The 70,447-nt window shown below is 43.9% G+C and overlaps 1 protein-coding gene and 1 long non-coding RNA gene across 2 annotated transcripts; one reads left to right on the top strand and one right to left on the bottom strand.

The window, feature by feature from the left end:
- Nucleotides 1–17,313: 17,313 nt before the first annotated feature.
- RAB40C (RAB40C, member RAS oncogene family) lies at nucleotides 17,314–61,511 on the bottom strand. The gene is made up of 7 exons (XM_081169926.1): nucleotides 61,355–61,511; nucleotides 57,891–58,244; nucleotides 29,589–29,649; nucleotides 25,956–26,016; nucleotides 25,107–25,184; nucleotides 23,737–23,959; nucleotides 17,314–20,465 (listed from the first exon to the last, which is right to left on the bottom strand). Exons 2-7 carry the CDS (start codon nucleotides 58,042–58,044, stop codon nucleotides 20,185–20,187), a joined length of 858 nt encoding a protein of 285 aa, XP_081026052.1. The 5' UTR covers nucleotides 58,045–58,244; nucleotides 61,355–61,511; the 3' UTR covers nucleotides 17,314–20,184.
- A 261-nt stretch (nucleotides 61,512–61,772) lies between these two features.
- LOC308573222 lies at nucleotides 61,773–65,913 on the top strand. The gene is made up of 3 exons (XR_014001991.1): nucleotides 61,773–61,875; nucleotides 62,630–62,919; nucleotides 65,815–65,913. It is a non-coding gene; the product is annotated as an uncharacterized lncRNA (long non-coding RNA).
- Nucleotides 65,914–70,447: the final 4,534 nt, after the last annotated feature.

Here is a 70,447-nt window from a genome sequence, read left to right as displayed (position 1 = left end):
GCATGGATACCTGGGAATCACTCTGTATTTTATTTTTCTGTACATATATATCCCATCTTTCCTCCAAAGAGCTCAAGGTGGTGAAGATCGTTCTCTTTCCCCGTTCCATCCTTTGTTGCAACGCTTGAGGTAGGTTAGGCAGACAGACTGGAACTGACCTAAGGTAACTCAGCAAGCTCCATGGCTTGGTTGGGATTTGAACCCTGGTCCCCCAGGTCCTAGTCTAACACACTAACCACTACACCACTACACCACACTGGCTCTCTAGAAGGGCCTGTATCGAGGCCTAAGGTAAAGGTAAAGGGACCCCTGGCCATTAGGTCCAGTTGTGACTGACTCTGCGGTTGCGGCGCTCATCTTGCTTTACTGGCCGAGGGAGCCAGTAAAAAGTTGGGATAGGAACATAAGAATCTGCCTTATTCCAAGACCAAGTTAGTCCATCTAGCGCAGTATTGTCTACACTGACCTGCAGCAGCATGCAAACCAGATGCCCTCCCTTCATTTCAGCTCATCTTTAGTTTAAAGCAGGGGTGGGAAACCTGCGGCCCTCCAGATGTTTTTGGACTACAGCTGCCATCATCCCTGACCACTGAGCATGCTGGCTGGGACTGATTCGCTATGCTAAGCATGTCTGTTAACTGCACCATCCTAGCAACACATTTGCGACAGAGTTCTGTTTCCTGTGCTAAGCCAGGCTGGGCAAGTCACAGCCGATTTATGTGAAAAAGTTCATCCACTTTGCAGGGGATCATGAAGAGTACATCTAGGTCAGGATTCAGTACTGGAACTTACTCACCTAGAAATCTGTTTAAATGCCAGGGGTCCACTCTCCAGTATTCAAAGCAACAGGAAGTTCATCTGAGCATGTACAGTGTGCTTCTCTCTGGCTAGCCATGAACTGCAAGCAAAACTCTCCCACCCAGCTACAACTCCCAGCATGCTTCAAAAACTACAGTTCTCAGGAATCTTGTGGAGGACGGACGTCATGTGCTTTAAACATGGTACAGTCTTACCTTTGTTCTCAAACTGAATCTGTTCTGGAAGTCCGTTCGACTTCCGAAAACATTAGAAAACCAAGACGTGGCTTCCGATTGGCTGCAGGAACTTCCTGTACTCAATCGGAAGCTGCACTGGACATTTGGCTTCCAAAATACATTCGCAAACTGGAACACTCACCTCCGGGTTTGCGGCATTTGGGAGTCAAAACGTTTGAGAACGAAGCTGTTCGAAAACCAAGGTATGACTGTATGCACATAGTCATGGGCATTTGACTCTTTGATGAACATCCCAGCTAGACACATGAAACTGAGATTACCTGTCATAGCACCCATCACCACAGGTTAGGGCAGCGCAGGAGTTCTGAGCTTTACAAGGCCATTGCCAGAAAAGGGTTGCCGCAAAACTCACTTTTACCTTGGCTGCCTTTTGGTAGCAACATCTCCCGTTGCCACTTCACCCAGAAGACTTTCCGATTTGGCCTTCGGCAGCCAACCACAGCCACCTCAGCACAGCTTAAACCCGGCATGTACTGTTCTTCTTAGCCACAACAAGGGTGTTCAAACACCACTGAAGGCCTTTTTAAAAAATGACAAGACTGCTTTGTTTATGACTAGGGTTGAACTATTTATCGGATCTGTCTCTCTCCTTAATACAAGAACTCATGGTCATCTGATTGAGTTGAAGGCTGGGGGATTCAGCACAGACAACTTTAAAGGGCGGTCAGATAAATTCATGGAGGACAAGGCTATCACCTCCGGGAGGAGAGGTAAAATACCAGTTCCTGGGGGGGGGGTCAAGAGAGCTATTGTGCTCCTATCAGAATGCTGGACTAGGTAGGCATACATAGATGGTCTGATGCAGCAGGGCTTTTCTCCCCTGTTAGGATCATAGGAAGCTGCCTTATGTTGAGTGGCTGCTGGTCCATCTAGCTCAGTATTGTCAGCTAACTGGCAAAGGATCTCTAAGGTCTCAGGAAGTCAGTCTCTCCCAGCCCTGACTGGAGATGCCGGAAATGAAATCTAGGACTTTCTGCATGCAAAGCTCTACCGTTCTGCTGCTGAGCTCAGTGTAATTGTAACACTGTTTTTTGTTTATGATTTTTATTCAAGAACTGACAAAAATGTGAGTAGCAGGCACCTTCTGAGGAGAGTCGTTTTCTCTCTCTCATTCACACACACACAGAGCAGGATGCCTCTCCTAAAATGGTGTCACATTGCAACAGGGTTGACACATGATCCAAAAGCAAAGAAAACCCAAGCCAATTTCCTTGGTATTTCCCCATTCTTATGTGGATTTTTTTGCTGGATTTTTTTTGCTCCAGGTGAAACCTCCAGAAGGGCGCCATTGAAGCTCCCAGTCTGTGAGTGTCTGTACGCAAATGTGTGGCTGGGTTTTGTTGTTGTTGTTTTTTGCCAAACTGGGTATTTGAGGTGAAATAAAGCCTAGTTTCACCTCTCATTTGATCAATCAACTAAAAACCATACAATTAATCAACTAAGTTTTCTTCAAGTTGGCAGTCTTCAACAATTTTATTCCACCTTTCAATCTGGGGCTCTGTATTCAGACTTAAAAGGCATCCAAGTCAATCATTAAAAAATTAGTTCCAAGTTAATCATGGCTAAAGAAGGAAGGCACTGTCAATTCTAGTTCACCCAGTTTCCCATTTTTCCAATCTTAAATTCAGTTCCCCGCACTTTGCATCAATTCGCACATTCACAAACACACAAGGTTTTTCATGCTCATGAAAATTCATTGACGTTTTACTGCAAATTTCTCTCAATTAACAAATTTTTAATGCAATATTGCCTATTATGCACATTTTTGCAATGCTATTTCCACAGTGTATTGCACTTGTGTATTTTCTTTTTTTACTAATATATGTATTCTTGTGCACACTTTACCCCCTCAATGTGCATTTTCTTATACATTACTCTGACCATACATTGTTTCAGAACGTGAGAATTTGGTAGGTTCACCTTTAAATGCAAACTGAATTGAATTTCTTCCTCATCCCTAGAGATGTTGAACTTATTTCATGTATATAAGTGGGAGTTAATTTCAACTAACTTAGCCTGGATAAATACATTAACCAGCCTAGCATTCCAGTGCTTAGATTATTAAGGGGGTGGGAATTAGGGAAGTCCTTAATTAAATAAGCAAATTCCACGTTTACTCTCCCCAGGTTTCACCAAATCACCCTGTTCCCACCTCCTGAAATTCATAGCTAAGGGGCCAGAAAATGTAAGAGACTGTGATGAACTGCAGCATTGTCCAAGGGCTTTGCGAAAGACAATGCACCCAAAATGCCTCCAAAGAAGGGGTTAGGAGGGTTTCACGGGGGAAATTCTACCCTGGGAGTATCTTTTGCAGGCACCATCTCAAAAAAAAGAAGACTCAATGCAGCTTACAAAAAAGATACATAAAATATACAAAATTTAAAATAAAAACAGCAAAAATATTATCTATAAATACAAAAAAGAGGGCACCTCCAACTCTTCCTACCACATAAAAGCTGACACAATCAACTTAATCACAATGCACAATCAATAACCAAAGACCATCATATAAACATAGGAATTAATTTGCCTTACACTGAGTCAAACCATTGGATCTATTTTAGCTCAGTACTTTCTACACTGACTGGCAGCCGCTATCCAGGGTCTTGCCCAGCTCTGCCTGAAGAAAGATCCCCAGGTATTAAACCTGAGACCTTCTCCATGCAAGACAGATGCGATGTTACTGAGTTATGCCAAGGATATTAGATGGACCCTGCTGAATGGATTGACCCAATGGTCCAGCTAGTAGTATCGCCTTTCCATCAGTAACCAGTCAGATGCCTCTGGCAAGCACACAAGCCGGGCCTATAATCTACAGCCTGCTCTTCAGTTTGTGCCTCTGAACTTGGGGATTGGACATCGTTACAGGATGGGAGGACCAGTTTGGGTGTCATCTTTGGGTCCACTTCAAGCCAGCAGAAGGAGAAACCTGCTGAAATGGCCACACCAGTCTGTATTCTTAATGGCCCTAACCAAGTCCTATTTGCATGACTAAAGAGTTGGCCAAGTACATATTTGTTGCCATAGGAATGACTAGCTAGGGATGCTTTCCAAAGGGAGCAGGTCTTCCCTCCTCTCACCTGGCTGGAGAACAACTTGACATGCTCTCCATGCCAATTCCAAGACTATGACTTTGGGACCATCTCACTCCCAAAACCTAAGGAGTGGGGGAGCAAAATCTGGTTGATGTGCTGTGAGCCCTTCCATCTTATGCTCAGTTTGTATATTTGTGTGTAAATAAAACCACATTATCACAAAGACACCGCCTTCTCCAGTGACTTCCATTCTAAGGAAACTAAGTCTGAGGTATACACCAGCACCCCTGAAATCTCTCGGCACTCAGAGATTGGCGTGCACACAAGAATATGGTTGACAGCCATTGATAGACATACCTCCATGAATTTAGCTAATAGGAGTAAACTGGAAAAGGACCAGGGTTCAAATTGCAACTCACTGGGCAACTTGGGGCCAGGCAACATCCCCCAGCCTAAAGTAGCTCACAGGGTTGTTGTGAAGATAAAATGGGAAGAACTTCGTATGCCACCTTGAGCTGCTTGCAGGAAAAGTGGGACATCCTTGTAATGATAGACAGCATATGTCTATCTGTCTCTCATCAAGAGAGCTGCTGCTAATTTAAATCAAAGGCGTCATATTTACAGCTGGGTTCCTTCCAGACCCCTGGGAAAGTAGCAATATAGCCTGCTAAGGGATTGGGGACAGAGCTGTCTGGGAAAGCCTGTTGTTGGCTGCTGTTAAGCTTCTAAAGAGCTGTGATGGAAAAAGAAAAAGAAAGTCTAGCACTACATATAACAGTTGGTAGAGCTAAAATAAATCCCCAGGGAGAAGTGTGTGTGCTGTCTGTTGCTAGGAAGAGTTATCAGCCAACAAAACAGCTTCAACGTACCTGCCGGTTGGAGATTCAGCTTTGCTCCATTGCAAAGTTGATGCCTCTCTCTCTCTCTCTCTCTCTCTCTCTCTCTCTCTCTCTCTCTCTCTCTCTCTCTCTCTCTCTCTCTCCCCCCCCCCCCCTTCTCATGTCTCAGCTGCAGAGGGCCAGAGAATGACTTTTGTTCCGGGAGTCTCCTGTTTAAAGAAGTGGCTTATGGAAAGCACCAATGTCCTCCTGTTAATGGGACCAGACTGGAGGATGGCACACAAAAGCCTCACTGCCAGCAAACACTGGGGGTGTTTGTGCATGCATGCAGCCACACTTGCAGGTTCATTCTGACTACAGCTTCTTTTTCTGGAGTAGTACAGTGGTACCTCGGGTTACATACACTTCAGGTTACATACGCTTCAGGTTACAGACTCTGCTAACCCAGAAATAGTACCTCGGGTTAAGAACTTTGCTTCAGGATGAGAACAGAAATCATGCTCCGGCAGTGTGGCGGCAGCAGGAGGCCCCATTAGCTAAAGTGGTGCTTCAGGTTAAGAACAGTTTCAGGTTAAGAACAGACCTCCAGAACGAATTAAGTACTTAACCCGAGGTACCACTGTAATAGGGACAGCCCTGGTGCAAAGTGTGTCTTGAGTGCATTCCGTGAAAAAAAAGGGAGAATTGGAAACCTGAGCCCAGATTCCATGACATGCATTAATTACACAAATCTATTTAATTTACACACCTCAAAATAAGTTTATTGTACTAGCCAAAGCCCATGACAATTCCACACAATCACAATTGGTTTAAAATATAATTCAGCCACCTGCAAATAAAAACAGTAGAGAGGCAGTGCAAGATATCCAGTAACAGGGATGCCACCGCATCTACACTATTGAGTGGCAACAAAGTCCTCTGAATCCCCCTTACAGTTTATGGCTATTTTATCCAATTCCTTCTTCCTGATCTTTTTTGCCGCCAGAGCAAAAAGGACCACCTTATGTGTCACCAATGCATTGTTGTCACTCAACATCCAAATTTGCACAGCTGCATTCATTTCCCTTGCCTTTTAAAAGCATTTTTCATCGTTTGTTCTGGTTCTGCAAGAGATAGAGGAGAAGCAGAGAGCTTTAAGCCACTGAAACCCCACTCCCTGAGCTGATTCAGCAATCCCTCTGAGCTTCCGAGATTTTGCCAGAAAGCACACACATGAACAATAAAACTTGACTTCTTAAGAGCAGAGATTATTGGGGACTTAAATATGACACCCAATAGCACATTCTGTTCTTGTGCAGAGACAGAGCATACAGGACCAGCCACAGAGCAAATGATGGCCCAGGTGAGATGCATCTTGCACATGCACACACTCCATCATTCGTACAACTTTTTGAACTCTTTCAAAAGAAGAGTGACTAGTGGGGTGCCACAGGGTTCTGTCTTGGGCCCGGTCTTATTCAACATCTTTATCAACGACTTGGATGATGGACTCAAGGGCATCCTGATCAAATTTGCAGATGACACCAAACTGGGAGGGGTGGCTAACACCCCAGAGGACAGGATCACACTTCAAATCGACCTTGACAGATTAGAGAACTGGGCAAAAACAAACAAGATGAATTTTAACAGGGAGAAATGTAAAGTATTGCACTTGGGCAAAAAAAATGAGAGGCACAAATACAAGATGGGTGACACCTGGCTTGAGAGCGGTACATGTGAAAAGGATCTAGGAGTCTTGGTTGACCACAAACTTGACATGAGCCAACAGTGTGACGCGGCAGCTAAAAAAGCCAATGCAATTCTGGGTTGCATCAATAGGAGTACAGTGGTGCCCCGCAAGACGAAATTAATTCGTTCCGCAATTTTTGTCGTCTAGCGAATTTTTCGTCTTGCGAATCACGAAATCCCATAGGAATGCATTGAAAATCAATTAATGCGTTCCTATGGTCAAAAAAAGTCGAAACAAAGCCAAATTTGGTACAACAACAGTTTATTAACTGCTCTTTAAAGTCACACATACTGTAAAGAGCAGTTCAAAAACTGAAGGGAAAATAAATTAACTTTATAAACAAAACATGTCTTTGTTTTTAGACAAAGGAAACAAAGCCGCGAGACGTTTTCGTCTTGCGAAGCAAGCCCATAGGGAAATTTCGTCTTGCGAGGCAAATCGAAAACGGAAAAACCTTTCGTCTAGCGAGTTTTTTGTCTTGCGAGGCATTCGTCTTGCGAGGTACCACTGTATAGCATCTAGATCAAGGGAAGTAATAGTGCCACTGTATTCTGCTCTGGTCAGACCTCACCTGGAGTACTGTGTCCAGTTCTGGGCACCACAATTCAAGAAGGACACTGACAAACTGGAACGTGTCCAGAGGAGGGCAACCAAAATGGTCAAAGGCCTGGAAACGATGCCTTATGAGGAACGGCTAAGGGAGCTGGGCATGTTTAGCCTGGAGAAGAGGAGGTTAAGGGGTGATATGATAGCCATGTTCAAATATATAAAAGGATGTCACATAGAGGAGGGAGAAAGGTTGTTTTCTGCTGCTCCAGAGAAGCGGACACGGAGCAATGGATTCAAACTACAAGAAAGAAGATTCCACCTAAACATTAGGAAGAACTTCCTGACAGTAAGAGCTGTTCGACAGTGGAATTTGCTGCCAAGGAGTGTGGTGGAGTCTCCTTCTTTGGAGGTCTTTAAGCAGAGGCTTGACAACCATATGTCAGGAGTGCTCTGATGGTGTTTCCTGCTTGGCAGGGGGTTGGACTCGATGGCCCTTGTGGTCTCTTCCAACTCTATGATTCTATGATTCTATGATTTTTAAAATTGCATTTTCAGGCTTGGATGCATGATTTGCGCAAGTGGCTTATCCCTGTCATTTAAGATGTTGAGATCCTAGTGTGCAAATCTCTCTCTCTCTCTCTCTCTCTCTCTCTCTCTCTCTCTCTCTCTCTCACACACACACACACACACACACACACACAGTGTTTGTCGAGCAGGCAGCCACATCGTAAATTTTCCCACGAATCAAAAAACACACAAAGCATTAATGCAATGCTGCCCATGTGGGTCAAACGAAGGTTTGTACTATTTTTGTTTCAGCTGTTGAGTAAATAGTTGAACAGAGAGTCCTTGATAGGATTCCCCCGAGTTTGGCAGCCATGGCGGGCACCTGAGTCGCCTGCCCCTCAATCTGCCCCTGACAACATACAGATAGCTATGGCAGCGTAAAACCCAAGTAGAAGGCTTTGGGAGCAGAAAGCAGCCTTTGCCAACTTGGTGCCCTGCAATAATTTGGACCACAACTCTCATCGCTCCTGACTATTGACAATGCTGGCTGGGGCTGATGGGAGTTGGAGTGACGGCATCTGGCGGGCTATTGGTTCCCAATTCCTGCTCAAGAGAGTTTTTCAAACGCACGCTCTCCTGAGTGCAAAGAAAAGGAGGATTTTGCCAGAATCAAAGCTCTCAGGCTGGAAGCTGCATACATTAGTGATGGTAAGTCAGACTAAAATTACTGTTGAGAACTTCCCTAAGCAAAAAACCACGCACATTTGTGAGAAAGGTGCTTGGTTTGTCTTCATCAGGCTTCTCAGTGGTGAGAGACACTCTGAACATGTTTAGAGACCACCTGCTTTGGGCTCTGGGGGGGGGGTAGAGGAGGAGGAGGAGGAGGAGGAGGAGGAGGAGGAGGAGGAAGGGAGAAGTACAGCAATTTGAGAGGAGGACCTGAAATTGCAGACTTGCCAAAGTTGAGTGGTGTCAGCCCGATGGGCCCCATATACAGTGGTACCTCAGGTTACGTACGCTTCATGTTACAGATGCTTCAGGTTACAGACTCTGCTAACCCAGAAATAGTACCTCGGGTTAAGAACTTTGCTTCAGGATGAGAACTGAAATCGTGCTCCGGCGGCCCGGCAGCAGCAGGAAGGCCCCATTAGCTAAAGTAGTGCTTCAGGTTAAGAACAGTTTCAGGTTAAGAACGGACCTCTGGAATGAATTAAGTACTTAACCTGAGGTACCACTGTAATAGGAAGATATTTGTTACATATTAATAGAATGGGGGACGGGAAGAGGATTTCCCAGGCAAAGCCTAGCTCACATCAAACACCTTCCTTCTCTCCAATCCATCAAAATCTCCCCTGTGGTCTCTTCCACTGGTGTAAAAAACTTCATAAACACAGGGAAGAAACTGTGTCCAGAGAGAAAGAAGGAACAGGGCCTTTTAACAGAGCAGCAGCAGCAGCAGCAGCAGCAGTAGTGCAGTTGGACGCTCCCCCTGCCCCACGCCTGCGTTTCACAAGCAATCCTTAGATGCCTCACACCCATGCCACAGAGATCAAAAGCGAGAGCGCAGGATCAAGGGAGCTGAGACAGGCCGCGCTGGAGGAATGGAGCAGGGCGGGTGGGTGGGGTGGGGGAAAGAGAGAGAGAAAGGGGCCCACCAACCACAGGAAGTTATTGCCTCTGGTGTTTGATCCAGAGGTGCTCCGACGACCTCTGTCGTGACCCTTTGACCCAGGATGCTTGTCCTCTTTCTCAGAGGAGGAACAACAAGAGAGGCTAAGGATTGCACGTCCACACACCCACCCTCAGGCCCAACAGTGTCTGGGGCAGCCCAGCTCCAAATGCATACAACTGGGGCTAAGACTCCTTCTTGGGTGGGTGGTGGGCAGCGATTAGACAAATACAGTATTAGACAAATACTGTTGGAGGCAGTGAATACCAGTTGCTGAAACTGCAGGACGGGAAATTGTTCTTGCACTCAGGTCCCGCTTGCAAGCTTTCGACGGGCACCTGGGCAGCCACTGTGAGAACAGGACGAAGGACCAGATGGGTCTTTGGCCTGATCCAGCAGGGCTCTTCCTCCTCCTCCTCCTCGCCTTTTAAATTTTAGTAATATTAAATTGTTTTAACCATATGTAGCAAAAAACATTAGCAGCCTGGCTTCTCATGCAACAGAAACAAACAAAGAAAAAACATGTGAAATAGAAAAAAAAGAAAAGAAATGGCATATGAAGAGGGAAGCAGGACAACATAACCAAAACTCCATAGTACCATAAATAAATTAAAAGGGAAAATGTTGACAGATACTTTGTCACTCCAGAAATGTAAAAACAAGGCCCACCTCTCATTAATTTTGTTTTCTTTATCATTATGTATTGTGTTTCTCTCATTTGTAAGTTTTATCATTAACACAGATTGCCAAGTTTTCCTTAAACAATCAGTTATGGTAGGGGGGGTCTTTCTTTTTCCATTTTTGTGCAATACACTATTTTGCTGCTGTTAGCAGTATGATACTCAGCTGAAAATCAGTACTAATGGCTTCAGGATGAAGTATCAAAAGTAATTTTAGAGTTTCTTGAGAGATCATAGCCTGTACTTATCCATATAATATTTGGTACTTCTGTCCACAAAAACAAAAAACACATAGCATAGTAACAACAAAAAGAATACCCCTCCCCTGCCGTATTATAAACATACAGATTCAATGAAATAAATAAACAAACAAATCACTGTACTGCCAGATTCCCCCACCATTGTTGGTGGCATTTAGGGCAGGAAAAGCTCTCAGGATTACTGACATCACACCACCTGCATCATTCGATGCCCTAGAGGAGAGCTTGGGAATGAGATGCAGCACAGTCATATCTGCTGTGACAGTAGTAGTAGTAGTAGTAGTAGTAGTAGTAGTAGTAATAATAATAATAATAATAATAATAATAATAATAATAATAATAATAATAAATACCCCACCCATCTGGCTGGGTTTCCCCAGCTACTCAGTTAGATCTAACCTGTACTTTTACCCCAAACATTCAGAGCACAAAATTATAATCTCAGGAGAAAAAAAATATTCACAGGAAGTACGGAGGAAAGGCTGTAAGCTCAGTGGTGGAGCAACTGCTTTGCATGCAGAAGGTACCAGGTTCAATTCCTGGTGTCTTCCAGGCAGGGCCGGGAGAGCTGCTGCCAGTCAGTGTAGACAATATTGAGCTAGATGGGCCAACAGCAGCTTCCTATAGTTCCTATAGATCAAGGGTGAGGAATCTTAGGTCCAGATGAATTCTTTCCCCTGTGCATGCATTTTGCATGTTAGGTTTCCACAGGTTGCCATATTTTCCAAGCATAATACAGTGGTACCACGGGTTAAGAACTTAATTCATTCCGGAGGTCCATTCTTAACCTGAAACTGTTCTTAGCCTGAAGCACCACTTTAGCTAATGGGGCCTCCTGCTGCCGCCACACCACCGGAGCCCAATTTCTGTTCTTATCCTGAAGCAAAGTTCTTAACCTGAAGCACTATTTCTGGCTTAGTGGAGTGTGTAACCTGAAGCGTATGTAACCCAAGGTACCACTGTATTTGTTGCTATTCCCCCACTTGCTGACCAGACCTGTGAACAAAGCATGACAGAATGTATGTAGACTGGTTTGGGGTTGTGGTTTTTGAACGTCTCCTCCATCGTTCTCTCTCCCCACACTCCCACTGCCCAATTACCTGTGAGCAACACAAACAATAGAAAATAGTATTTCTGTACTTCACACACTCACCTTCTAAACCATTTAAAAATCCCCATGAAATACACATGAACAAATGTTACCAGCCTTATCCGAACAGTTTTCCTGTATCACAAGGGGCAAAATGGAGGCTTGTGGGTTGGGTTTTTTGGTGGGATGCTGCAGTATACATTGATATTTGGGTTTTAGAAATTGCTTTAATGCTGAGGTTGTGCAGAATAGTGCAGCAGTGACAACAGAGGCCTTGTGCAAGATGTCTGTATTGATTTAATATTTGACAAATGCATTTACTGTGATTACCATCTCCCCCACTTCTACCTTGTGGAGTTTTTGAGAGAATATCTTCCACAATTGGGGGGGGGGTCTTTGGCAGGTGTTAATGAGTGCAGATAAGGGTATTGGGGGCCACTGGAAACATGGCTAAGTAATGCTCATATAGGGAGCAAATGGAAGTCGTCACTGCCCCCCAACAATCCCCCCACAATGTGCTAATAAGCTTCTAACACCGCCAACAACTTCAGCTGTATAAATGGGTGTTTCCACACTGAATTTTCTGTAGTAAGGAGAAATTTGGGTTAGCCGGAGGGGGGGGGGGCGGATCGGCAGCATGGGCAGACATTCTGACAGCAACAACATTGTGTGGGCACTGCAAAAAGCTTGTGGGTGTAAGCAGTACTGATTCCACAATAAACTTCAGGTCTGGAAGCACCCAAGAACAGAAACTGAGTGCAATTGACATAATCAAATATTTTTCCTATTTGCACTTGTTTCCCCATTTTCTTACTCTTTCTGTCTTTAACTTACACCTATTTTTCAATTGCAAGTCGTGATCATGTCTGCTATTGCAAAATAATAATAGGATGCATTAAATAATGTTTAAATGGTGCTTAATATTAAAACAGGAGCCATCCCTCCCTTTTTTGCCACTTCAGGATCAGCTTGTGACCCATTGCAAACAAACAAACAAGGATTTAGGCTTTAAGCTGTAAAATTGCACTTGTGAGAAGATGCATCATGAAGCCAGAGGCAACCAGCTAATCCATGCTCCCTACACCTTTTTCTTGCTTCATGTTGGCAAAAATGCCCCCTCCAGCCCCACACTCAAATGAACTTTGTAAGCGTGACAGCAGCCCACAGCTGAGTGGGTCCCGTTTATATAATTCTTTCCTTATATCTATTTCCTATGATGTCATTCACTTACAACATGTCAACTCACTGCTGAACATTAGATAAACCCTTTAAATGTAGGTATATAAAAAGAGAGATGTTTGTGTAATAATAATAATAATAATGCAGGAGCAATTCAATTTTTAACTACTGTAGTTGCTCCAAGTGACGAGAGAGAATAAAAGCACAAAAAGTGTAATTGGCAGAAGGGAGGCAATTTCTCCTGCCGTGAGATTTTATGGGCTATAGTATTCCTGAGTGACAGCCAGGCCAGACTCAGGATCTGTTTTTTCAAGTCTGTCTCTCAAGGGGCAAATGCACACTAGCATGACATATAATTATGTGATAATGCACTAAAATACGAGCAGAGGACAGTTCAGCAGGCATGATTCAGTCATTATTCCATGAGCCAGATCTTACCCAATTTAAGCTTTTGAAACATCTACAGCTTCTTTGCAGAATTGACAGGGATTCTCTGTTTTAAAAAGCCCCGCAAAACACTGCAGTTTATACACATACGTTTTATAGATCAACTGAAAGCAGCCAAAAAACCAGAAACACCCAAACTATCACCATTGAGCATCTCCTTGGAGAAAAACCCCAGAAATGGTACAATGGTTCTCGGTGCATTTGAAAGATAAGAATCGACTGGGGATAGTTGAATATGTTTCTCCCCTTAAATGAGCTTTGCAAATACAGTGGTACCTTGGGTTAAGTACGTAATTCGTTCTGGAGGTCCGTTCTTAACCTGAAACTGTTCTTAACCTGAAGCACCACTTTAGCTAATGGAGCCTCCTGCTGCTGCCACGCTGCCGGAGCACAATTTCTGTTCTTATCCTGAAGCAAAGTTCTTAACCTGAAGCATTATTTCTGAGTTAGTGGAGTCTGTAACCTGAAGCGTATGTAACCCGAGGTACCACTGTAACCGGATCAAGCAGACATTTGTATTGTCCAATTTGTTGGGAGGATTTCAATGTAAAAAAATATCCAGAAGCCCATTCTCAGCAGCTGCAGTTAAGGAGTGCTTGAAGGAGCAAGAGGCGACCAAGGCATGCAACAGTTAAGTTTTGCTTCAAATCTCTCCCCACACCCCCTTACATAGAGAGGACATCTGTACAGAAAACAGAACGTCCTGCACAAGGAGAGCGTCATCTGCTCCAACTGTTTGTTTCCCAAACCCACCTGAAATCACACCAGCTCCTTTGATTAGGCTCCGTGGGGTGAGGGTGTGCAGGGTACTTCCTGAAGCCGCAAGGGGAGCATTAATGCACTTGTTTGCTTACTCTTCCCTATCATTCTGCCCTTTACCACCAGTTAAAACTATGTAGCTGCTGAAAAGCAGCTTAAATTAGTAGCAATGGAGAATGCCTTAAGACATGGGTAGGTGATCTAAGGCCCAGGGGCTGGAACCAGCCCAACTGACTTCTAAATCCGACCCACGGACTGCCCGGGAATCAGCATGTTTTTACACAAGTAGAATGTGTGCTTTTATTTAATATGCACCTCTGGGTTATTTGTGGGGCCTGCCTGGTGTTTTTACATGAGTAGAATGTGTGTTTTTCTTTAAAATGCATCTCTGCGTTATTTGTGGGGCATAGGAATATGTTCTCCCCCCCCCTTCAAAATATAGTCCAGCCCCCCACAAGGTCTGAGGGACAGTGGACCGGCCCCCTGCTGAAAAAGTTTGCTGACCTCTGCCTGAAGACCTTCCATCTAGTAATAATACAGTGGTACCTCGGGTTACATACGCTTCAGGTTACAGACTCCGCTAAGCCAGAAATATTACTTCGGGTTAAGAACTTTGCTTCAGGATGGGAACAGAAATTGTGCTCCGGCGGCCCGGTGGCAGCGGGAGGCCCCATTAGCTAAAATGGTGCTTCAGGTTAAGAACAGTTTCAGGTCAGGAACAGACTTCCGGAACGAATTAAGTACTTAACCCGAGGTACCACTGTAATACTAAATTTTTATTTATGCCCCACCCTTCCCGGTTCAGAAAACTGTGCTCAGGGCGGCTAACAACAAATTTAAAACACTTAATTGATGCAACCAAAAACAGCTTAAAATACAGTATAAAACGTGAATAACAATAAATTCAGAATTCAATGCTCCTTGTTATCTAACACTGACTGATAGCTGCTCTCCAGAGGTGCAGCCCTACATGGATTTTACTAGGGAAATGGTTTTGTGTTAAGGCATGCACTGTACCACTGAGCTGCAGCAGCAATGGAACGAGCCAGTGTCTCTACCTTGCTCTCCTTTTGAGCCCAGCTTACATGACATTTGTTGTTGTTGTTGTTTAGTCGTTTAGTCGTGTCCGACTCTTCGTGACCCCATACCCTCCAACATTTCTCCAGTGAAAATAGAGGCGCCCTATTCCATAATAATTTTATTTATATGCTGCCCATTAAACATTAAAAAAACTTCCCTATATAGGGCTGCCTTCATATGTCTTTTAAAGGTTGTATAGTTACCATACTTATCTCCTTGGCTCGGGGTTTGCATAACTCCATAGCCTCCCAACAATTCTCTGATGAAAATAGGGACATCCTAAGGAATAGTGGGACATTCTGGGATCAAATCAGAAACCGGGATGGCTTCTGTAAATCTGGGACTACCCCTGGAAAATAGGGACACTCGGAGGGTCAGACATGGTGAGAAGAAAAAGAGAAATTGCTGCTTTCATACCTGTTGGAAAGAAAAGACTAAAAAAAGAAAGAAAGAATACATCAATATTCATTTTTTAAGAGTAGGCAGTCCCTGATGCACTCTTTCAAACGACAATGTGGAGAAACTTGCGTGCAACCTAGGATGCCAATTTAAGCAGCTTGTTTTGGCCTTTTTAGTGCTAAACTATGTATTAGTGCTACATGAGTGAGCCAGGGCTTATACCCACCCAGTTCTCCTCTGTTAGTAGCCCCAGGCTCATGCATGTAACACTAAACCATTTAGCAGTACACACAAAATTGGGTCATTACATTTTCCAGTATGCTCCATACTAGAAATTAGCAAAATGGGTGCAGAATTGAAGGCTAATTTCTTAAGATCTGGAACATTACCATGGACAACCTGGCCACTTTTTGAAGTTCCAGAGTGGATTACAAGAAGGAAACATGCCCATACTTAGCTTCTTTAAAAAGTGCTTTCATTTATTTCACATACATGAAACCTGTGGAAAGGAGTACAATTCAGAAAGGTAGGTTGCTGTTATTGCTCAGTGCTATAGATGGGGAGGTCTGCGGTGGAGTGGAACTTGATTCAGGCCTCCGCAGGACACAATTTAAGGCTTAGCCACTCTGCTATACAATACATCTATGGATTGGGTTCTTCTTCTCTCATGGGTGAGTGCTGTAACCGTGGCTCTAACCAGTACATAACCACATAGGCAGGAATGCTGGGTGGATTTAAACCTTAATCTTGAAAGGCATTCAAATGAATGTGCTATATTATTCTATTCTGTGTACCTCCCCCCCCCCCCATCATCTTGAATCTTTCCCCAGCAGCAGAAAAGCACATTTGTAATGGGGGGCAGGGAGGCTTTAAAACCACAATATCAAAAGCTTGTTGTTTGTAGTTTTGAAGGCTTGTAGTGTCTGCTCTGTATCAGACATGTGTTTTACTCAGTTCCAGAGGTACAGTTGATAAGGAGTAGGCAACAGTCTGAAGGGCCATGAGGTAGCGACCTTGCTGAAACTAAGCCAGTCTGGGTCTGGTCCGGGCCGGAATGGGAAGTAACTTGTAATGTCATGTATTATTGCCTTGTGTTCCCAGAGAGAAGGTGGGCTGCACACATAATAAAAGTGAAGAATCTTTTAAGCGCTTTTAAATGCATTTTCTTGCCTTTTTCCAACACAGAGCAATTACTGTAATGTAACGTGTAATGTAAAATCTTCAGATGCGCAAACCCTAATATGCATGGAAATGCATGAGCTTTGTGCACCAGCACGCATGCAGCGCCATCACTCATAGGGAAAGAGTAAAGTGTATAACTGCAGCTAGACATGCTTTTCATTACATGCACCCTGGGAACTGTGCATAATTGCTTTCCAAACAAGTCAGGATTCATAAGCCAAATTTTAAACCATGGCATCATACCCTTGATTGGAAGCCATTAACCACTGTTTCCTGGTTTGGACATAATGGGAAACCATGGTTAACAGTGGCTTCCTGGCTCGTTTCCTTGCTCATGTATATGTAGTGTACGTGAGCTGTCTATGAAGTGGACGCATGGTGTGTTTAAGTATCCTGGCTTCTTAAGCCAGGATTTCACTGTATGAATGCCATCAAATTGTACCAAGGCCAGATCTATTTATTTTTTTGCAATGCTAACAAGTTCTTTTCTTAAAAAAATTAAAATAAGCACGGTTAAAGACTCCAGAAGGGATCCATGGGCTGGTGTGCAAACATCCATGCCCTTGGCACAGAATAGAGATTCTCTCAAGTCATGCAAGTGTGAAGAAAGCATTCCACTTTGATCCAAGCCTTCAGTCCATGGCCAAATGCCTGTTCATTTCAAATGAGGCAGTTAGCAAAGTGCTTTCCACCATTCCTCCTGGGAATATCCCAGAGCCACAAGCCCCCTTAATCCCCTTAAATCCATCCTGCCCAGCCTCCCCCACTTCTCTGCTGCCCTCCCACTGTCCTTCAGCAACACCCCTTTAAAGAGCTCACTTGCTTGTCAATGACAACTTCCAAAGCCTGCAGGGTGGTTTTAAAACAAGATAATTTTTTTAATTTATATAAAAACCATCAGTTTAACAACGTTTACTGTACAAAGGAATTAAAAACAGAGGAATGGTATGTGTGTGGGAGAGCAGCTAGTTTCTAGTGTTTGATATCAGATCACATTCTTTGAGTTGAACATTAATAAAATAAGGTACAAGTTCAGCTTTGATTGACAGACATTCCAAAGAGTCTCATTCCACAGAATTTGCCATGATTTAAAAAAAAAGAAGGGAAAATTAAAGACAGGCATTTAGGTGAGACTGAAAATTATGCATGTACAAGTAAGAAAGAACAAGTGCAGGTAGTTGAACTCTTCTACTCTGGTAAGAAAAGCTCCATGGCCACCCTGTCCCAGCAGATTATGTACAAGTGATATCAGATGCTGGAGACACAATAAGGAGGATTTACAGCCTGCCAAGCAGGGGTGGGTGCATGGGGGGGGCACTCCCTGCAATTCTTCAGAAAAACAATGCACATTCTATAGCTCTTTTGGGAAGTAGCTATTTTAAAACCAAGGGTGGAAAGATGGCTGTGTCCAGGCTGCCTCCTAGATCACCTGTTCACTGCACATCCCCAGAATGCCAGGCTGTTGAGTCAGTGATTGTCTCCCACTCCATTTAGAGCAAGCGGCAACAGGTGGTCGTGGCTATGCCGACATGCCCTGTAAATCTCCAAGCTTCCATGCTCCTGCCCTGGATTTGGCTCTGGCTTTGTTCACAGCCCGATGAGATGCCGCTAAAGGCTTTCCCCTGCCCTTGACCTGTCCCCGCCGCCCTCTTTGAGCTCATGCCAGCAGCGGGGCTTGGCTCACCCCTAGTGCCAAGCCATCTTGGAGCAGCCAATAAGCTGCAGCTCTGCCAGCTAGGCTCCTGTCAAAGTTCCTGAACAGAATGGGTTAGTCAGCTGCATGACAAGCAACCAGCAGCATCATACTACCCTTTCCAATCTGCAATAAGGTTAAGTGGCCAGTCCTGGGCAGGATGGTGGGTGGTATTGAGGAAAGCCACCTGGGAGGAGACATTCACCAGGGAGAGATAGATTGAGATAAATTTGGCGGGGGGTGGGGGAGAGAGAGAACTAGATGGTGAAGGAGGTGAATAAATCAAAGATTCCAGAATGCAATTCATAGGCTCTATCAATAAAGCCAACAGGTGACTGTAGCTTCACCCTCTGCACACTTCTGCTTCATTTCCCATCAAACCAGCCTCTCCTTTTAGCTTAAGACAGGCTGGAAGATATTCCCCAAACATCCAATGAGCTTACTTGCAACTCCAGCCAAAGCTAAAGCAACAGCCCAATGTGCATTTGTGGCAGCAAAGGGTACTCTAAGTGAACAGAGAGCAGGGCAGTGCACAAAGGAAAGAGCCACGGAAGCTGTAACTAATTTGTTTCTCAGTATTCCACCTCTCCCACCTTATCCCACCGATCTTAATACTCTTATGCATGCTGTAAGAGAGGCTTTTACTATCTGTGTACAATTCTGGTGAATATATTGATTTTTGAAAAGTGAAAAGGTGTTAACGGGGGTGGGGTGGTATGCCCTGGATTTCGAAGACCGTTTGGGCTCCCTGAGCAACTCTGTAGTTCAGAGAAGCTGTATGAACAGGATTGACAACACCACAGGGCTAGAGAGCATCAAAAGCAAGCAACTGACTACAAAAGCAAAAGCGCAGTAACATGCGAGGATTTCTGCTCAGCCAGAGAACATGCTGCAGGAGAGGTTTTATTCAGGAGCCCCAGATCTCCCCATGCCTCACACAACCCAGTAATTATGAACAGCCATAAAAGAGCAGCATATACTGATGATCGTCTCCCCCCGCCGCCACCCTCCCCCCGCCATGATCTTTTTGAGATTTGGTACAGTCTAACCTTTTGCCTTAAGCCTCCTGGGAGGCAGGGATGGCTTGATCAGTCATTAACCAATTCCAGATGTAGTCAGGACTCCCCCACCCTCATTCTCCCCCCCCCATCCCCACAAACACAGCAGTGAGATTCAGAACCCTGCCCTTGCTGTCCATTTAAGCCATGCACTTGTTACCAGGAATGTCTGGAAAATTTAAGTCAAAAAGAAAAGGGAGGAACAAATCCCTACCTTCTTTCACAAACAGAATTAAAAAAAAAATGACAGCAACCCTGTGAGTCTTATACAATTCTCAGAGTGTTTGATCATTTTGCTCCTTGACCCCCGTCGACCCCCCTCCTACTACAATTAGCCCTAGGGTTCAAGGCTCAGTACTTCTATTTACAAGGCGGCACAACATTTCCCCCTGATGTCCTTCTCTTTAAAAAAAGGCAGGAATGGAGAACTAAGAAAAAAAAAAGTAGTGAGAATCTCTTTATATTTATAAATAAGTGAAAATGTCAAGCAGCCTGCTTTCCAAGGATCCCCAGCCAATCATGGTATTTCTGTTGGGTAAAGGCAGAACTCCATCTGGGTTGAAGTTGCTATAATTCCTGCCTCCTCACCCCCTTTTTTTAAAAAAAGAGTCATGTTCACTGTAGCACCAGCAATCCACTTGGGAGCCCAAGTTGCAGCACAGAGTCCCATCTCCTCCCTGGCAGGAGGAAGAGAGTCATTCCCTTGAGGCAGCCATGCAGTTGCCCCTCAGAGCAGGGCGAGGGGCACACCTACTGCATTCTGGGAAGGCTGGCTCAGCACACCCTTGCCATGTGGGATCTTGCCAACCTCACGTCAGCCCACAAGCCCCATGCCAATCCTGTAGGCACTGTTGCCAGAGACACAGAGGAATGTCAGGAGAGACCCCAGTGGAATGGGTTACGTGTGTGTAAACATCTGTACATCAGCAAGTGGGCGGGCGTGGCTGGAGGAGACACTCCCCAGCACCGACTTGCTAAGAGATCTTGCAGTTGTTACGCGAGCAGTTCTGTGGTGGGCTCTGTGGCGGACGGATAGACTTGGAGCGCTTCAAGCTGTTGCCTTTGCTGCTGCTCCCGCCTCCGCTGCTGGCCAAGGAGTATGAGCGGCCGTGCATCATCACTGCGTTCATGCCGTTAGCCATGGAGAAGGACTTCAAGTGGCTCTTGATGGTGACGGGAAGGGGCAGCTTGTCTATAAGGTGGACGGGCGTGCAGGAAACAATGGCACGGCAGCAGAGGTCTTGCAGGCTGAACACTGTGGATGTGGGAGGCAATAAAAAAGAAATACAGGATTAGAAAGGATGTACGATTGGGACAGTTCTTGTATCATTTGCTCTGGTGCGAGTATACCATTTTCCATGAACAAATGTTTAGTTCTTCAGGTGTCAGGCACTTCCCCAGTCTCAGCTAGCATTGTGGACCTGTATATGGATGAGCTGAGCCTATAAATCCCAAATCCTGTAGTTTTAAAGGTATGCCTGCAGCAGGCTACATTGTCATACATTCTTTGCAGGGGAAATAGCCCAAGAGATCAGTGTAGCCCGCTTCTGGTTACCAGTTTCCTTTTGTAAGTGCTCCACTGAATAAGTCAACCCACAATCTATCTAAATTAACACTTCAAGAAGTGCAACACCACAGCGACATCCTTCAGCCCCTTCTCCAATATCAGGATCTGGTTAATTCACTCCAGCCCCTGAATCTGTTTTACCTGGTTTTATCTTAGTAATCAATTGGAATTGTTGTTTCATGTTTGTAATCCACCTTGAACATTTTTTGAATATTTAGCATAAAATCATATATACCCATTCATTAGATAGACATCTTGATGTAGGGGCACAGTTGCATAACCTGAAAGTGCAGCTCTTGACACACATACCTCTCCTCACCCTGCGATAGCACACACCAGAACTTATTGTGACATCAGTTTACATAGGGAACCAACCAATCTGGCCAGAAGTACAAAGCTTGACTTGTGTGCTATTTCCAGCACAGTGGACACCATCAAGTCATGCCATCAAGAAAAGCTGCCTGGTTAAACTGTACAGTCCAGCTGGCACTGCTAATTTCCCCATAAGATGGTTCCTGACAACTATGAGGACTAGAAACTTGCTTTTATTTTCAAAACATTTAATATATTGAACTCCGTACTATCCCAGTGGCTATGCAAGGCTCTGCAGCCCCAAGTAACACCAAGTATAGCATTGGGAAGCAGAAGCCCCAGGTTTTGCACAGAACACTGAGTTTAGGCTGTTTGATCAGTTTGTATGGCTACATTCCTATAGCCTCCGATATGTGTTTCAGTATTCAATAACAACTCTTCTAGGGAGGCAGAGTTCTTTCTCTCACTTTCTCTCTACATTCCAGACAAGAAACTGAAGCTAGAGAATTAGTGACATGCCCAACAGAATTTCAGAGCTGGGAATGAACCCGCATCTTCTCCCAAATCATATTCTTGTGTGTTAATCAGGTTTCTTGGCCATTGTCAAAGTAATTAATGCCTCCCCACAACTGGCTGGCGGGAAAGCCGACTGGCTGGCTAAGTCATGTCTGCAGAAGACACACTGCATATAAATTCCCTTCCAGACAAAGCCCTCGAGACTGCAATTAAAATTGGAAGAGGGCTTCCCTGCCTGAAAATTCAATGAGGGAGGACAAGCTTGGTCTAGAGGTGAGCAGACATGCTGCATGCCTCAGAACAGAGCACATTCCGATTTGACAAGTATACAAGCCCTGGCAACCTGAGGCAAACAGCCCTGAACTCTGATCCCTTCCCACAGCTGGACTGAGACCCTATGAGCAAACTCGCTCACACCCATGAGAACCTGTGGCCCCGTGCTTCTTTCTAAGCAGTGTGCAATATCTTGTAACATCTGCTTTGCAAAGCAGAACAACTACTCTGGGGTGGGGCAGATTTGCTTTGATGAGGTCACTGCTGGGGGAGGTGGGGGAGAAGAGAGGAAGGCATTCTAGTTCTGTTACTTGAGGGCCTGACACAGTTCAGGTCACTAGCAAAGTTTCACGCAGGGAGCCAAAAGGGTCAGAGCAACTAATCGCTCACCTGAATGCAGCTGGAAGAGCTACTGAAATCTGCTATGAAACCCCAGTCCACAAATCTCAGGCTGACTCAAACAGATATTACCAAAAAAAGTAAGTACATTAAACCAGGCTTCTGTGCTCGTCAGCTGTGAAGCAGTGCTTGAAGTTACTATCCTCCCCATCTGTGCTCCTGTTACCCAGAATCTCAGAATACCTGTATACATGTGAACTAGCAGCAATCCCTTCTCCTAGTGGAGACTTGGATAAGAACCTCTGCCCTCTTGACTTTCCTTTTGTTCCAGTTGCCCTTAGGGCTGCGGACAAAGAAGACTTTTGCAAGCTGAACTATCTGCCAGCCTTGCATGTGAGAGTGGAAGGGGAGCTCTTCTGAAACTGAGCAAGTCAGCTATGACAGAGTCAAAGAATCCCTCCACCACAGAAATGATAGCATGCCATCTTCTGACAACAAGGAAAACTGCACCCCACAGGGAAAGCAGGAAGCTAGCTTTGTCAAGCGCTGTTTGAATGGCTCAGTGTAAGGCTGCTCTTCATATTCCCTTGTCCACAATGCCTCTTCAAACATCAAGCTGCTGGGAATGATTGACAAGGATGGAACAATATATCACACATGCTCTATATTAAGACCCCCAAAGTCGGCACGGGGGGACCTGAAGTCTGTGATCCAAACAAGCTGAATAAATTAGTTGCATTGGTCACTACCGTGGAAGATGCTGGACAGATTCCCATGACTGAACTACTTTGAGAGAAGTCAAATAGAGGTCTCAAGAAAACATGAAATTTTAGTGTCAATTGATAAAACTGAAAATTAACAACTCACTGAATGCTGGCTAGCTTATGCTATAAAGTTTGTTTAAGAAATCAAATCTGGAGTGGGAAAGTTGATACTCTAATAAAAAGATCAAGCCTGCAACATCCAAGCCTTTTCAATCCTATTTTCACAGCTATGGGAGATATAAAAACTGGCCTAGTTGGTTCAGTGCTGCATGCAAAAAGCTATTTTTAATCAGTTTCTTTTCTACATACAAGGAGGATAATGACATCAATGGAGAGAACCCCAAGTCAGGGTGGTATGTTGGGGCATAAAGCAAGTTCAATAAATTCACAGGGCTCAGTGAAAAAGAAGATAGGCAGGTATTGTCTCTAGAGGAGAAGACTCAAGGCACATAGAGCTCCATTTTTGTTTCATATCTAAATAAGGTATGTTTCAGATGTTTTATTGTTTTTGCAGAGTGAGATTTCCCCTATTTGTACTAATATGAGCAAATCATCATTAAGCAAGCTAAGTCACAGTAACTTACATGAGAGACGTCACACATGACATTGAGGCAAATTACCGTAGCTGAATTCAAAGAGCAATAGTGGAAATGCCATGTGTACCAAACACCAAATCCTAGAAGGAAGACTGACAACTGGAACATCTATTCCTGTCTTAATGCATGGCAGGAACAATGGTGTGGGTGCTTGCTCACCTCTGTTGGGCCTCCAGATCTTCTCCATGCCATGCCTCATCAGCACAATACGAGACAGCTCCGTGAAGGACTCAATTACGTTGAAGTTGCACAATGGGCTGACCTCAAAGAACGTCATGCAATTTTTCTCTGCATAGGAGCGGGCTTGCTCTGTTGGCACTTGCCGTTTAAAGGCCAGATGAAGCCGGTTGCCAACCAAGATGCGGGGCACACCAGGAGCATGCTTTAGAGAGAAAAACAAATCACTGAACATACGCACTTCCATGCCAGCCCAAGCTCATGTTCCAACCCTTTTCCTTTGGGAGCAAAATACCTATTTGGCACTTCTCATTTACAAGACAATGCTGTGCTTTTATTTTTCAGGCCAGGTTCTGTGCTCCTAACCTGGACATGGCACAGGGTCCAATAGAAGAAGCTGGCATCTAGAGAAGGCCAAGTCTAGTACACTGCTGGCTTTCCAAGGAGGAAATGGGTACTAGAAACTGGTTTAAGCTTGGCAAATCCCAGTATCTGCCCACACCTTCCATCCCTTCTACATTCTAGTGTTAAGTGTACTAACATATTTTCCTCTTAATGCTTGGCAATTAACAGATAACATTTTCTGATAACTATGTTAGGCCTTTCTGAAGTAGTAAACCTGTGTCTGGGCTATCCTACTCCAGACTACAGGCCAGGGTTTATATGAATAATTGCTCTGCCATATAAAAATCCCTGCACATAAGAGAATTTGTGCACTTGGGCAGGACTGGGAAGTGGATCTGTTTGCGAGCAGAATCCCAAAATCTTCCCACCCCTCCATGGGCTAACTTTGACAAGCAGAATAAAAAAATTCCTTCCAGTAGCACCTTAAAGACCAACTAAGTTAGTTCTTGGTATGAGCTTTCGTGTGCATGCACACTTCTTCAGATACCCTGCATGCACACAAAAGCTCATACCAAGAACTAACTTAGTTGGTCTTTAAGGTGCTACTGGAAGGAATTTTTTTATTTTGACTATGGCAGACCAACACGGCTACCTATCTGTAACTTTGACAAGCAGGTGAGGCTGCAACCCATAACCTCTCATTATAATGATCCCATGTGGCTAACACCTGTCAAAGGAGAAAGATTCTAACCTAGACTCCACCTGGATATGAGTTTTCTTAGTGCAGGGATTTTTACTTAGGTGTTTGGTCTCAATAGAAGGTTATAGGAGCATTTCAGCCTGCAGCAGGATGCAATAGTACCTAACTGACAGTTTGCTTCAATACAGTATAAGGTCCTAACAGGAAACCAAAAATTCTGACACTCCCTGAACCAGATTTGTAGATGATAAACAAAGATAAAAAGACCAAGTTTATGGAAGTCTAATGCAGTCTTTGCCATTCTTACCTCATCAATTTCCTTGATCCATCTGTCTATTCCATCAAAAGACCAGCGATTGGTAATGTCATAGACCAAGAGGATTCCCTGTATGAAACAGAACACCAAATGTTCAAATTTAAAAAAAATAAAAAATTCAAAGTTGCTTACTTGCAGAAGGTATTTTCCTAAAGTTGGTCAATAGTGACTTCACACCCAACTGTGTGCTCTTTTCCTGCCTTTTTGCCATGTAATTCACTTCTACTGTAAGGTTTTCAAAGTATTCTACTCATTTCTAGTCATATGATTAGGAATTCTGAGAACCATTCTTTTACCAGGCTACTGAAGGCTCCCTCCAACACCACACCTGACCTACAGACTATAACAAACATTTTTGATGTGTGTGTGTGTGTGTGTGTGTGTGTGTGTATAAAGAAATACAAGAGGAATGTTTCAGAAAGCTGGATGTTTTCAGCGATAAGTTAGGACCCAGGCCACAAGCAGAATTCCCAGTCTGAAGTGGAAGAAATAGTGGAAGAGAAATAGAAATGCTTTTCCCCCCATGGCAAGACTCTAGTTTCAGCACAGCCATCATTCTGTAGCCTAAGCCAGGAGTAGCCAACATGGTGCCCTCCAGATGTTTTGGTCTACAACTCCCATCAGCCCATTGACTCTGTTGACTGAGGCTTATGGGAATTAGAGGGCACCACCCTTGGCCTAAACCAATATGGATGCATTGTGAGGGCTGTCCCAAACACAATCACTGGTTCCTCCTGGCTCACTTCTAGACATTAACAAACTGATAAGCAATGACTGCAGGCGGCACTTTTGCCTGGAGTCAAGTAACAAAAGCTAAGCAGCACTGCTGACTGTACTCACCTGAGCTCCCCTGGAGTATGACCGAAAAATTGTACAGAACCTCCCTTGGCCTGATGTGTCCCTACAATGAAGGATGGAAAAAAGTAGATGGCTTTCAGACCTCCCCATTCCACCTTCCCAACCCTTTCATTGAATCCTTAGCTAATAACAAAACCATTCCATTCAGTGATCTGTTGGTTAAAATTGGAACTACATACTATACAAGAGGATATTGTACAAAAGTCATTATTTTTCTCCCCAAAATGCTGTGCTTCACATATGGATTTGTGTAGAGTGCACTCTCATACTCCACGCCTAAAAAGAACATTCTAACTTATTCCAGTCTTGTGTACCCACAAATATATTTCCTGCAGAAGAATATACACAAGAAAATTTTACCATACATGTTAATAAACACTAGTAAGAGTGCATATTATCTTTTCCATGCAAGTACACATACAAAAGATATCCCAAATGACTGGTTGTTTAGGAATATAGATTACATGTTAGCATCTGAGAACTAAAATTTTTTTACAGCTTTATTTATCAATCCAGAACATCCATACTCTCAAGCTGGGTACAAGTTCATTACTCCCATTTTATCTACTGATGCAGCTCATTGTTTTCAGTTCTTGGAGGCTGCTACTGGCAGAATTCAACCACAACAGAAGCTACAGCAGACACTTCCAGGTCCTGCTCAACACCAGCTGCCCTCACTTTGAATGCTTCAAAGACAATGACTATGTATTTAAAATCCATTTTGCAAGCCCTCCAGCAGGCTGCCTTTGTGTGCAAATTCATCATAGCAGTTCCCACTTCCTATGACCTATCAATGGGTAGGTAGAGACATACATGCTACATACATATACTATAGATATGGAATGTCCAACAGGTCGATCGTGATCTACTGTTCGATTCCTGGGATGTTTTGGTAGATCGTGGGCTCCTCCATCCAGCCCTGTCCCCTCGCCCTGCCCTCTAGATCACTATACTGGAAGACGGAGCTCTCGCTGTGAGGCTGACCGTTTCATTAGCAATATCTTGGTGAGCTCCTATTTTTATTTATTTCTTCGACCTGCCCCCCCCCCCGGGATTTTTCTCCCTAAAATAAGCTCAAAAACTTTCACCTGAACCCCCCCCAAAGAGGTAGATCACTGCCAGTTTTTAATTGTGTGAGTAGATCACAGTCTCTTGGAAGTTGGCCGTCCCTGCTATAGATGGACTAGATGCTCATTGGTATTATGTTCCAGCTTCCTACCACTGGAGACAGGATTTGACTGTTCAACATGAGGATCGTCAATATGTTCCACTAGAGAGAGTTAGATGAGAGAGACCAAGGCTCAAGTTCTGTCATGGTTTCACCAGGTGGCCTTTGTAAAGTTACTAGCACCAACCCCCCTTTTTAGTGACAACAACAACCTAGACAACAAAAAAACACCCTCTCATTCAAAACTGCCCATTCTAAGATAATGGCTGAGCTCTGTCTCGCCTTTGGTGGTTAGGTGAGTGGGGTGCAAAGGTGAAGGGTTTTTTCATCAGGACACTTCAGCTTTAGAAACCTCTTCCAGTGAAAAGTTTGCCTGTCCCTCTCATTTTTCTCTCTACAATTACACTTTTTTTTTTAAAAAAAAAGTTATGCCAGATGTGCTTCCCGCCAAGAGCCTTTTATGTACTGATCTACAGTGATTACAAATTGCTGTCAAATGCAAATGTGAATTTATTTATTTATAAAAGTATTTATATACCACACTTTCAGAAAGCATCAGGGAGTCTGCAGCAAAATAAGAAATCCCTCCATTAGGAGCACTACAGAACAATCATTAAAATGTTCACGTTTTTGTTTTTTTAAAAAACAACAACTGCATAGGCCTGTCTACATGTTCAGTTAACTTTTTGTTAGGTGAGTGAGAACATATTCTCTTGAAGATTTAAGAAGTGCTACAAATGATTGGTATGGATGGGGTGTGGGCTCAGAAAACATTATTAACCCACAAAAATGTACCTGCAAGGTTATCTTTAATGAATATGGCAAGTTGGTGGACTCTCTGTCACCCAACTTCCACATACACATAAAAGAAAAGTGTTGGAAGCAGTCCTTCAGTACTGCCTAGCCGTAGAGAGAATTCTTAGCTCTTCATTTAAAAAGCTGCTATGAAAACAAACAAAGGAAAAATTTTGGCTGGAGAAGATATGTTTGAGTTCAGCATTCAATGGCTACTCCAGAGGCTGACATTACACTGAGGAATTCTTACAACTCTGTTTAGGAGTACAACGTGTTCTGTAGTAAACAAACATAGGGTGTGTTAAGGACACCAGCTGCCTCAGAGCTTGTGTGTAGATTTAAGCCATGCCTTCTCATATATTTAAACATTACAGCACACCAAGGGGCATCACCAGACATCTGTGATGCTATGAGGAGTGCTGTGCTGACCTAAGAAAGTGCCTACATAAGTGCAAGCTGCGGTCAGGTTAGTCATAGAACACGTTGCAGTGTGTTGGTCTCTGCTGTGTCCAATGACCTGGGAGGGGTGCATGACAAACAGCTGGAAGCCTCACCACCCTCATTCCCCTGCATCAGATTTCCCAGGGAGATCAGATTTTTGGTGCAATTGAGGCATTACTAAATATCTAAAGGGTCAGATTTTTGCTGGCACTTTTCTTATACACCCGTCACTACACAAACTAGAAGCTTGTTCCATCTATCCTGTTGCAAATAGCATAACGTCAGGGAGAGAGTGGTAATCATTATGGTAGACCAGGGCAATGGATTACAATTGCAGTCATCCTCAACCATAGACTACGCTGGCTGGGGCTGATGCTGCCCAACAACATCTAGTAGGCACCACACTGGATGCTCTTATGGTAGAGACTTTGTGACTAAGTTCACACACCATCCTCCTTGTGTAAGAGGCCATTTCCATAAGTGGCCAAAAACCAATGCTCTTAGAATGAACACTAAGTAGGAACCAGGACCGTTTTGAAAATGCTTTCATGCAGGACCAGATGTAAATGTTTAAAGGTAAACTGTCCTTAGGCCACAGGGCAATAAATATGGCAAAAAATAAAATCTGCCCCCCCCCACACAAACTGAAGGTGGGAAAAGTGACTTAGCATATCTTCCCCTACTGTCCTCCTTTACTTCCTTGTTTTTCTTCATATGTCTTCCATTCACATTGTAAATCTGTATGCAAGGTTAAATTATGTTGTATGCCAGGCATAGGCAAACTCAGCCCTCCAGATGTTTTGGGACTACAACTCCCATCATCCCTACCTAACAGGACCAGTGGTCAGGGATGATGAGAGTTGTAGTCCCAAAACATCTGGAGGGCCGAGTTTGCCTATGCCTGTTGTATGCTGGAAGCCCCTTGTTTTCTTTTCAGCACGTAGCAGCAGTAGAAGGAAGAGGGAGGAGATGGTGCTTGTGAAGCCGAGCTGGTGAAGCCAGGCCATACAAGAGAAGGATGGGATAAAGAAAAATGTAATCTGCATGCTATAATTAAATGAAATAGGTATCTATGAACGTCTCCAGATAAGCCCAGGCAGACACTTCTAAGCTTGCAAGAACATTATATTGATGAACCCATGTTCTTTCTTGGCGTAAGGTCATGTAGGCATTCTTAATACTTTGGGAAGATTTCAGCAATGCAACCTTACCAGAGCTCCAGTTTGACTCGTCTGCCATCTAACAGGATTGTTGTGGTCTTGTAGTCGATTCCTGTAAATAATAACAATGGAAGTGTGATTACACAAAAACCAGGCATAACGGCACTATTTCAGTGACATGTAAGTGTTCATAACCAGAAAAAGCTGTCACAACACGAAGTATTTGGAGGAATGATGCTTGTGGTGGTAGCATAGTAAGTTTTAATATACAAAACAAGCAACTCAGAAGAGCAGTAAACAGACAATTATCATTTATCTGGTAGCAAGGATATTTAGGTCTCTTACAACACAAAAAAAGTTAGCTGTGAGGAATGAGGAACCAAGAGTTGTTTGTCAAACTGACCTACTTCAAGTTAAATACAATTTCTTCACCATATTTAGCATAATGTTAAATTTAAAAACTACTACAACAAAATTTATATACCACTTGATTGTAAAAAACACACACCCTACCAATTGTTTACATTTCCCCCCTCAACTTGATGTTGAATTCATCCACTTAAGATTTGTACCCTCACTTTGAGTACAGTGTATTTTGTCTAGGTATTATTACTGAAATGTGAAGGCCAGGAGTGGCATTCAGGTATGTTACATTCAGACTAGACCCACTGAAATTAATGGACCTAACTCAATCATGTTCATTCATTTCAATGGGTCTACTCATTAGTTGAATGCCACCCAAAAAATCTAGATTTTGAGCTAACAGCGGCAACTGACCAGAGAACCTGTTGGTGGATCATAGGGACATGGACCTCAACAGAGTCTGATATCTGCATTTTGAAGCTTAATTTCAGAGGATGCATCTGATTGTGGCCAAGATCTGCACATTACAGCTTTGCATTACAGTTTTGGTATGCAAGCAAAAGGACATACAACCATAAGGTAAAGGTAAAGGATCCCTGAATGGTTAAGTCCAGTCAAAGGTGACTATGGGGTGCAGTGCTCATCTCTCTTTTCAGGCTGAGGAAGCCAGTGTTTGTCCACAGACAGCTTTCCGGGTCACGTGGCCAGCATGACTAAACTACTTCTGGCACAACAGGACACCGTGACGAGTGCCAGAGTGCATGGAAATGCTATTTATCTTCCCGCCACAGCCATATCCACCACCAAAAGGTAGCATTCAACTCTCAAAAACAATTCATACTATATAGTCATGTTGCTGCCATCTTAACAATAACTTGACAGCGCTATTGGCATGTCAAATGGGTTCTATTTCTAACTAGGCAGCTTTGTTATTAGCAAGTATACCAAAATACTTCATACATATTCAATTGTGTTGACACAGAGATTTCATTTCCCTGCCACACATCTGTGTCAATATCCTTGGAGACCTGGATATTGCACTAATAAGGTCTCAGCTGGTCACTTTTCTTCCTGTTCCTCCCAATGCTTTAATCTGCATATTAATTAGTCCATTGTTAACAAACTTCAAACAGGAAGCTGACTGCTGGCAATTGGTCCTGCCCCACATGAGATCAAGCACCACTTCCTTTAATTTAAGAAAGAAATCCCACTGATTCACTGTTTCCAGGGACACATGCTTTCAAACCTATCAGGTCGCATAAGAACTGAAGATTTTAAGTATAAGCAGTCTGACTTTGAAATATATAGCAAACGTTTCAACAGCTTGCTTCAAAAACTAATTTTCACATATGATTTCTTTAACTTGATCCAAACACACCCCACACTAAAAATATCATTTTCTCTGTAAGGAATGAATCATGGAGGAAAAATTCTTTCAAGGAAAGTGAACTGGCTATCTTCATCTGCCCGAGCTGCAACAAAACATGTTGTAACTCTCCAAAGGTTATACTTCACCCCCGAAGGTGCACTCCTCCATTGTCTAGAGACAGATGGATGCCAACCAACAAAGTACTACTGGGATGCAGCCCTAACTCCAGAAAACTCTGTCCTGTGTCTTGCCAGTATAGTTGGCGACACACTCCTATTTTAATATCCTCCAACTATCTAGTGCGCAAGTTGCCAGTGTGGTGCACTCCAGCTGCTGTGGAACCACACCTCCCATCTTCCCTGACCATAGCTTACACTGGCTGGAGATGAAGTCAAACAGTATCTGGGGAAGCACCATGTTGGCTACCCCTGATCTAGTATCTACAGCTAGCTCAGCTCTCAAAATAAGTTATAACAAGGGTGGGGACTGCATTCCATTGAAGGTAATCTGTTGATGGACACAAGCCAGTGGTAGATGGAACCACAGCTGAAAGTAGGCAAGGCCATTTCTCTTTTGATAATCCCCTTCCCCACTGGCTCCAGTCACATGAAGGTAGGCTAAGGGCACATGTCGTCCTCTAGACACAGGCTGCCAACCCTGAGTTCCAGATTGCCAACTGTTAATGAAAATTTGCTTCCTCTTCAGCCCAGGAACAGTCTATGCTTCTGGAACATTCTGGGCACTTAGCCTACCACAGTATCCCCCAATAAACATGTTAAAACATTTATTTCCAAAGAAGAGCCTTTAAGTTGCACACCTGCATTGGCAAACTCCCACAAGACTTACAACAGTTCCCATATATTCTTAGAATGTAAAATAAAGATTTTGTTTTATGTTGTCATTTCTATTAAAACCCTGTTTGACAAGACAACCCGATTACTTTTGTTTATAGAAAAAAAGCAACTTACAGCCATTGATTAAAAATCCCCAGGCTCAATCTGAGATGTACTGTACTTTTCTGTGTATAACATGCCCCCATGTATAAGATGACCCCTATTTTTGGGGACTAAAAATTAAGAAAATGGGGGGAGATTGTCCAGAGTTGTGGAGCTTTTTTTTGTGGAGGATTGCACAGAGTTATTGAGCTTTTTTCAGGGGAGGTGTTGCCAAAAATCACTCACCCACATGGCCGACGCTAACACTCACACGTGTCGCAACAGCCTCCTAGCGTCTGTCCCCTCACCAGCAGAAGCAGCCTATTGCCTGCCCAATTGTCACAGCGACACCCACTCAACAACATCCCTTGCTGCAGACACCAATAACACTCTGCAGACCATCTCTGGCTCGCACCATCAACCAATTCCATGTGCCCCCTGGGCACTACCCATGTATAATACGACCCCCTATTTTAAACATAATTTTCCAGTAAAAAACTCTCTTATACATGGAAAAATACGGTATATCTTCAGGGCCCACTCTGTTATTTTTGCAATTGTACACTTTAAAGCTGTTTTTAATATACAGGTAGCAACCGATTACGCTTATTCAATATGTGTGCAACCACACATACAAGCACCGGCCCAAACCCAGAAGTAACCCAAAAAGTCACAAAAATGGGGCAGCCTTATTCAGCCTCCCCCCGTTGGAAGATACATTGCTGTAGCTACCTTATGTACCAATAGAAAGGTAGCACAGTTCTTTGCCCTGGCAGAGAGAGAAAATATTTATTGCCAATTCCTAAGCAGCTGCCCAGCCCAAAGTTGCACAAATATTTCAGTTTCCTAGGAAAGAATAGTTTTAGGCCTTCAGGTTGGCTGCTTTTTAATTCATAGTATTTCAGTCACTATTTGGGCCAGACTTAATTCATAGTGATATCATTGGCCAAGCCAGACATGATGCTAATTGTGAAAGCTTTCCTTTAATGCCAAATGAAGCTTCCTTTCTCCAAACCTATTAGCAGCTTGGGGAAATCGATACCTTGGGGTATGAAGGGAAGAGTTAAATCCCCTCATTGTGTGCCATGGTTCCAACCCCACCCCCTTGCATCTTCTCTTTAAATGTGAAAAAGTAGATGAGAATTGCAATGATACAATTGACATAATTTATAGTTTGACCCCAATGCAAATATAAGGAAAGGTTCCAGTCAGTGTGAAAGGCTTTCCTTCTTATTTAGGTAAATCTTCACAGTGCTGGACTGTCCATGAATGCAACGCTTCTATAATCCAAATCTCAGGCTGGCAGCAGTATCACTACTTGATCTTAAAATATTAAGGCAGTCAGTGCAACTCCTTCACAATTACACTAGACATATTTCCTTCAGGGTCAATGATGCAACCAGCCTCTGCTTCTGCTTTGCATTCCAGAACACTAATGCTCTTCAGCTTTTATAAACAGTTGATTACAATGTATCATAAGGAATCGTATCACAAAAAGGAACTCATTTCAGCAGCAAGTATTTCACTTTTGAAATCATCAGGCTTGTTCAGACAAGTTCATGAGGTGGAGTACAGCTCAACTGCCCCAACCATGTATGTTACATAACACTGAACAAACTTTCAAATGAATAAGGCAGAAACTGACATGTTTGTGCCACTGGGTGGCACTATTGCACAGAGGCTTTTGGGATACTGCTGAAAGTCAGCCTTTAAATACCTGAGTGCTTTAACTGCCTCCCCTTAAACTCCCATCTTTACAACTGTTGTAGGGAAATGTTGGTGTTTTCTTCAGCAAACAAACTGTGAATATCCATATTTTGATATGCATACTGAGAAGCACCAGTCTGTTGACTGATCTTATTAGGAGTTGTGTTACTTTATTTCACTATACTGCTACATTTTTGATTTGTTATTTACTCTGTTTCTAGTTTATGTGCCAGTCACATCTCCCTGGGCTGGACATTATGAATTTACAAATTAAAGAGTTTTCGGTGAGAAAGACCATTGGATCAAACTATGAAATTAAAAACTGAAGTTCAAGCATTCAGTCACATGGATATGCTCTGTTGGTAGACAATGTACAAACCAGTTTGATTCTATTGCTTATAGCAGGTCTACCCAACATGACACTCTAAGATAAAATGCAAGCCACTAGCCACATAATTGTAGCCTATCAGATGCCTGAAAATGTTGCAGTCTCAGGCATGAAAACAAAAAAGTTTACCATTTTACCATTTATTTACTATTACATTTATATCCCCACTTTTCCTTCAATGAGGCTTTAGGCAACATATACTGTTCCCCCATTCTCAGTTTCAACCTAACAACCTTGTAGGCTAGGCTGAGCTTCATGATGGAGTCGGAATTTGAATTCTGGTCTCCCAGGTTCTAGTCCAGCTCTCCACCCACTAGGCCAAATTGGCTTCATGTCTGGCATGCCAGGCTCAATTCAGTGGCAGGAAATTACACAAATGTGGTTTAATTCGTCTAGCTATGTGGAAGACACAATGGGGCTATGCTCCATCTGAATATGGGTCACTGTAGCAGATCCACGATCATTTAAGAGATGGAAAGAAGGGGAGAGAGTGTAAAAGACAAAAAATTAGGAGAGAGCACAAAACAAGGCACAGAGAAAGAGACTAAGATATAATAGTATGGTAAAAGTTGTTTTAATGTTGCAGGTTGGTGCTAAATGAAAAAGCCCTGGGCCTGATAAGTTGTTAACTACCAACAGACAAATGGAAAGACATATTTCTTTGTAAGCTATGGTTGCAAATGTTTATTTCTTACATCTATATTCTTCTTTTCCTCCAAGGAACAAAAGATGGTATACATGGTTCTCCCCCTCCCAATTTCAATCTCACAACAATCCTGTGAGGTAGGTTTGGCTGAAACAGTAACTGGCCCAAGGTCATCCAATGGGTAGGGATTTGAACCCTGGCCTTGAAAAATATTAAGTTTTAATTATAATGCTAAACCATAATAATAGAATCATAGAACCATATCATTGTAGAGTTGGAAGAGAGCCTGAATGTCATCTAGTCTAACCGCCTGCAATGCAGGAATCTCAAACTAAATATGCATGACAGATGGCCATCCAACCTCTACTTAAAAACCTCCAGGGAAGGAGAGTCCACCACCTACCGAGGGAGTCTGTTCCACTGTCAAACAACCCTTACCGTCAGAAAGTTCTTACTTAGGTTTAGTCAGAATCTCCTTTCTTGTAACTTGAAGCCATTGATTTGGGACCTAGCCTCTGGAGCAAAAGAAAACTGGTTTGCTCCATCTTCCATGTAACAGCTCTTTAGATCTTTGAAGATGGCTATCATATCTTCTTTTAGTCTCCTCTTTCCCAGGCTAAACATACCCAACTTCCTCAACAGTTCCTCATAAGGTTTTGTTTCCAGACCCTTGACATGGCATAGCTCCCGTCAGTCCTGCTTTTTTGTTCCTCCTGGGGTTCGTCTCCTGCATTGGGAGATCTTCCTCCCCCCTAAGGGCACTCTACGTGCATCTCTATTCCAGGACAGTACACTCTGGTCTAGCAAGAATTTCTTCATCTTGCCCGATAGCATGAAGTGTGGATAGGAGGGCCTCAAGTTGCTATATCTTCTCTTCCAGCAAGGCAACCAGTTTGCACTTGCTGCAGCTGTAGTTTTCCATGTTCTTAGTCAGGAAGACAAACATAGCACAGGTGTTTCAGGTCACACTGTAAGACAGCACTCTGGGCATCCCCATCAAACTCCTTCGCTAAACATTCTTGCAACATCCTTGTTTATAAGTCATGATCACAAGAGCATTATCTGCTGGATTTCTTCCTGGTGGATTTGAGCCTTTACTGAATGGGGAGTCCAGGGTCCAGCAGGTGTCACTGCTGTCTCCACTCCTACAGCCCATATTCAGCTGCCATGCTAAGATGACGACACCTATGAGGCACTGTGTTCCATGGTTGATTGTGGGAGGGGTTCTCTGACCAAGTTGGAAGGCAGAAGCTGGTCTGCAGTTGTGGTTTCGTGTGCACATGGTAGAAAGCTGGCAAGGAGCAGAGCCCTGTGCCTGTAGCATGGCGGCCCTGGCTTTACACCCTCCAGCAGGGTGCTTGATTCAGTAATATAATGGGGCCCATCCAGTAATGAAGTGTAATGGATTTCACTGTGCTGACAATGGCCAGATGCCGCTGGAAATCCATCAATCAGGACTTGAAAGCAGTTATCCCTTCCCATTCAAGCAATTAGTTTTCAGTGGAATATTGTCTATGAACATGCAAGTATCATTTAGTGATCATGGTTAAAAGTTGTCAACAAAGGTCTCTTCAATCATTTGTTCATAACCCTTTAAATAAGGATTCAAGTTAGTGACCATCAACACATCATATGGTAGTGAATGTGTTATTTCACACTTCCTTTTTTGCCTGTTCTGAATCTAGTGGACCAAGATTTGTGTGTCTAATCACTGCTGGAGCATAAGGAACTCTCATGCCTGTAGCAATCTCTGTTTCTCTATGTCTGTCCCAAAAGGATACCAAGAAATTAAAGTCAGAATTGGGTCTTAGTTATCCACCAAATATGAAACTCTGTTTGGTAACTACATATCTAGAGGGCAAGGTAGGAATGCAGGCACTGCATTGAACACCAATGATGTTGTCCATATCCTGCTGGAACTGCTGCATTGGCAAGGCACAGAAAACCGGTCTGAGCTGTTTTCAGCTTAGCCCACATTCCAACTCTGCTTCTCTAGTCATACTGAATTTGCAATTAAAGAGGAGTTAGTTTATGAAGACTTTGGGGCCCTTTAAGCTCTTTATATGTATTGTTATTTACCAAGTTTTAGCACAACTAAAGCAAAAGTCATAAGCACAATGTTGTGAATCTGTTTATGCGCAAATACACCCAGCAACTCTTAAAGTTATTGTATCTACCAGGCCCTACACCTATGTTTGCTGTAGTCAAGTAATAATCTCAATTCTTGGCAAGCTTTCAGTTGTATCTATATAAGGAAAAAGGAAAATGGTCACCTGCAGCTGCCCATCTCAAAGTTGTTCTTATGATCTGTTTACATTGTACTTTGCTCAATCTGTTGACAATTAACAACACTGTGTTTCAAAGGCTGCACTACATATGAGGCAAAACAGAGGCACTATTTGCATAGGAAGCTCCCACATTGGGAAAATAATAATAGATCCAGCTATTATGCTGTCTTGTGAAGGCTAAAGGAGTTTATACGCAATATAAAAAACCAAAGACAGTAAACAGTGATCCAGCAAGAGAATGATAGAGCTGGTATTAGCTCATTAGAACTGTTTCTTTGCCTGTATGCCCTCTTGGACCATAAGACACCCCTGAAGTAGAGGCAGAAGATGCCCGTGACAAGAACTGGTAACAGCTGTAGACTACACTCCATTATTGAAGAAGGAATAACTTTCCCCAAACTCCAATTCTTCTAACTTCTTAGACCAACTATGGCAGAGCTTTCCAAACTTCTCATGTTGGTGACACACATTTTAGATATGCATCATTTTGCAACACAGTAATTCAGTTTTACTAGCAAACCAGAGGTAAAACTAACCCCTTATAAGATATATGGTCACATATTGCCCGACACACCCAGACACTGCAGCCAACACACTAATGTGTCACGACACACAGTTTGGAAAGCTCTGAATTATGGTAATGTGTTCCACATGGGCTGCCTTTAAGACAGCTTATAAACTTCAGCTAGTACAAAATGTTCATCTCCTAGAGCATGGAGAGTGGCAGGAGCATATGCAACCAACCCCACTATGATTATCCTGAGTACCAGTTAGCTTCTGGGATCAATTCAAAGTCCTTCCCCGCTTGCAGGTCAACTGACAGGGTGCGAAGATATCTGTCAATCGCCTGGCATCGCAATGACATCAGGTGACTTGTTTTCACCCCTGCAAGCCCTGACAAGCAGCTGATTGTTAGAATCTAACTCTTCATACCCTTGGACCCACATATTTATGGGACTGCTTACAATGGCTCTCAAAATGAACCATTCACAGTGGGATCAAACCTATCCATTCTGAAGGAAATCAGCCCTGAGTGCTCACTGGAAGGACAGATCCTGAAGCTGAGGCTCCAATACTTTGGCCACCTCATGAGAAGAGAAGACTCCCTGGAAAAGACCCTGATGTTGGGAAAGATGGAGGGCACAAGGAGAAGGGGACGACAGAGGATGAGATGGTTGGATAGTGTTCTCGAAGCTACCAGCATGAGTTTGACCAAACTGCGGGAGGCAGTGGAAGACAGGAGTGCCTGGCGTGCTCTGGTCCATGGGGTCACGAAGAGTCGGACATGACTAAATGACCAAACAACAACAACAAGATTTTGGAACGCAGAAATAAAGAAAACCATCAAACCACCTTATCTAAATTACAGTGGTACCTCGGGTTACATACGCTTCAGGTTACATACACTTCAGGTTACAGACTCCGCTAACCCAGAAATATTACCTCGGGTTAATAAGTTTGCTTCAGGATGAGAATAGAAATTGTGCGGTGGCAGCAGCAGCAGCAGCAGCAGCAGCAGCAGCAGCAGCAGCGGGGGGCCCCATTAGCTGAAGTGGTGTTTCAGGTTAAGAACAGTTTCAGGTTAAGAACGGACCTCTGGAACGAATTAAGTACTTAACCCAAGGTACCACAAATTCAGTATTTGAACGATTGGTATTAGTAATTGTATTATAAATTGGTATTGTTATAATGAGGTTATTTTTGGATTGTAATTGAAAAGTAATTATTATCAGAATTGGCTTCCACAGTCACTTACGGACTCACTGTTAAGACCGTTTTCATGGAAGACAATCTTACTTGGCTATGAGTGATCGCCATAGAAGAAAGATGTATGGGACTGCTTCTCCCTGTAAGTACCAGCCTCCTATATAATTAAAATCAGCATTTAGTGCCTTGTTTCAGGTCCCATCATTGGATGAGTTATTTCAATGGTCACCTTGGGGCTGTTAAATGACTTCCCAAAGATCTGCCAGAACACCTTTCCGATAGCTTCCAGAAGGGGCTACAAGAGTTTTCTATTAGGGAAAGTCACTGGGGTCTAGTACTTTATTTGCTGGTAGTTTGGGATGTTTACGTTTATTTGTACCGTATTTTGCGCCCCATAAGACGCTCCGGCCCATAAGACGCACCTAGTTTTTTGGGGGGGAAATAAAGGGAAAAAATTATTTTCCCCCCAGGCGCGGGGCTGGGGCAGCCCGAGCTTCCCCCGACCCCAGCCCCCAAACAGGCAGCTCTCTGCAAGCCGTGGGAGCCCAGCGGTGGTTCCCGCTGCTTGAGGAGAGATCCGCGAAGCCTGCACGTGCTGGGATCAGCGCTTGCAGGCTTCGGGATGCCTGCAACTCTCCCCAAGCAGTGGGAACGTTCCCGCTGCTTGGGGAGAGATCCGCGAAGCCTGCGCGTGCTGGGATCAGCGCTTGCAGGCTTCGGGATGCCTGCAACTCTCCCCAAGCAGTGGGAACGTTCCCGCTGCTTGGGGAGAGATCCGCGAAGCCGGCGCGTGCTGGGATCAGCGCGCGCAGGCTTCGGGATGCCTGCAACTCTCCCCAAGCAGTGGGAACGTTCCCGCTGCTTGGGGAGAGATCCGCGAAGCCTGCGCGTGCTGGGATCAGCGCGCGCAGGCTTCGGGATGCCTGCAACTCTCCCCAAGCAGTGGGAACGTTCCCGCTGCTTGGGGAGAGATCCGCGAAGCCTGCGCGTGCTGGGATCAGCGCGCGCAGGCTTCGGGATGCCTGCAACTCTCCCCAAGCAGTGGGAACGTTCCCGCTGCTTGGGGAGAGATCCGCGAAGCCTGCGCGTGCTGGGACCAGTGCGCGCAGGCTTCGGGATGCCTGCAACTCTCCCCAAGCAGTGGGAACGTTCCCGCTGCTTGGGGAGAGATCCGCGAAGCCTGCGCGTGCTGGGACCAGTGCGCGCAGGCTTCGGGATGCCTGCAACTCTCCCCAAGCAGTGGGAACGTTCCCGCTGCTTGGGGAGAGATCCGCGAAGCCTGCGCGTGCTGGGATCAGCCCGCGCAGGCTTCGGGATGCCTGCAACTCTCCCCAAGCAGTGGGAACGTTCCCGCTGCTTGGGGAGAGATCCGCGAAGCCTGCGCGTGCTGGGATCAGCGCGCGCAGGCTTCGGGATGCCTGCAACTCTCCCCAAGCAGTGGGAACGTTCCCGCTGCTTGGGGAGAGATCCGCGAAGCCTGCACGTGCTGGGATCAGCGCTTGCAGGCTTCGGGATGCCTGCAACTCTCCCCAAGCAGTGGGAACGTTCCCGCTGCTTGGGGAGAGATCCGCGAAGCCTGCACGTGCTGGGATCAGCGCTTGCAGGCTTCGGGATGCCGGCAACTCTCCCCAAGCAGTGGGAACGTTCCCGCTGCTTGGGGAGAGATCCGCGAAGCCTGCACGTGCTGGGATCAGCGCTTGCAGGCTTCGGGATGCCTGCAACTCTCCCCAAGCAGTGGGAACGTTCCCGCTGCTTGGGGAGAGATCCGCGAAGCCTGCACGTGCTGGGATCAGCGCTTGCAGGCTTCGGGATGCCTGCAACTCTCCCCAAGCAGTGGGAATGTTCCCGCTGCTTGGGGAGAGATCCGCGAAGCCTGCACGTGCTGGGATCAGCGCTTGCAGGCTTCGGGATGCCGGCAACTCTCCCCAAGCAGTGGGAACGTTCCCGCTGCTTGGGGAGAGATCCGCGAAGCCTGCACGTGCTGGGATCAGCGCTTGCAGGCTTCGGGATGCCGGCAACTCTCCCCAAGCAGTGGGAACGTTCCCGCTGCTTGAGGAGAGGTCCGCGAAGCCTGGAGAGCGAGAGGGGTCGGTGCGCACCTACCGCTCTCGCTCTCCAGGCTTCAGCGAAAGCCTGCATTCGCCCCATAAGACGCACCCACATTTCCCCTTCATTTTTGGAGGGGGAAAAGTGCGTCTTATAGGGCGAAAAATACGGTAATCTTATTTTCACTAGCAGATGTTGTGATTGTTAAAGTATTAAAGTAGTCATATCCCATAATTACAAACAAAAAACCCTACTCAGAGCATTTTAGATAATGAAAATGTGCATTTTCAGTAACAGGGGTAGACTTGTGACATTGTCTGACAAAGCCCCTACAACAAGATACACCAACAGGAGTTATAAAAAGACTATTAGAATTAGTTCTTTTGAATTAGTCATTTAGGTAGACACAAATAAATCAGTAAGTACATTTTTAAAATAAATGCAAGTATAACTGCCTTTTTAAAATCAGCAGATTGCTGTTCAAATACCAGACATAATCAGACCAGAAGATGCACTGTTCCAGGACCCTGGAGGCAGATCTGGGATTGAATTTGGGACTTGCAGATGGCAGAGAATAAGCCAAGAGGCTCATCCACAACAGCCTCTAGAGAAAAGTGCTAATGCACTAGGATTCTTGCCTCACAATAAATCCTGTCATCACAGGGATATTAACAGAAGCTTTACTTTCATATAATGGTTTGTTTTGTATTGTAAAAGGAGGAAGAAGCAACAGCTGATGGACCACAGCTTCACTTCATAAGAAGATATAGTTTGGCCATAACTAGAGCTCACTGAAATATCGACGACCTTACAAAACAACATTGGTAGATGTGAATGCTTAGGATGTCAGCAATCTGTAGACCTGCATACGGCACAGGAGAAGTAACAGAATATTTGCTGAAGATTCCTCTAAGCAAGTTGATGTTTCTTTGACCCATTTTAGGTATTTTAGAGACCACAGCACTGTATTTGTTGTGGCCCATATACCTGAATACACAAAGTTCTGAACATCAACATAAGTGGTTATAAGCTACTGTACTTTAAGTTCCATAAATATATTCTTACAAAAACAGCCACATAAGTCAATGCATACATTACATGGCAGCAAACTTACATTTGCCACTGACTGCAAGCTTGACAAGCAGCTGCAGGCAATCCGTTTCCCAAGAAGCATACATATGTGTTAACACAAATTTAACATATGTGCCTTCCCTTAGACACAATGTGGACTTGAGAAGAAGAGTTTGGATTTGATATCCCGCTTTATCACTACCCGAAGGAGTCTCAAAGTGGCTAACATTCTCCTTTCCCTTCCTCCCCCACAACAAACACTCTGTGAGGTGAGTGGGGCTGAGAGACTTCAGAGAAGTGTGACTAGCCCAAGGTCACCCAGCAGCTGCTTGTGGAGGAGCGGAGACGCGAACCCGGTTCCCCAGATTACGAATCTACCGCTCTTAACCACTACACCACACTGGCTCTCAGGCACCATGAGTATTTCAGAAAGGTACCTTTTCAGTCTACCATAACATAAGCCAGCATGAGTAGATAACAAAAGCAACAAAAATACATTAAATATTCATTTATTTTAAAGCCACTTAAATGTGAGAAAAGAACAATAGTAGGCAATTTGTTAACTTTGTTTTCCTCATCTCTAAAATTTGGTTATATAAACCACCAACATGTAAGATCATACAAACCAGCTGACCCAAGTGACGTACAGAAACAGCTGTCAGTATTTCCTTATCACTTGACACACACACATTCACTCATCAGAAACCTGAAGATACAGCCTAAGGGACGTTTCAGTTATCACTATATATGTGGAATGCCCACAGACAACCACCTTGCAGTTATAGAAATGAAAAAAGGCAAATGGCTGGAGGGAGAAAACATGTTTTATCTCAGAATATGTTTCATTAGTTTCAATGTACCCTGCCCTGAGATTGTTTACTTTATGAAGGGCAGCATATAAATCATTTAAATAAATAAACAAACAACAATTGTATTGTGATCCACAAGCTGGATAGTATATGACTATGAACCGGGAGGCGGGAAAGAGTGGAGAAAAAGCAGATCAAGTGCAAGAGTATGTTGACTACTAGCTCTACAAATCTCACAGTATAAAGTTAAATAAGCACAGGCTAACAGATAGGTGTTTAAGTAGATCTACCCATGCAGAAGAATTAGATTGGAATGAAGTCTAGAATAGATTACTATTTCAGACTACAGATAGGGGAATAAATAGATAGGGGAATAAACATTTTTGAATGATACTCAGATAAAGCACTCCATGCAAATACATTCTAGCCCAACCCTTTGCCTGCTAGGTCAGCTTTTCTACTCTCATCAACTTGCTTGAACTGTTGTATTGCATCAACTGTTGCACAGATAACTGTGTTATGCACACGACTTTGAGCTTCTTAAGGTGAAAGGTGGGGCATATAACTAATGTACACTCACATCAGAGTCACATGCCATGCTGGTACAATATGGAACAGCTTGCTAGATCAAACCAGAGGCTCATATGATACAATGATAGCCACCATCACACACACACACCCCAAAATACACCATGTTATTATCATTATTTTTCCTGGTATTTATTGGCTGAAGTATATCTAGTGCTTTGGATCTATACATAAAGAATTTGAGAGCTAAGCTACTCAACTTTGCAGCTATGATCCTATTATTAGTTGTGTACCGATAAAGTGGCCAGTCTGGTGTTAGATATAAGATGCCTTGTCTTTGTTTGATAATTTAATCTAGTTCTAAATAGAAGTGTTTCTAGTGACTCTGGTACAGTATTAGCAATGATTTTCGTGTTTATCCACCACCAAATTTTACAAGAGGTAATACAAACTCATGCCATGTTCATTTTTGTGGTTCTTATTTTCTTCCCTTATACCTGCTGATGGAAAAGGTACAACCAGAGCCAAGAGGATGCCAGAATGGTTAACAAGTAGAGGCAAGGAAGCTATGAGAGACAAGAAAATGAGGAGAGCAAAAAGGAAAACAAATTTTGGCAAAAGAAATGCAAGCAAATGCGTATGCAACAACAGCAGCAAGAATACTCATCGCAAAGCACTGGAAGACGCAGGATTTGCCCACTCTGGAAGAATGGCAGACGCAACTGATAGACTACATGGAGCTGGCTGAAATGACTGGCAGAATTCGAGACCTGGGAGAAGAGACGGTGGAAGAGGACTGGAAAAAGTTTAAAGACTACTTACAAAAACATTATAAGCTGTATGAATGTTAAGAGAATGCACGATAGAAAACAACACGACATCAGCAATTTAGTTGTAAGACATATGAGAATAAGTGATGTTTAAAAAAATGATGAAATTTGAAGTAGTATTATGTTTAAGCTAAGCAGTTCAGTACATGATAAAAATATTTAAAGTTTGGGACATAATATTTGAGAATTACAAAATAAGAATTGAAATAAGGTAATAAATTGCTGCTTATAATTATATGATTGAGAACGCAGGAAAGGGAGATGTGAGGAAGTCCAAAGATTATGAAAATATGATTTATGGATAATTGTTTTTGTTGTATTTTCTATTTCATTCTATGTCTATTTTCTAATTTTTTTTTGCTTTCTTCGTTTGTTGTATGGTGATGGTATTATATATGTTTGGTGGTTTGTTTTTTGTTTAAAATTTGCAATAAATATCTTAAAAAAAAATAAATGCAAGCAAATGCAATAAGGGGTGCAAAAAAAGAAATTGAGAAGCACATCACTAAAAACAAAGAGCAAATAATACTAACTTTAAATACATTAGGAGCATGGAAGCTGATTGGACAAGTAAGTAGTCAAAGGTATGCTAAAGGAGGAAAAGAGGATTGCCATGAACGGATTCTTTGCATCTGCCTTTACAGCATAAGATGTAGAGCAGATCCCAGCGCCATAATTAAATTTATCAGGGAGCAATTCTGAGGAACTGAGGAAAATAGCATTGCCAAGGTTTTATTTTTTTAAAATTTTTTTTTAAGATTTTCCTCATTTATAAAAGCATATGTATTGTCTCTTTCTATAGATCAGTTACATTTGTTTTGAGGCACTGGTGTTATATGCAGTATAGGGTTGGGAAGAAAAGGGAGGGCAGAAGAGAGGGGGTGGTGGTAAAGCTTATGTTCTTTTAGTGTATGTGTGGGGGTTTTGTGTCAGTGTCACTTGGGTAGGTTCTCTTTCTATTCGCTTGTTATGTTTCCTTAGTGGTGAGAGAGGTCGGAGTGGCCTAGGGTGTTGTTGATTGTCTTTGGTTGGCTGCAGTGAGATTTGTTTGTGCATTGTGGGGGGAGTTGTTGGGTTAAGTTAGTCATACTGAATCGTATGCTGTTGGCGGGTTTGTGTTAAGCACTGCCAAGAGTTGAAATTCTAAACCTTACTGACAAATTAAGAATTGACAAATAACCGGATCTGAATGGCATCCACCTGAAAGTTATTGAAGAACTTGAATCTGAATTGTAACTTTCCCTCAAGATTAGCCTCTACACTTGGATAATTTTAAAATCCTCAAATACATGAAAAAAATCATATATCAATGGTTACTAGCACTGTGTTTACCTGCTGCTGGAAAACACGTGGGGAGAATGCTGTTGCACTTGTATATGCTTGCAGGCTTTCTACAAGCACCTGTTTGAACAAGACGTTTGACTAAACAGGCCTTCTTGTGTGATCCAGCACGGCTCGTTAGGTTCTTTAGGACAGCCTCAAACCAACTGTGGAATAGTTTCGGGATCAGGTAGATAGGAAGGGATTCTGCTACTCTTCCTTCTTTCAGCATCACTCATATTATGTTCACAATCCTTAGTCTACAAGGACAGCAGTCATAGTCCCACACTAAATTCATTCAAGAGGCAGTTTACAATCTATTTGTTCTGGCAGGCCAGGTAGTAGTAGGAGTGACACCATTTCTATAATGTCGTGCTTGTTATTGTTGCTGTATTTTGTATGGTGGTTTTATTTTTGTTTTTGATGCTGTTTATTTTCATCATTAAGCCTCCTTATTCTTACAGAAGGGTGAGTTGTAAAGGAGCCAAATAAAGTAGATGCAAAATTAAAAGATCCATCTTATGACCAGAAGGCATATTCAGGAATTTGAGTAAGTCTATAAATTATACTCTAGTACTGTTATTACTTATATATTGGATTTGTTTTATTATATAGACAGGGTTGGAGTATGAAAGCTATCATTTACATTTAATAAACTATGCATTCCACAAAGGCTTAATGAAGGCACCAACCCTTATCTAGATATATACTTCTCTGCACTCTGCACTAATATACAGAGACAAGGATAAGAATAAGAAGTTTGAAGCATTAGATCAGTATTTCAATAGAAAACTTCGACATATTACTCTGAAACCATACTTCAGACAACAACTATTTGGAAAACATTCTCCTACATAATGATTGTATTCTACAAGGAAATGAATACAGCAACATATGGGCTGTAAAAGGATGTTTGTTCCCTACGGTACTTGAAACAGGATTTGCTTGGAACAACAGGAAGCAGCATCCTCTGCTGCTACAGGGACTCTGAAATGCATAGACTTGCCATTTTAATAGAGAGGTGTTTAAGGATGTGTCAAAGTTTTTAATCACAACACTCAAGGATGGTTTAGTAATTTTGCCTGTAGTTAGCTTTTGTCTTCATGAGGTTCCATGGACTGCAAAATGAAACCAAATGAATACTGGTTGCTTATTTATCCCCCTTTATCCCCCTTCTTATCCATTTCCTTACATATTCCTTTGCTTGTTAGGGTAATTTTACTTAAACAACAACAACTGGGAATAAGGAACACGCACTGGAGTAGCACTGAGCAGGCATATCACTCATCAAGAGAGAACACCCACCAGCTAGCTTGTCAGATATTCTCAAATATTTTTTTCAAGTATCTAAATATGGGGAACCTTTTTCAGCCCAAGGGTCGCACTCCCTTCTGGGAAATGTTCCATGGGTCACATGCCAGTGGCAGGCAGGGTCAGAAGCAAGTGTGCCCAGGGCAACAAATGTAAGCTTTACTTTTGTAATGTAGGGTAGTACCTACATACACTGACACATCTCTCTGTACTCCATCCTGGCAAGCAACAGCCACCCTGAGATTTCAAGGACACATTCCAGCCAGGTAAAAACACCAGGTGTGAAGCAGTTGTCTTCCAGAAGGCGATGGAGGCCTGTTCCAGAAGCTTTACAGAGCACTGTGTCAGACAAGGAACTCCCTCCTCTCCACAACTAATGGAACAAACTACAGGCCGTTATGACTTCATGCATTCTCCTGAACCCTGTGTTTCTGTTCAGAGATGTCTGCAGTTATAACTCATGGCCAAGTAGGTAGCTGGGTACAGTGGTACCTTGGTTTAAGAACAGCCCTGTTTACGAACTATTCGGTTTATGAACTCCGCAAAACCGGAAGTAGTGTCCCGGTTTACGAACTTTACCTTGGTGTACGAACAGAAGCCGAATGGTAGAAGGGCACCGCCAGTGGGAGGCCTCATTAGGGAAAGCATGCCTTGGTTTAAGAATGGTTTCGGTTTAAGAACGGACTTCCAGATCAGATTAAGTTCATAAACCAAGGTACCACTGTATTTTTATGTGTTCCAAAATCATGGTTGATTAGGACTAGAGCAGGGTCTTTTTGAGTGTGCACACCCAGACTTTGGAATTTCCTGCCTAGAGACCTGCCCCACCCATTCTGCCAGAGTGTGAAGGCCATCAGTTGCTAGCAATTTTAGTTTAAAAAATGCCAATCCACCAAATTGAAATAATGTTTCAGTGTTTAACTGCATACAAACCTCTCTCTCTCTCTCTCCCTGTGTGTGTGTAATTTCTTACTTGTTTGTTGCCATGAATTTTGAAGGAAGGATTATTTAAAAGCTGATAAATATTGACGTTTATGGCACAGCAGCATCTTGGCCATACTGTGCTGCATACTAGACTTGTTACAAAAGCAAGTGAGTTCTTTCATCAATAATGTGTTCCCAATAATTCAGACACTCTTAAGAGGCTGGCCAGCCAACACAGCTCAGAAACTTGAGTAAGGCTTGAAGATCAATACTGTCATCCAGAATTGAGTATGGAACTGGGTATGAAGAAAGGTCTGTTGTGCACTTCAAACTATAAGATATTACAGCAAGATGTGTCTTAACACTGAGAGAAACACTACAAAGTATGTGCATGGGTGGGCACTCCTGCCTCAACAGATGCTAATGAATAGTGACTCTATATCCAATTCTTAACAGAACCACAAAAGCTTCCTTCCGTCAGATCCTAAGCAGTGAATTTGACCATAGTTGGAGTACCAGTTCAGCTGAAACAGATTATTGGTGTTTCATTTTCAAAGATTTTGACACTGGTATATATTACCAGTAAGAAAAGATAAACAATACAGCTTAATTAGGATGGCAAAAGCTACACAGTGGAACCTTGGTTTTCGAGCATTTTGGAAGCCAAACGAATCAGAACCTGAACACCGAAAACCCGGAAGTGAATGCTTCTGTTTTCAAATATGCCTCAGAAGTTGAATGGCTTCAAGGCATGTTTCTCCATTTTCTCAATGGAATTTGCCGACTGCCCATTGCACCTTGGTTGTCAGATGTTTCGGAAGCTGAACGAACGGTTTTCCGGAACGGATTACATTTGACAACCGAGGTACCACTGTAGAGGAAGAGTTGGGGGGGGTCGTGCATGTGGAAAGTGAGAAACATTTGTGTGTGTGTATACACATTGAGAGACACATAACCAAGTTTACTCTGCATAAAACCAAAGTTGTAAGAGCCTGCCACTAACTCAATTGTTTTCATAATTTACATAATCAGCTGTTCTGAGACAGATTCATGTGAATTTGGGGGTAGCTATGATTTGACAATAGAGGCATAAGTCACATGAAGGAGTAAATATACCTACCTACCCTGCCCTCTGCCATTCATCCTGGAAAGTATAATCCAAAGTAATAGTCAAATTGAACAATAACAGGATATTATCTTTGATTAGTGAAGCTCATGGTTGCATAGAGAAGACCCAGCAGAGTGAAGAGGTTTTGTTGCTAAAGAACTAGTTGATTGCATATATTAAGTAACTTGATAGCTCACCAACTTCACACCAAAAGAAATGTCAATAAAGAGGCACCAACCTATTTCAAGTACTTTAATTACCTAGTAAACCCTATAGACCCCAATGAGTTTGCCACAGAAGGTTCTTTGCAGCCCAAGGGGAGGGATCTCAATGTCTTTCTACCCCTACACCAAACAGGTGTACCCCATTCAAGACGGCTATAGTGATGAACTTCCACACCTCATTCCCTGGACACATGTAATAAGCTAAAGGTAAAGCCAGTTGTGGCCGACTCTGGGGTTGCGGCACTCATCTTGTTTTATTGGCCGAGGGAGCCGGCGTACAGCTTCCGGGTCATGTGGCCAGCATGACTAAGCCGCTTCTTGCGAACCAGAGCAGTGCACGGAAATGCCGTTTACCTTCCCGCCGGAGCGGTACCTATTTATCTACTTGCACTTTGACGTGCTTTCGAACTGCTAGGTTGGCAGGAGCAGGGACCGAGCAACGGGAGCTCACCCCGTTGCGGGGATTCGAACCGCCGACCTTCTGATCGGCAAGTCCTAGGATCTGTGGTTTAACCCACAGCGCCACCGTGTCCCAATGTAGTAAGCTAGCTGGGCCAAATATTCTTTAGCTACCTGCTCCAGCAGTAGAGTACACCATTAGAGTACATAGGGGACATCTCAAAACTTCCAGTTAAGTAGCTCAAGTTCTTTTAGTGTGTCTGTAATAGTGAGCTTCTTCACAGTACATGACAGCAAGAAAAAGAGAGGTTAAAAACAGCCCCATCTGGGCTGCCTCCTTACATAATGTTCCCTGAGGCTCCTCAATCCCTGTTCAGCAATTGTATGCCTCATAGGAGTTCACATGGGGATCATGGTTGCTTGGGGTAATGAACACAATTTACAGCCTGTTGTGTGCATTTTATATTCCAGGCAATTGGGACAAAGACCATTTAATCCTTCCGTTCCTAACAGCTACATGCTCTAAGCTGCATGACAAAGATGTGAAGACGGAGGGGGGAAATGGGAAAGAAGTGGGCAGAGATATTTTTCAGGCCTTAACATTTTTATTTGAGGAAGCTAAAAGCACTTTGCTCAGATATCTTCCTTACAGCATGTGGCTGGGGCAAGTAGCCTTACAGTCTGCTCACCCACCATTCTTTGAAAGTGAACAGCAAAGGAGTACAATTTCTGTGGGGAGGAGAACATGTACAGGGTTTACCTTTGAACCTCAAACTGAGGCTGCAAAGGACAATACACATCAGTGTACTCTGGTATCTATGTAGCTTTCTGAAAAGAGTTTTACACTGCCTGCAAAAACCTCTTGCAAGCAGAATTTCACGCTTATCACTAGAAAGAAAAGTGCCATTAAAGAAAAGACATGTAGGAAAGCCGGATTATAGAAGTCTGAAGCTGACTGTAGATATCCACAGTCTTGAACACAAGAGATATTGAAACTGCAGTCCTACAAAATGCAGCATTTTCAAAGTTAGTGTCTAATAATAAAACCTGTCACATTACAACAATGCATTTAATTTTCTCTAATTGACAAGGTATGTCTATTATTCCTTTACTGGTTGCCCTCTTCAAGGATAAGTTTTATTTTAATTTCAACACAATTTTGTAGTCAGCTAAAGTAATAATAACATGGAAGAAAATGCATTTTGGAAACCTCTAGTTTCAATAATCCAGGTTCTTATATGTTTTATGCACAACAAATCAATACTAGTAAAGAGGTAAGAACACTGTTATTTAATCCATTAACTCTGGGGCAGTGGGCATAACTAACCACTCCATTTCCCTATTTCCCAAGACATTTAATATCTTCTGGATCAGTGTAAATATTTTTACATTTCCAAGGAATTACTGTGGGGGCTTGTCTCCTACTTAGGTCCAAGATGCTTGTGCACTGTCAGATTACTTTGGAATTCACAAGTTGACAGCAGATAAAAGCTTATTATAGTCTAGCAATTATGCTTTGGTGGAATTGTGGGAAATAAAAATGGTAGCTGCTCCCCCAGCTGTTTGGTGCACAGTTGCTTGCCCTCAGATAAGCTCACCAGGGCCACTCAAACCCAATATCAGTTCAGCTGAGATGTGCACTGGTATCCCCACATCATGGGTGGTAAAGCCATCACAACTAGATTCTGTTCATACCCTTGTATTATATGCAGAGGTTTGTTTAAAACAAAAAAAATCACTAGATGACTGAAAATAACTGCACACTGAAAGAGTCATTATATGCCCCAAGGATTATAAAATATTTGCAGAAGTCAACAGCTTATCCTCATGTAGAGATAACTGCTTGCCCTTGAACCAATGGGCCACTCCTCAAATTAACCTCAGAGGACCACCTGAGGTTAAGCTAAATTCCCTTTATAGTGTTCTCATAGAACATTTGGAGTTAGCTTGAATGTGATGGAGGAACGATAAAATGGAGAATTGGGTACATATTATTCTAAAGGAATGCTGCTTCTGAGTAAGAGGCCTTGACAGAATAGCACAAAGGTAGTAAAAAGCAATTCAAGAGAACCAAGACACAGAAATCTGGTGTGAACTCCAGATTCTTTAGCTATTATGTGAAAGCTATCCAAGCTAAACCATAGATAAACATTTCCTTGGAGAGACTGCTATTAGAATTGGAGAAGAACTGCCTTCGTATAAATATCCCCCAGGGTGGGTACAGCACAAAATTAAGCCACCAACTTATAGACAAAAACAGAAAGAAACAGAACAAAGCTTATTAAAAAAACAAAAACAAAAGGGAGCTGAAGCAAACACAAAGAAAACTTTAAAATGCCCAGCTAAGAAAATTCGAACACTGGTGTCTGCCATGCTTGTACAGTGATACTTTGGGTTACATACGCTTCAGGTTACAGACTCTGCTAACCCAGAAATAGTGCTTCAGGTTAAGAACTTTGCTTCAGGTTGAGAACAGAAATCGTGCTCCGGCGGCGTGGCGGCAGGCACCCAATAGCTAAAGTGGTGCTTCAGGTTAAGAACAGTTTCAGGTTAAGTACAGACCTCCAGAATGAATTAAGTACTTAACCCGAGGTACCACTGTATAGTGATGTGCCACCACAGAGAACACTTCCCCTAACAATGGAATGCAAAGAAAAGCTTCCTCTGTTGCTCTTAAGGCATAGGCAGATTAATACAGGGAGAGGTGTTCTTTCAGGTATTTGGATCCCAAACTGTTATTTGGCTTAGAAGAGTGGGCAGCCAAATAAATTTTTCCAGACTTGGTGTAGAACACCACCATCCAATTGTTAAAAGCTTTTAGTAGTGTGCTCTATGATGTTCCACTGAATCCCTGTTGATTCATTTTGCCCCTATTTGAAAATCTAGACAACATGGCTTTATTTACATTCTTTTGTCCCATCTCATCACGTGTTAAAAGTGTCAAAATATCCTTGGTATTAGCTTCATAAAAGGGTGTCTAAAAAGACAAAATGACACTTCTTCAAAGCACCCAAAGGGTAAATATTAGCCTGCCTACTCGTGTATCTAAAGTGTTTTTTAAAAGTATTTATCATATTAATGGGGTACTGCTTACAAAAGGGAAAGGCAGGAGGGGGAATGAAGGAAAAAAACCAGCTTCAAGAGGCAGCAGCTGATTGTTGGAACTTTGTCCGATGAACTTGGAATGAATCTCCTGCTTTACCTGTCTTCCATTTTAAAACCTTGAATTTATAAAGGCCAGGAAAAATATTTTAAACCACTGGGTTAGCCCTGCAAGTTACCAATAAGGGATTGGAGAATGATATTCTTCCACCTGAGCTTGCATGAGTCATTTATTCATCATATAAGGCCCACACCTTCAGGATAGGGAGCCTTCTCAGACATGATGCCTCTGACATGAAATGCCCTCTTTATCTTTTGTTTTTAAGTAATAAATTGATCTCTGCAAGTTACATGCTTACACATGAAGAGGGGATGGGGAAATTCAACAGGGTCAAAACTAAGAAACAAGAAAAGAACAGTTAACCTTTAATACTCATGACCCCCCACTGATTACAGTGGTGCCTCGCAAGACGAAATTAATTCGTTCTGCAAGTCTCTTCGTCTTACGAGTTTTTCGTCTTGCGATGCACGGTTTCCCATAGGAAAACCCACCCCCCCGCCCCGCTTCGGAACACCGTTCCGAAGCCGGGCGGTGGGGGAAGGTATTCCCACCCCCCGCCCCGCTTCGGAGCACCGTTCCGAAGCGGGGCGGTGGGGGAAGGTGTTCCCACCCCCCCGCCCCGCTTCGGAGCACCGTTCCGAAGCCGGGCGGTGGGGGAAGGTGTTCCCACCCCCCCGCCCCGCTTCGGAGCACCGTTCCGAAGCCGGGCGGTGGGGGAAGGTGTTCCCACCCCCCGCCCCGCTTCGGAGCACCGTTCCGAAGCGGGGCGGCGGGGGAAGGTGTTCCCACCCCCCCGCCCCGCTTCGGAGCACCGGGAGAAGCGATCTCCCCGCAGCCCCTTGCTTCAAAAGAGGTCCGGGGGCAGCGGCAAGCGCTTCCCGCTGTCCCCGGACCTGGGGCTGCGGGGAGAAGATCTCTTCTCCGCCGCCCCTTGCTTCAAAAGAGAAGACCCGCTGTCCCCGGGGCAAGCTTCGTTTTGCAAAGCAAGCCCATAGGGAAATTCGTCTTGCGAGGCAACTCGAAAACGAAAAAACCTTTCGTTTTGCGAGTTTTTCGTCTCGCGAGGCGTTCGTCTTGCGGGGTACCACTGTATTCTAAACTTTTTAGAAGGTAGGATCATTTTTTCACAACTGAGGATAACTGTTTCAAACTTCAACATGTCAACACAATATTAAACTTAGTTGCACTGATATAGCTCATGTTCCCCCAGAGCTGCATTAAACACAGGATAAATGGCCTTCTCTGAGTTTACCAGATCCTGAAGGCTTAAAGACTATTTACACTGCATTCTCACATAAAGGGATTTTAGGGGGAGCAACGATCAAGGCAACAGAATCCACAAATCAGACCACTTGAACAACTCTGGAATAGTTTATCTACATTTACTCTGGAATACATTAATTTACATGTACCGATACAAGAAGAACAGAATCACGATTTATGTAATCACACTTTAACCATTCTGATTTGGGATATGCCACAGCTCAGTTGTGGAGCACATGCTTTGTATGCAGTAGGCCTCAGTTCAATCCCTAGTATCTCCAGGTAGGGCTGGGGAAGACCCTCGTATAAAATTACAGAGAGTAGCTGCCAGTCAGTGTAGACAATGGTGAGCAAGATTCTCCAATGGCCTAAGAGGAAAAAGCAGCTTGCTATGTTCCTGGAACAGCAGCTAACACCGAAGCATTTTGAAGCCTGCAAATGTGAAAGCACAATAGATGCATTTCTTTAACCTGGTCTTTGACACCATATCTATATAATGTATGTATGTACCCCCAAACATTTTTTTATATAAAAAAGCACTGTATGTATGATTGCATTTGTTTTAAACTGAACCCACTCTGGGAGACTGAGATGAAGAATAGGTAAGAAACTGAATAAATAATAATAATAATTATAATAAGCTCTGTGTTTCCTTGCAAATACTTAGCTATTGGTCATGCAGCTGCACTGCCATTTGTGGCTGTTGTCAATCAACAGAGAGAGGAGGAAGATGGTTTTATAGTACTCATTCCTTCACCATGCACACTGAATAGAGACAATAGGACGTATCATCAGGTGTATGATAAGGACAAGCACCTAACATAAGTAGCTGGATAACAAATAGAGTTCAAACGTGAAGTTTTATGATACATCATGTTGCTCCTCCTCACAACCCAACTACTGGTACTTGCAATTGAAAGACACATTTGCAATGGTTCACTAGAATAGTTTTGCAGACATCAACTGGAAGACCTTCATTAAGAGGAGCTGGCTGTTAATGGAATGAGATTTACATATGAACCATTTAGTCTATGCCCTTTAGACATCTGATCCAAATAGGAGGTAATACTTGCACACTGCTGGGAGGGAGGGAGAGGGAGAGGAGGAGGAGAAGGCGGAGGTCGGAGGGATCAAGTTTTGTATTCCTCTGCAACAACATTCTAGGCCTTCATGAAATGTCAAAACTAATGTAGATGCTCTAGTGCCAAGTGATGCAAGTCAAGTGTTGCAATATTTCTTCTCCAAATTACAGCAATACTTGCAAAAGAGCAACAGCTTTTACAAAACTGATGGTATCAACATTATGATGAGCAATTTCATGTAGCAGGCCTCAGCTGATTCTTAAGCAACGGCCTCTAGAATTGGTTCGGGTCTGGGTGGTTTAATGTTGTAAATAAAATTGCATTAAAGGCGAGGAATGGACAGCACGACAGAACATCTGTTTAAATAGAATGTGTTCAGATATTTCTAGGTTTTGGACAAGAGCCTTGGTATGTTTAAATTTTGTACTTCGGGTGCAGCATTACTGCTGCCAGTTCAAAAACCTAGTAGCAATGACCACAGATAAAGGCTAACTGCAAAGTAAATAGCAGCTATGAACATAAGAAGAGCCCTGCTGGATCAAACTAAAGCCCTGTCCAGTGCAGAATCCCGTTTCCCACAGTAATTGAGCACATGCCTATCAAAAACTCATGAGTAAGACACAAGGATAAAAAGCCTTCTCCTGCTGCTTTTCCCAGTGGCTGGTAAGAGCTAGGGAACCTCTGATTCTGGAAGTAGCATATAGCCATCATGACTAGCATTATCCTCCATTAATTTGTCTAATCCTTTTAAAAAGCCTTCTAAGTTGGTGGTTATCACATCTGAAAGAACTTAAGTATCCTGATAAAGGTAAAGGTACCCCTGACCATTAGGTCCAGTTGCGGACGACTCTGGGGTTGTGCGCTCATCTCGCTCTATAGGCCAAGGGAGCCGGCGTTTATCTGCAGACAGCTTTGGGGTTCATACCAGAGCCAAAATGTGTTTCAGTTTCAACAGAGGATAAGAAAGGAGCAAGTATAAAGGTTGTACTGACACCTTTTATTTTGGAAGCCTGCATAAATGATTTTGTTCTGAAAGGCTTTTGACCTTCCAGAATGTTAAGACTGCTGCTGTTCCATTTCAGATCTTTAAGTTCTTGCCTAAGGAAAAGGTAAAGGGACCCCTGACTGTGAAGTCCAGTCATGGACGACTCTGGGGTTGCGGCACTCATCTCGCTTTACTGGCTTGGCCACACGACACGGAAAAACTGTCTGTGGACAAAAGTTCTTGCCTAGACTGCTGTAATTAGTTTTGTTTTTTTAGTTGATTCTGATTTTGTAAGATCTACATAAAATGCTATTCTGAAGCGTCACTAGAGGTTTTTACTTAGATGTGATCTATATTTGAGAAATAACATGTCATTTACGCTCCCTAAATAAGTTTTTTGTCAGTGGCATCAAGTATTTTGTTCATTCCCCAGCTGACTCCTGAACACAGCTCTACATAGTCGTGCCTCTTCTCATGCAACCACTTCTACCTACCTAGCTAAAGCAGCCATTGGAACAGTACATTTTTGTGGCCAGCAAGGACTCTGAGCAGCTGGAAGTCAAACCGTCACCAGATTAAAACATGTGATGACAGTAGGCTGGCTAGTTAAAACCTAGGTCTGTCCTAGTCACCTCTAGTATTGGATAATCCTCCCCCCCCCCCGCCCCCAGCAAAGCAGGTACATGCATGAGAGGTGTCAACTACTCCTGATGCCTACTTCCCCAATTTTCTGACCTGTCCTTTTCAGCTATTTTTCTCTTCAGCTAAGCTCACAATATTAGAAGTGAGCTTGGCAAGTGGAACACATTGGGGGAGGGGGAGTGAAGAAGAGATTCTAGGAGGTAGCAAGAGCAGAAAGCACAGAATAGTCAGCTTTCTGTAAACCCATTTTACTAAAACATGAGACATCCCTACTCCTTGGGGGCAGTCCCATTTAAGCAGGTCTGCTTCCACACTGTACACTTTGAGCTTCACATACAGTTGCTTTCAGTGTAGGTGTCATGTGCCAAGTGCTGAAGCCCTGGGAGTAGAGCTGGTGCGGATGCTTCCTTTCTGCTGTCAAGCCCCCCAGGCAGTCATTCAGAGTTTAAGATGGCTAGAGCTCTGACAGACTGAAAAATCACTACAGGACACAGTCACTGCCAGGCAGAGTTACATGTTAACTACCATCCAAAGAAGCAGAAGAATATACAGGAATGCTACATCTTGTCTCTTAAGTTAACTGTTAATGGCTTGTGAGGCTTTAAAAATTCTTAAGACGTTATGCAAAAGAGTCAGATTTAGATATGTACTCCTCCTGCTCAAGTCAGAAATTGTATGAATTTTGAGCTAACTAACTTGTTCCATGGCACACACTTTAAAATGTAATCAGGTTTTAAACTGGATCTCCAACCACTGTCCTACAGAGTACGGTTTGATTCTCTTTCCCACCACCTGAAGTCTGAACAACACAAAGTGCTGTGTGCTTCTGAGCCACCTTTTTAACACTGCAGGATTTGCAATTCTAAGTCAACACTTCAAAGTACACAGAAACAGTAATCGAATCATTTCCCACAGCACAACACTGGGAGGTAGATTTGCAAGGCGATTTCAGAAACCAAGTCACAACCTTCACATTAATGTGACACTGCTGATTTGAACTTTTCCAACACACATACCCTAAAATACAACACCACACCAAGATCCAGCAAAGCAAATAACATGAAAGATCTGGGCTAGTTAGGTTTTTTAAAATTATTATTCTAGCTATTTTATGCAAAGTGTTATTTTTCAGGTTATGGAGACCAAACTGCATAAACAACAAGACAATACTACATCCTACAAATGAGGAATACACCCCAATTAATGCAAGATATTGGCTAGAGTGCTTTTATTAAGATTGCTTACCATTACTGTATGCGTAAGGCGATTCAGATGCTCCATCTTGAAGGCTCTCCAGGATTTCTCCTTTGCCGACATCACTGTCACCAACCAACAAGAACTTGAGCAGATAATCATAGCTCTTCACAGGGCTGCCCTGGGTTCCCATTCTCCCTCTCATTAGTGAAGAGGTAGAATCCGCATACTAAACACACAGCCAGACTGAAAGATGCACACGATACCAAACTTTCAGAGGCAATCTTGGGAGAATTAGTGTAATTCTGTCCTTCCACAGGCAGGCACAAAGCAGAGATGAATGATTCTTCTCACAGCAGGCTCTCCATCTTTTGTGAATAATCTTCTGTCAAAATGTGCTGGGTCCTGAAAGGGAAGGTGGGGTGGGGAAAGATGGCCTACTTACTTTGTTTCCATTTCATACTCCTGAACTATCAGGCAGAAAATACACAGTTCAAAATTTTCTGAGCTGCCAAACACCAACATAAGTGCAATGGCCGTACTATTTCTCCTCAAACACACCCAATTTGAGGGGTAAGGAGGTGGCCAGCACCTGTACAAAACACCTTATTGGCGATGGATTCACATAGCATGAAAGGGGTTGCCTCTGATGTATACTGTGCAATGAAACCTACTGGGTAGCAGGCTTCTCTAACCTGGTGACCTCTAGATGCTGTTGGATTACAACTCCCATCATTCCTGACTACTGCTCACATTGGCTGGGGTTGAAGGGAGATGGTGTTTAAAACATCTGAAGGTTACTAAAGCTGGGGGAGATTGGGGTACAAGTATAGCCACTCACTGGTAAAGCAAGAGATTGAGCCAGGAAAAATAGATTGAGTTCCTCTTCAATATCTAACTGTAATTTGTATACACAGTAACACACAGCTGATCTTAAGCTTCCTACACTTTTTTCAGTGTCTTTTCTAGTCCATACGCTGACATCTCAAGAATCCTGACAAGATTACACATATTAAGAAAGAAATCAGGTCTGTTAGATTTAACTTCCCAGATCATTGATGGGCAATTAGAATTCGTAAGACACTCTTGTAATATCCATATTTTCATTCCATTGTCAATTTCCCAACTCCTGTCTCTTGGAAACATAATACTCTTTCTTCCTTTGTAATCCATTCATAGTACCCACTTAAGTTAGAGCAAGATGCTTCCCAAAGAAGTGGATTATAAAGGGGTAAACAGTCTGTATTAATCAGATTACACCAATACACTCTAGTGACCTGTTTTTGTAACATGGTAAACTTGTTAATTGTTCTCAGAGTTTCTGTATAGGCTTGCAAATTGTAAGATTATATTCCATGTCAGACACTGGAGAAATGGGAGGTAGTTTAACATTAAATTAACAAGGGTGTGAACTTGTATGTATCATGCAAGGGAGGGGTCCAAAAAAATGGGGAAGGAGGAAGGCACACACACCAAGGTATAGACAAAAGCACAAAGCCACAGAGATTGGAAAGTGTGCAAAGAAAGGAGTGCCGCACCAAAGCTGAAGTCCAGGACACCAGACTACAGAACAGAAGACATATCTGAGTCTACAAGAGGAAGTGTGGGGTAGTAAAGGATGTGGAACTAAGAGCTGATGGAAGAAGAGATTGTGGCAGCATACTATTCTTTGAACCCCTGTTATTGATCAGGAAAAGGGTGCCTAAAGAACAGGTTTCCCCCTTCCTGCAATATCTTATGTATATTTATGGGCAAGCTGAGAATTCTGTTCTGTGCTGGTACGGGTAGTACTAATCTAGTGGCCCAGTGAAAAATAACAAGATTTTGACAAGGGGGCAGGCACATCCAGATAAGGGTCTAAAGGATGGTAATTACAGAAACTAGATTAAACGGTGCCTCACCAAAGGGTCAACACAAGCAACAGAAACAAGTGTGGGGAATAGGGGACTTAATAAAAATATTTAATATCTGAATAGTGCTTTCAAGCATGCAAAGTGCTTCATGTACTTTATATAGTTTTAATCCTTACAACAATCCCCAAAGGTATGTTAAGTGTTATAAACCTCCATAAGGCAGGTGGAGTAGGGGAAGCTAGGAGGCAAAACAGTGCCATGCTGATCAAAGGCCACTTAGCAAGTTTATGACAGAGGCAAGATTCAAACCAAGGACTTAATTCATGGCTCAGCCTCTTACAGTACAATTCTAACTGGCTACTCAGTTCTACTGAATTCAATGGGGCTTACTCCCAGTGGGTTTAAGAATCACAGCATTGGCCATTATACTACCCCACACCACTTTTCTGGGGTTCCTATATCTTTCTCTCTCCAAGAGCATTCAGACACCCATTTCCACTGCTTGACAGCTGTTAACATCAAGCAATGACTTGCACCTCTGAGGCAGCCAACCCAGCTTCTGTAACCACAAGACAGAACTTTCCCTCTCTCCTCACATTATCTAGGGTACGTCAACTCTTTTTTTTTAAGGCAGAAGACTCTTGCAGTAAAGATAAACAGATTTAGCGCTTATGCACAATCCACTGGGCTGTTTGGGGAGGAAGAAAGAAAAGAAGCATTTCATGACTTCCTCACAAGTGACCGTTTGCACTTTCAGCAACCCCTGCAAATCAAATCAAGCCATAAACATTCTGCATGCAGGAGAAGTAAAGATAAAGCAGCCTTGTAAAAATTACTAGCCTACTATTTTGTTTTTCTTGCCCACTCAGGGTTGGCAAAGGAGGGACACAGACCTGGGGACAGAGAAGGGGACTTACTTCCTATAACACCCCTCTTAGTTTCTATGCTGGGTGCTTTCCCATCTCTTCTCTACCAACTCTGCTCACTTGAGTAGGGCTCCCCAGCACACAATTGCCAGCCACCTATGGCTACCAGGCTAGTTCTTAAATACAAGGGCAAGATAAATAACGCCAGAGCAACAAATAAGGCACCACCATCCCTCCCAGAGGAGGAGGAGGAGGAGGAGGAGGAGGAAGGGGGCACATGCGCCAGTCAAGCGTGCCAAGTTCAGAGGTGTGTGGTTCTACTGAAAGAAACAAACAAGTCAACACATGGGAAGGTAGCGCACGCCCTTCCCTTCCAGAGAAGTAGGAGTGTGCACGTGTGGATCCCCTCGACGCGTGTCAAGGGTGCCAAGTTGTTGCTGGGTTTTTTTTTAAGGAAGAAAGAATACGTGTGCGTGAGTGAGTGAGTGAGTGAGTGAGAGAGGTTATGAAGAAGAGAACCACTATAGAAAACAAACACTTTTGGAGACCATTACGGAGGAAGCAGGCCTCAAAAAACTGAGCCGGGCGGGGGGGAGTGTTCAATGCGGTGGAGGGGCTGGGCGCCAGGAGGGACACGGCAGTCCTCCGAGGTGTGGTTATGCCGGGGAGCGGGAACAAAACATAACCCCCCGCTTGAAATAGGGGCGTCGTCGTCCTTCTGAGGTAAAATTCTGAGGCGGGAGGAAGCGAGCGAAGGAGGCCCAGGACGGCCGCCTCCGCCGCTCCGGACACTCACCTTCTTCCTTCGGTTGTCCCGCCGCTGAAGGGACTCGCCTCAGGTTGCGTCTCCAACGACGAACGTCGCCACCGCCACCGCCGCCGCCACTGCTGTTTCCACCTCCTTTCAAGCTCGGGACAAGAAGACAAGCGCCACAGGCCTCCCCCTCACGGTCCGCCCGCCTAGCGACACTGCCGGCACACCATAGGCTCTCCCGTACGTCATTCCGCCTTCTTCCCTATTATATAGGCTTCCTTCTTCCCGCCCCGTCAAGTTGGCGCGGCCTATCATGAGGGGGCATCCGAAAAAGCCTCCTCTCACTTTGCCTTCGAGACCTTTAACGCGAGGAGGGGAAAAACCCCATAAACGACTACACGTCCCGGCACGCAACGCGCCTGCTCTGTTCACTGACGGCAGCGGCCGAGTTAGCACAAAGCGCACTGGGAGTTGTGGTGCCGGCGCGTGAGGGAAAGGACGCGCGGCTCAGCTGCCTACTCTGCCTGGCTTGGGATTTGGCTATACTCTGTCAGAGACAGAGAGTGAGTGAGAGTTTATATGCGAGGGCGAACCGTGTTTTATAGGGAAGAGAAATAAGATTGGGCACTTTAAAAGACTAACGAGATCCATTGCGGCATTGGTTTCTTGGAAGTGCAGAGCTCTCATCATCAGTAATGAAGCATTTCCTCATTTATTATTATTATATTTACTAGGCAGCCGACGGGGTGCACAAAAGCTTATGACATACTGTGGTGGCGATCCGTCCTACCATGGTTGCCTGCCTGGGAGAAAACCCCATTGAATCCAGTGTGGCTTACTTCCGAGGAGACGTGTAAAGACAGTGCAGCTGTGTGAATTCTTTAAGGTCCCACCCAACTTCCGGTGCTCCAAAGTAAACTACATTATTCTATTTATGTGCAGTAGGGTTTATTCATAGGATTGCAGCAGCCTGCCAGTGCAGATCAACTCTATGCATGTTGACTTAGGTGCAAGTCCCACTGATCAATGGGGCTAATTTTCAGGGAGACGCTCCACTGAGCTTACTTCCCAGTAACTGTGCATAATATTTGACAAATCAAGCTCCCCCCCCCCCTTTTAATTGCAGCAGACTGCCACTGCTACCCCTCTGGAATTCATTCCAAGCAGTGCCCCAGCTGGTCAATCAATTATATTTCAAAGCATTAGGTGAATCACTCTCCTAAATAAATAACGCTGATGGCTTGTTATTTTTATTATTTGCTTTTATACTTATTGCACATCAAAAAACTGAAAGAACTGTTTGGTTTTTTTAAAAAGGTAGAATCAAAAGGAGGTGGGAATAGATTACATGCAGCCCTGGACTCTCAAGATGAGCAGAGACCCTCATTTACGGTTTGCAACAACACCGCCTGGACAAGAGATGATTATTACAGCAGGGGAGATTCCCCAGTTGGGTTGCCAGATGTCCCTTATTTCAAAAGCCATCCTTCATGTAAAAAGGATTGTCCTTTATTGCAGCTCATCCAAGGGCTCAACAGACACAATAGAGGGGATCCTTGTTTCGCATTGCACAGCTCCATGGAACATCAGAGATATCATAAGCTGAGGTTAGAAAGGCTTTGATAACAATTTATCCCTTAATTCTATTAAGTGTTGTTGGTTATTTGTTTACAACATGTATATGCTTCCCCATAATCAGACTCCTTGTGCTGGCTTTCTGTGAAAAGAGTAAAATACAATCCAAACCTAATAAAAAACCAAATGCAGCATGAACAACAAATTAGACAACAGAAACCGTTAAAAAAACACACACAGCAAGACTGCCAAGCAGCACAAGCAGATCTTAAAAATGTCGGTGACACAGGCTCCTCAGAAATCTTTTTAATTCTGTATTCGTTATGTTTCCATAATGTTATTGGGATGGTCATAGATAATCCCGCTTTCAATACTGCTTGCATCTGCAAAAGTTTGGGGGCTTCAGTTCTGATCAGTGCATATGCCATAACTGGAAATCCTGTAACTTTTTATACCACAAATCTGGTTTATTTTTGTCCCACAGGCTTCTGGATAGCAATAATATGGTATAGCATTAGGGAAGCATCACAGAACAAACTACAGTGGTACCTCGGGTTAAGAACGTAATTCGTTCCGGAGGTCCATTCTTAACCTGAAACTGTTCTTAACCTGAAACACCACTTTAGCTAATGGGGCCTCCCACTGCTGCCATGCCGCCGCCCGTGATTTCTGTTCTCATCCTGAAGCAAAGTTCTTAACCCGAGGTACTATTTCTGGGTTAGCGGAGTCTGTAACCTGAAGTGTCTGTAACCTGTAGCATCTGTAACCTGAGGTACCACTGTAAAGCAGAATAAACCCATCATTTATGCACTATTGGGGTTACAAGAACATGTTGCAGAATACCCCTGCAATAAAACATCAATCTGGATAGGTCCATACCCTGCAAAACCTTAACATCTTTCAAGGCTGGTTAAGTATTACATTCAGGCAAGGTAGAGGGCAAAGGAAGGTATTGAGCAGGAAATTGAAAGTGTCATTTGACCTTAAAAGGTAATCATTACCTTTGCACAGCAACAACATTCTACAGCGTAAGGATATTATTGCATGATTATTTTAAGGATATTATTCGTTGAGTAGGAGTAATCAAAATGTGGATGCGACATCCCTTGGAAGTAAACACAGCCAATTCCCTGAATAATAAAAGTGCAAAAAATGTCAAGTTGTCATTGGGTAATTTTTCTCACTCTCTCATAACACTAGTACTTGTGGACATCCAATGAAACTGAATGTTGGAAGATTCAGGACAGACAAAAGAGAGTTAGAGAAATTCACTGAGGATAAGGAGGCTGTTTTTCCTCCCTCCACTGTCAGAGACAGTATGCCTCTGAATCACTAGTGAAGAGAGTGCTGTTGTGCTCAGGTCCTGCTTGTGGATTTCCCATGGGCATCTGGTTAGCCACTGTGAGAACAAGATGTTGGACTGGGTGGGCCATGGTCCTGATCCAGCAGGGCTCTTCCATTGCTCTGCCCCTTTTTGCATCTGGCCCACCCATCCTTTGGGCCCCAGAAGGTTGTCCACAATGGAATGTGACCTTCAGACTGAAAATTGTCCTCACACCCCTCATCTACTATGTTGGCTGGCAGTGGCTCTAGTCTCTCCTGTTCTAGACTGGAGTTTGTCCCAGCTCTACTTGGAGATACCAACGCAGCTTGCATGCGCACTAGGTGCTCGCTGAGCTACAGCTCTTTCCTACAGAGACGCACACTTGCTCTCCCACCTTACCTGTCCCATCTGCAACATCCCCACGACTAGTGTTCTAATATGGCTTATTTGCACAGCATTCAATGTGCCTAGGCCAAAACAACATGGTTGATTATTAGACTATAGTAAGAAAATTGATCAAGTGGTGTTGTGTTTTGCTCATCCGGATTGGCATATGAATGTGAGCTCTCTGCATGGAGCATGTGGGCCAGACTGGGGAAAATATTATCCAGGCCAGCCCATACACTGATGCCCCAGCAGGGGCTTCAGTTTGTCTGGGAGGTCAGCTCTAGAGCTTAGTTAGCATTGTGGTTAATCCATTCATGGCTTAGTCATGGCACATCTTTTTGTACTGATGAATTAGAAAAGGACCAAGTGCCCCCTGCTGGTTGGCGGTGGCACACTAACCTCATCCTAACCACAGACACTTACAAATAAGGATGTGCAAATCAGTCCGTTATGGCTTCTCTCTGTTTCTCCCCCAATTTTAAGTTCAGTCCTCCATACTGCCACATCAGTTTGTGATTTTATCAGCATCTTAGAGCAGATTTATTCGAATCTGCACATTTTTGCAAAACACTTTCCCCTAATATAATGCATTTTGCAAGTTATTTTCACTAATACATGTGTTTTTGCACTTTCCCAGAGTATATGAATTTTTGCACACATTACTCAGCTGGGGAACTGCATTACAAAATCCTGGGAAGCATTCATCTTGAAGAATGGCTATGTTTCATAGAATCATAGAATCATAGAATCATAGAGTTGGAAGAGACCACAAGGGCCATCGAGTCCAACCCCCTGCCAAGCAGTTTGCCTATTGTTTTGGAACGTTCAAATCAAGTAGGTTTGCCTTTAAATGTGAACTGAATTAAATTTATCCCCCATCCCTACTTGGAAATATGTTCCATTGGATTCAGTGCTACTTAAATTCACAGTAAGGTTGCTTAGGATTGCAAGCTTTCACCCTGCCAATTGGGCAATTGACAACAGTCCATCCTCCTTTGCTGTCTAAAATAACATTTGAAATTAATGACTCCTGGGATAGGCATGCCTGTTAGTTTCAGTAGGTCTATTCTGAGTAGGACCAGCATTTTTATACAACCCAGTGATACAGCAGGGAACAGTGATGGGATTTGGGCTTTAAAATTTCAATGTCACCCTATGTGACACCAAAATTCGGTGTCCCCTGCCACTCATCTTCCGTTGTTTGTCATTGTTGCAGTGCCCCCTGCAGGACCCTCTTGGCTCAGCATCCAGTGCAAGTGAACTGGTCGCACTCCCTTAAATCTGCCTATGCAGTGAAGTGGCAAATATGACCAGGTGACCTGTGCACCTGCTTAGTCTGCCATGGGCAACTTCAAGGCACCTGAACCCCTCCCCTCTTATCTTTAAAGTCCGCCAGATTGGACTGGACAGCCTTTCAAATACAGACTATTGTTAGGATATTTCCGTTCCACCTTAAAAGGGAGCAGGCTGTGAGTCACAGAGTCTGCGTATTTCCTGTTTTCACAGGATGTTTCTGTTGTGTCTTTGCTTTCGTTTTCTCTCTGTGTCGGAGACACTGACGCAGGCAGTCATGTCTTTCTTTGTTCTGATCAACGCTGAATAAAACTTGTAAATAATGCTCTCCTGAGTGCGACTTTTGCTGTGCATTATCTGCTGATAGAGTGTGCATGAGCTCCGGAATGTGGCAAGATATTTTCTAGAAACTCATGTCACTAATTGCTGATACTGCGTGCCTACGGGAGATCGATGGATCGTCCGGCAGACGGCTTGGGGCCATGATGGACTTTGTCTCCCTGGCAGTATCCCAACAAATATATCATGGCACATGGGCACTTGATGTATGAAACAGGGGTTGGGAACCTCCGGCCCAGGGCCAAATGTGACCCTTCTGGCCTCTCCGCTCTCACCAGGCCACCAAAAGGGTGGTTCTAAATGCTCCTCAAAAAAAGCCCTATAACACATTCACTTTAAAAAGCAGCAACAACTTCCTGGAGTCTTTTCACATGCTGCATCTTGGCCTTTATGTCCCCCATACCCTATCTTCCAAGTGTCCTGATTTTCCAGGGACAGTCCCGGAACTATGAAAGCCATCCCGGCTTCTGATTTGATCCTGGAATGTCTCCATTTCCTCTGCCAGGGCTGGCGCAACCAAGCTCAGGGAGGTGGATGAACCAGTGCTTGTCCTGGGCGATGGTGGTGGAAGGAAACATCCTGTTGCCTCTCCATGGCCGCTGCTGGCATCCTCCCTTGGGGAGCTCATGGTGGCAGCTGGAGAGTGGGCAAGGAGGAGGAGAAGATGCTGCCGCCGAGGCCTAGCCCTATGTCATGCACTGGCTCTGAGGTGCAGGCAGAGAGCAGGGCCACCCTGGTTGGGAAGAAAGGGGGGAGCGGAGCAGAGCGCAAGGAGTCTTGATGTGAAAAAAGATACTTTGCGTATCTGTGTCTAATCTTGCCCCTTTCTAAATTTTATTTATTGGTGTGTTTTTCTTTTTGTAAATCTACCTAAGAATAAAATAAAATTGGGATAAAGGGGTTTTCTCAGGATGGTGGAGGACGTGTGTGCTGTGTTCCATTAGTGAAGTGGTGGTGGCACTCACCCTTCTTCTGATAACAAATATTCTGCCGGGGGACCCACAAAAATGGGGAGTTAAGGAGGGTCAGTTGTGGGGCGTGAGAAATGTCCCTATTGTCATCTGAGGAATGTTAAAGGGCATGCCATACATCCCTATGACATGGGGACCATGATGTGCTACCCTTCTCTCACCCACCATTGTGAGGTCTTGAATCTGACGGACCACAACTCCCTCCTGGTTCAGTGCTGCTGCAAACGCTCACCCAAGGCAGAACGCCTTCCTGAGCACCGGATGGACAGACGCTGTTCCCAGCGCAGCTAAAACAACAGGCTTGCTGTGAAATTGGTGAGCAGGGAAAGAACAGGCTGAATATTGAGATGCAAATGAGCCCAGCCAGGCCAGGAGCCCAGGCGATTCAGCTATTGTGCCTCTTTGCTGGGAAGCGAGGAGAGTTATTGTGAAAAAAGGGGAGGCTGAGATCCTGAAGACTGAAGGGGGGGATCTGCTTTCCGGGGGGTTAAACCCTATCTGGCAAAAGCAATGCTTGAACGGCTTCCTACAGTCTTGTTTTGGTGACTGCTGCCTCATCAGGAAACCCAGCCTGGCTGCTAGACCGAATTCAGGCGTTATACTTTGCAGTTACCTGGTGCCCTTGGCAGTCATTTCCCATGGATATAGCAGACATTGGGAACCATTTTCACCTGGAGGGCCACATTCCTTTCTAGGCACCCTCTGGGGGCCACATGCCAGGGGTAGGTGGAGTCAAAGGTAAAAGCAATGCATGTAAATTTTGCTTTTCTAAAGCAGGCTAGTTTGTATACATGCACCCTTCCCTATCCCCCATCCAGGCGAGCAAGAAACTTGATCAGGGTTCGAGGACTCATTGCAGCCAGGCAAAAACACTTGAGGAAGGTGGAAAGTAGGACCAGCTGGGGATGGGGTGGTCTGGGGAGGGTCCCAAGGGCCAGGTAGGCTTGGAAGGATGCATCTGGCACCTGGGCCCAAGGTTGTTTCCCATCCCTGGCTCACAGGCACCCAGCTGATCATGGAATAGGTGATCGTTGCATCTTGACTGAAAGTGACTCTGTGCAGCTGCCTGGAGCCCCAGTGACTTGGCCAGCCTGATTGGCACTGCCACCACCCCAATTGTTGGGTGGCAGACAGCTGCAAACTGCTATTTAAGATATTCCCAGTGCCACAGAGTGATGCTCTACTGGCACTCCAGGACATTTTGTATAGAAATTCACAGTGCTTACCCACTTCTGATTAAAGGAGATGGGAGAGAAATTTGATTTAGTTCACACAGAATCATGGAATCATAGACGTGCAGAGGTGGAAGGGACCTTGGGGGGTCATCTAGTCCAACCCGGTGTAGTGCAGGAAATTCAGCTAAAGCATCCATGACAGATGGCCATCCATCCTCTGCTTTGTGAAACAATACATGAATGGAAACATATCCCTCCTTTGAAATTTGCACGTCCTTGAATTTTGCATTGCAGTTCTCTTTCTCCAAGTAAGGTGTACATACTGGGGTAAAGCGTGCATATAAATGAAAACGTATTATATTGAGGAAAACTGCTTTGTGAAAAATGCATATTACACAAAATTGCAACGGATATATTAGGAGAGAGTTGCTGATGATTTTTTAATTGCAAACTGACGCAGAAATGTGGAGAACTGAATTTAAGACTGAAAAAAAATAAGAAACAGAGAGGAACCAAAATGGATAGAGTCACCCATCCAGATAAACCTACTAGGGAAGGGGGAGCCTGGAAGTACTCCTGATTCCATGAACCGGATCTACCAAAACCCATAACTCTTGCACTGTGGATTCCTTGTTATTAGAAAAAGCCTCTTAACGTGTTTATGAACTTAGATGCTGCAACTGCCAAGTTCTGCTACTCAGCTCCTACTATTTATGTCCCTCTTAATTTTTATACCACCATTCCTTTAATTACTTGTGAGCTTTCCATATTCTGCCTTGCAACAGACATGGCAGATCTCAACAGTTCATATTCTGGAGTGAACTGGCAACCTTCTCCTCCTGAACTGCGTTACTTCCCAGGCCAAAATGTCTTGGTCAAGCCCTGAGAGGGGCTTTGCAGAATGCAGAAGGTATTGCTAGCAGGTGGTGATAGAATATACCATAAGGGAGCATTGGTGGGTGAGGACTATTTCCCCAGCAGTGATGAAAGGGAGAAGCTACAGGAATGATCACCTGCAATCAGCCTTGTTTCTTGACCGTGCAGACTGCCGCGACACTGCAGAAGGATCTGCAAGGAGTTGGCTGGAGCCAAACTGTGAAAAGTTTGAGTGCCACGAATCTGTGCAACGCACACCCGCCTCCCTGTGACAGGAAACCCTTTAGGCCTGGTCCCTCATATTAATGTCCATTAATGCAGCAGCGGCCAGAATGCTTCCCCGCTCTTTTACGGGAACGCTTCCGCCTCAGCGAAAACCAAAGCTACTAACAACCCTCCTCATCCGCCGCCCACATCCCAGCACCCAAACTAAATGGCCCTGTGCAGCATACTGATGGGGGGGGGCGTGCCAGAGAGAGCCAGTTCCCAAACTTCTGCAGCCTCTCTTGCCTTCCTGGCAAGAGGAGCCTTTTAGAACAGCGTCATTGTTCAATATGGCAAGGCAGGCTGGCTTTGGAGTCTTAATTAGTGGTTTGTGCAGCTATAAAAGGATTAGCCCAGAAACCATTGTCTGTGGCGTGGATTTGTCACTGATAGGAGCTGAGCAGGGGTGAGCCTTTGTCTCCAGACGCTGCTGAGCTCCAGCTACAGAGATTTCTCTTGGAAGGTTTAGGAATTGACCTCCTCAAGCGCCACAGGATCCATTTTACTTGTTTGTCCCTTAACCAGGGACAGTTCCCTGTGCCTTTATTGCATGGCGGGAAGAGTCTGTTTTTTGGGGGGGGGGGGGCTTCCAGATTATTGGGATAACAGGGTCCAATTACCCACTGAAACCCTTTTAGTATGCAGGGTGTGCAGCGTTTGACTGTGGAATCTTGGTTAGAGAGTAGACTTTTCTCATTGCAAACATACCCAGAGATGCTTGCGAGGAAGAAGTGAAGTGGACTTCACTCGTCTGATGGCAGACCTGCCTGATTCCCCATCAAAAGGAGGGAAGGAGAAAGAGAAAGAGAGAGAGAAAGGAAGAGGAAATGAGCCAGGCCAGATTCTCCAGAGAAGGAGTCATAGCTCAGTGGCGGAACATCTGTTTTGCATTCAGAAGAGCCCAGGTTCAGTCTCCAGTGTCGCCAGGTAG

Source organism: Podarcis bocagei (genome assembly GCF_964188305.1).
Source record: "Podarcis bocagei genome assembly, chromosome: 14".
Classification (NCBI taxonomy): Eukaryota; Metazoa; Chordata; class Lepidosauria; order Squamata; family Lacertidae; genus Podarcis; species Podarcis bocagei.
The sequence above is the reverse complement of the archived record's forward strand: the minus strand, read 5'-3'. Positions and strand labels throughout refer to the sequence as shown.

What these genes read in the sequence shown, in the direction of transcription:
- RAB40C (XM_081169926.1), bottom strand. Translation starts at nt 58,044, where the DNA reads ATGAGAGGGAGAATGGGAACCCAGGGCAGCCCTGTGAAGAGCTATGAT. An exon ending in CGAGTCAAACTGGAGCTCTG is followed by an intron (nt 26,017 to 29,588) that starts GTAAGGTTGCAT and finishes CCTTCATTGTAG; the next exon opens with GGACACATCAGGCCAAGGGA. An exon ending in GGATCAAGGAAATTGATGAG is followed by an intron (nt 23,960 to 25,106) that starts GTAAGAATGGCA and finishes TTCTCTCTAAAG; the next exon opens with CATGCTCCTGGTGTGCCCCG.